Source organism: Raphanus sativus, unplaced genomic scaffold, assembly GCF_000801105.2.
Source record: "Raphanus sativus cultivar WK10039 unplaced genomic scaffold, ASM80110v3 Scaffold0013, whole genome shotgun sequence".
NCBI classification, from domain to species: Eukaryota; Viridiplantae; Streptophyta; class Magnoliopsida; order Brassicales; family Brassicaceae; genus Raphanus; species Raphanus sativus.
Genome location: NW_026615339.1, coordinates 21675 through 93763, shown reverse-complemented (window position 1 = coordinate 93763; position 72089 = coordinate 21675). Strand labels below are relative to the sequence as shown.

General features: G+C 38.2%; 3 protein-coding genes across 4 annotated transcripts; 2 read left to right on the top strand and 1 right to left on the bottom strand.

Moving 5' to 3' along the window:
- Window positions 1-59172: 59172 nt before the first annotated feature.
- On the bottom strand, window positions 59173-59616 carry LOC108845128 (uncharacterized). The gene has a single exon (XM_018618390.1). It carries the CDS (start codon window positions 59614-59616, stop codon window positions 59173-59175), a length of 444 nt encoding a protein of 147 aa, XP_018473892.1.
- A 4131-nt stretch (window positions 59617-63747) lies between these two features.
- Window positions 63748-66632, top strand: LOC108846734 (transcription factor FER-LIKE IRON DEFICIENCY-INDUCED TRANSCRIPTION FACTOR-like). 2 transcript variants are annotated; one of them, XM_018619936.2, is made up of 4 exons: window positions 63748-64276; window positions 65742-65936; window positions 66124-66300; window positions 66398-66632. In XM_018619936.2, exons 1-4 carry the CDS (start codon window positions 63809-63811, stop codon window positions 66497-66499), a joined length of 942 nt encoding a protein of 313 aa, XP_018475438.1. In that variant the 5' UTR covers window positions 63748-63808; the 3' UTR covers window positions 66500-66632. The 2 variants fall into 2 exon arrangements, with proteins under 2 accessions (XP_018475438.1, XP_018475437.1); XM_018619935.2 differs by having other exon boundaries at window positions 66374-66632.
- A 3033-nt stretch (window positions 66633-69665) lies between these two features.
- Window positions 69666-70861, top strand: LOC108845126 (uncharacterized). Its single transcript, XM_018618389.1, has 2 exons — window positions 69666-70204; window positions 70258-70861. The coding sequence occupies exons 1-2, from the start codon at window positions 69666-69668 to the stop codon at window positions 70859-70861; spliced, it is 1143 nt and encodes a 380-aa protein (XP_018473891.1).
- Window positions 70862-72089: the final 1228 nt, after the last annotated feature.

Here is a 72089-nt window from a genome sequence, read left to right as displayed (position 1 = left end):
AGTTAGTCAAGTTAGGCGGAATTAACGGTTGAAAATGTCTGTTGAAAGTTGTACGTTCATTCTAAGAAGAGTGGAATCTTATAAGATTGGGGCTGCGCTTGATGAAAGCTGCCTACGTACCCTTTGTCAAAAGGAATCAAGCCATTCGTAGTTCGTCTTGGAGTTAAGATTTTTATGACCTGTTGTCCAGTGAGACTTTATCGTCTAGTTATTTCGAGCATGTTGATGTCGATGGTATTTCGTATTGGACCTTTGTCGGCTGCAAGAGTAGCCTCGGAGGCTGTTTATTTTGGCCAAGTTTGGCCTGTAAAAAATATTTTGCTCAAATCTATAAAATCGTGGTTTTTATAAATCGAGAGAACTTTCGTTTATCAAAGTTAGAGGGACAGGGTGTGAGTTGTCGTCTCATTCCTGCCTCTCCGATGATCACCGTATCCATCGATTGTACAAAGCGAGATTTTTCGCGGTTTACTGATTTACGCGAAGGTTCGTGAAACAGATAGACTTAAGTGAAGAGACAAGTTTTGGGATCTCATACCGGGTGTTGATACTATGTCTGTGAGATGTTAAGTACCAGCAAGGCTGGGTTTAGGGCAAGACCTAGGTTTACTTTCGGATTGAGGCTTTGCGATGACAAATCGGCTTTCGTTTTGCCTGTTTGCGATTTTAACCTGACTCGTACCGTTTTAAAATCCGCGAAATGTTATCAACTTATTATGATTTTTCTGTGTACGAGTCGGAGCTACTTCCTTTACGAAGCACTCAAACGAAATTTTGGTTTTCTTGTATAGCGCGCTATGGTATCCTGGTCGGATGTAAGAGAGTTACCCTTAGGTGGCTTGTCTGTTTAGGACGTTAGAGTTCGTTTGTTGTGATCAGCAACAACGATATAATGCCTTTTAGAAGGCATATGAAATTTTGGTCGAAAAACGTTTATTCGAGCATGAAGCGACGTCTCGCAATGCTGCGACTTTATTTTTCTTATGCCATAAGAAGATATATGGGCTTTTGCTTATGATTTATACTTTCGTCAAGTGCAAAGGGTAGAATCCGAGTAGTCACTTCGGATTTTGATTTTGTTGCTTGGTCCGTATGCTACTTTTTTTGCGAGCGTTTTTAGGTGTAAGCTATGAGAGACATGTGTCCGGATGTGATAATCGTTTTGTGGATACTGGATCCGTTATCGTAGCCGTTTAGTAGTTGGCGAATTGTTTTGAGGATTTTGGACCGAAAGGTCGTGCAAATTTACCAGGGAGAAGCGTCTAACTTCACTGTATTTCGTGAAGTGTTGGCCTTCCGTAACTTGTTGTTGAATTTTTAAGAATGACCCGTATAGCTCTAGGAGCTTTGTTACGAGTGTTTCTTTTTATGCCGCGTTTTATGGGGCGTATAGAACTTAATCTATTGATGATAAGTTCACATCCTCCGTTAACCATATGGTTGTTACGACTGAGTTTCGTTACGAAGAATTCATCGTATGATTTCTGATTCTGAGTTATACGACAAACTGCTTGCATAATAGTCACTTGGCGTTTCACGACAAATCGTGGATTGTCGATTGGCCGTTAGCCGTTTAAGCGGTTGGAGCGGTGATCGCTCAGTAGTTTTGGATTGGCATGGAGGCTAGGTGCAGCCGTATAGCCAGGGAAATTGTTGGTGAAGGATCGTCGTAGAATATGTGCGGATTCGGTTGTAAGGTCATTTCCTACTTGGACGTAGCCGAGGGTAGTAAAAGCAGGAATCAGCAACCTTATGGAGCAAAAATTATCTACGACTGATATCCGTTGGATCCGTTATTTTATTTTACAAAAGAAAATGGGTTAACCGCTCTTTCAAAGGTTTTTCTTTCTTTAGGAAGCAGGACGAGTGTGCCTTAGAATGCGTGGCGATCATTTCTCAGTTCTTCGAGAGACTAGATCTGTTTGCATGTTCTGCCTAGAAATTCAAGGAACAATGGAACAAGACTGGAAAATTTGCCTAAGACTTAGCTTGCTAGACTATCCACCTAGGTTTTAAGTTCCCTAAATTCTACGGCAGTTTTCAAGAAGTTTTCGTTCCTTTCCTACCAAAAAAATTAAAACCTTGATAGAATTTTTAGTCGGACGTACCTTAGTCTTATTGATGATTCGGATTGCCCCTTCTTCCTTTTTCTTCTCCTCTTTTCTTCTGACGTTATCGAAAGTTTATTATGCGTTTAGGAATGGCCACTTTCGATTCAACGTCAAAGGACTTCGAAAAGTCAGTTACCAAATTTCATATGAATTAGTTTTCGATGAAATTCAGACGAGAATATCGGAATGAGGAAGGGATATCAATGTCCAAGTTCGTCCTCGTTTCTTCGTATCTCTGGTTTTACCAAATTGACCAGGTGCGCTTTGTATATTGTTGAAAAGTCTATCAAACGTTATGAATAGATGCTTTCGACTCAACGTGGCAGAATCTGGTAAAACCACATTGTGTTTTATGCATCGAAGGAATTTTACGAAATCGTTGAACCAAAGGGAGGAGAAGCAGACAAAGATGAGCGTTTTGGAAAGACGGGTCAATAGACAAGGCGTCACTCGAGTGAGGCTCAGTTCGTCAGGCTGCGAGCGAACTGGTTATGTTCCAGATACGATATTGTTTGGCTTTATGAATGATGTTTCGTAAAATATGTCCGAGCTTGATCTTACGAAAGCTGTTTCCTAAAGCGCTGTCGAGCTTTTATTTTTCGAGAGTTATTTCAAAACTGCTGCCGAGTTAATTTTACGGAAGTTGTTTCGTAAAATTGTTGTCGAGTTTAATTGTACAAAATCTTTTTCGCGAAATATTTGTCGAGTTTTGTTTTACGAAAGGTGTTTCGTAAAAGTTATCGAATTTTAATATCGGAATCCCTAGCTGCGGTGAGGTGTAATTTTGGTGACTAATCTTAATCATAAACTTTCTCGTTTCCGTGGGGTTGATCCGAAGGAGTTTTGAGTAGTTTTTCGAAAGTAAGATTAGTAGACAAAAGTCGAGAGTCCGCAACGAGCGAAATCTTAGGTGTCAGAAAACGTCTTAGCAGTGAGGGATATGATATCTCGTTTTAGCTTTGTCTAGTCTTCGTTAACCGTTTTTAAGTTTCGAGTGATTTTATAGAAATTACTCCATTTTTTCGAAATTGGTTGAGAAGGATGACGAGCTGGTCGGGACAGAGTCGAGACAAACCACATTCACAACGAGAGTTGCTCGGAAGAGTTGTTTGGAAGAAGTACGGTAATAGTATCGGTTTTCCGAATGAATCCCAATTCTTCGTATAGTTAAGATGATTTGTGTTTTAGAGTAACCGTAATCGTTTTATAAGAAGAATTGCAATTCATTCGTTAGCCGGACCTTCCGAGTTTTTCCGTAACTTTTCCGATCGTTCTGATCGAAATGAAATGGGGGTTTTAGATTCACGGTTTTAAGAATTTGCACTACGTGGCTTCGAGCGAGGATGCAAAATACGTGATTGGACTAGTGTTGGGATGGTTTCACAAGGAATCGGCCGCACTCGCTGATCAACCCGCAGCCTGGCGCTTAGGACTGTGACGTCGGTCTGGCCGTCCGGCGTCATCGAGTGACAGCAAGCCGAGACGAGTCCCTCTTGTTTTCGTCGTAAAATCTCAACGGAAACTCTGATTGAGACGAAACGATAAGCGTTTCGAAGAGGAATCAAATGAGAATACAAAGGAGGACTCCTTTGAGGCCTGACAGGTCGCTATAGCGAGTGAGGATGTGTCTCGGTCGCTATAGCGAGTGGAAGGGAGCCAAGACGGGTCCAACTTGTTTTCGTCGTAAAATCTCAACGGAAACTCCGATTGAGACGAAACGAACGGCGTTTCGAAGAGGAATCAAAGGAGAACACAAACGAAGACTCATTTGAGGCCTGACAGGTCGCTATAGCGAGTGAGGATTTGTCTCGGTCGCTATAGCGAGTGGAAGGGAGCCAAGACGAGTCCAACTTGTTTTCGTCGTAAAATCTCAACGGAAACTCCGATTGAGACGAAACGAACGGCGTTTCGAAGAGGGTTCAAAGGAGAACGCAGAGGAGAACTCCGATTGGCTCGTTGCTCGGTCGCTATAGCGAACGAGCTTGTCTTTGAGTTTAACTTTCTGCGAGTAACCTAGGGTTTTTTCCGCAGTTATTGGGGGAGCGAGTTTAACTTTTCCAAAACATTTTCGGAGAAATCGTCTTGGTCGAACCCTTATGCGCCGCGATTTTTCCAACTCGGTAATAAGAAGAATTTCGCGAGGTTGGAAAGATTTTATCGTTGCCCTTTGTGTTTGGATGAAAAATCACGAGCTCGTTTTAGTGCTCTTCCTGTGACGGAAGGTCACAAATAAGTTTTCGATTTTATTGAACACTACGGCGTTTGGATAGTGCGGGGGGGTTTTATGAGTTTCCTTTGTCGACAGGGATGTTTCGCTAGGGTTTTGTCTGGAAGGACGTTCCTGCGAAGTTCTAGGCCTATCGTGTGGGGTCGCAAACTCGAGTCTCCTTCCGCCGAGTTTTGTAGCTCTGCAAGGGAGGACTGCGCGGGTCCTTGCCGTTAGGGTTTGAACCTGTTTGGTTAGGGTTCCCACGAGTTTATTCTGCTCTTCCGACCCCTTTTCATAGGCGGAGAGCATCTTCTTGAACTCGTCGAGCGTCGCGGCGTTAGCAGGTGCGTTGGCCGCGGATACATCCGCTGCTGGAGTGTTCAAGGCATCCTTGGTTGCTCCGTTGAGAGGAGTTTGCAAGTTCGCTGGGTCGTCGATAGTCATGTCTGATTGAGAGTGAGCTGGTCGTGAGTAAGATTGATCCGTACCCCCCTCCTTCTAGTGCCAAACTGTAGGAACCGAAATTCGCACCGTTAATATTTCGTATATTTTAGGAAAGTAAAAAACCCTAATTTCCCAGAGGTCCCGGATTTCTGAGAAACCACACGTCAAGCAATCAGAACACGATGATAACGGAAAATAAAATAAAAATCGTAAAAAAGAGCAAGAAGGATTTTATTCCGAATCTGCGTATGAGCGTAACAACAACAGGATAACGTGCTTTGGCTACGAGAGCTGTCGGCGAGATCCTAGTTCTAATACCCGAAGGTGGCTAAACCTAATTGAGTCGCAGCTCGAAAAACAAAAACGGAAAGTTGCCTAAAATGCTTTAAGTGCTAAGTTGCTCTGAAAAAAGTGATGCCCTCTATGCCTCTCGTCTAGAGCTCCTTCTATACTCCCTCCAAGGTCGGTTTACGCTTCCCCCTTTTGCCCTTAAGCCGTCATAGTCGAAAAATGGGAATATTCTATTTTTCAGATTTTCATGATTATCTGCGGAAAGTTTCCATTTATCAGCGGAAACTGATAGTTATCCTCCAAGCATAAACCGTCATAAGGTTTATGGGTTTTTAAGAAATCGTAAGTGGGCTTCAAATCAAGTTTAGTTCGAGACGTTTTTACGATTTTTCCGATAAGGTTAAGTTTCCGCGGTTTTATCGTAAACCAAACGGACGGTTCCATTTGATCGAGAGATCAAGAAATTGTTAGTCGTGGGTTGCGGAGAATAGCTATACGGATAGTCGAGAATGCATAGTTTCACGTCGTATCGTCGTTTCGGAAGACTTCAAACGTTTCGGAAAATAGTTGATGTATGAATGCTCGATAGCTATAGCGACCGGACTTGTTTCGTAGCTCGGTCGCTATAGCGACCGAGCGTGGTCTCGTGATCCGTTCGCTTTAGCAACCGAGCTCTTTCTCGTGAACCGATCTCCATTGCGATAGGGTTTGTGTCGTGGACTGAGATCCGTTGTCCAAGCGTCCGAAACCAATGCGAAGCTAAGATGCTCTTAGGATGTTGTTTGCGGATGTTTGGACCTTTGATAACATTGTTCCGTTGATTTAAGAAATTGTTACTTTCCTAAATCGTTGATTTCTTAAGTCGTTGATTAAGAAATCGTTGTTTTAAAGAATCGTTATCTTAAAACAAGATTTTAAGGAATCTGCCTTAGAACTTCAAAGAGGCCGTTCTCTCAAACCGTGAGGACCCAGAAAACGATCAAGATATCAAATCAAAGCCCTCGCCGAGATGGGTCTGGTGAGATGAAACGAAAAGCGTTTCGAAGAGGAATCAAATGAGAATACAAAGGAGGACTCCTTTGAGGCCTGACAGGTCGCTATAGCGAGTGAGGATGTGTCTCGGTCGCTATAGCGAGTGGAAGGGAGCTAAGACGGGTCCAACTTGTTTTCGTCGTAAAATCTCAACGGAAACTCCGATTGAGACGAAACGAACGGCGTTTCGAAGAGGAATCAAAGGAGAACACAAACGAAGACTCCTTTGAGGCCTGACAGGTCGCTATAGCGAGTGAGGATTTGTCTCGGTCGCTATAGCGAGTGGAAAGGAGCCAAGACGATTCCAACTTGTTTTTCGTCGTAAAAAATCTCAACGGAAACTCCGATTGAGACGAAACGAACGGCTTTTCGAAGAAGAATCAAAGGAGAACACAAAGGAAGACTCCTTTGAGGCCTGACATGTCGCTATAGCGAGTGTGGATGTCATCTCGGTCGCTATAGCAAGTGGAAGGGAGCCAAGACGAGTCCAACTTGTTTTCGTCGTAAAATCTCAACGGAAACTCCGATTGAGACGAAACGAACGGCGTTTCGAAGAGGATTCAAAGGAGAACGCAGAGGAGAACTCCGATTGGCTCGTTGCTCGGTCGCTATAGCGACCGAGCTTGTCTTTGAGTTTAACTTTCTGCGAGTAACCTAGAGTTTTTTCCGCAGTTATTGGGGGAGCGAGTTTAACTTTTCCAAAACATTTTTGGAGAAATCGTCTTGGTCGAACCCTTATGCGCCGCGATTTTTCCAACTCGGTAATAAGAAGAATTTTGCGAGGTTGGAAAGATTTTATCGTTGCCCTTTGTGTTTGGAGGAAAAATCACGAGCTCGTTTTAGTGCTCTTCCTGTGACGGAAGGTCACAAATAAGTTTTCGATTTTATTGAACACTACGGCGTTTGGATAGTGCGGGGGGGGGGGGGGGGGTTTATGAGTTTCCTTTGTCGACAGGGATGTTTCGCTAGGGTTTTGTCTGGAAGGACGTTCCTGCGAAGTTCTAGGCCTATCGTGTGGGGTCGCAAACTCGAGTCTCCTTCCGCCGAGTTTTGTAGCTCCGCAAGGGAGGACTGCGCAGGTCCTTGCCGTTAGGGGTTGAACCTGTTTGGTTAGGGTTCCCACGAGTTTATTCTGCTCTTCCGACCCCTTTTCATAGACGGAGAGCATCTTCTTGAACTCGTCGAGCGTCGCGGCGTTAGCAGGTGCGTTGGCCGCGGATACATCCGCTGCTGGAGTGTTCAAGGCATCCTTGGTTGCTCCGTTGAGAGGAGTTTGCAAGTTCGCTGGGTCGTCGATAGTCATGTCTGATTGAGAGTGAGCTGGTCGTGAGTAAGATTGATCCGTACCCCCCTCCTTCTAGTGCCAAACTGTGGGAACCGAAATTCGCACCGTTAATATTTCGTATATTTTAGGAAAGTAAAAAACCCTAATTTCCCAGAGGTCCCGGATTTCTGAGAAACCACACGTCAAGCAATCAGAACACGATGATAACGGAAAATAAAATAAAAATCGTAAAAAAGAGCAAGAAGGATTTTATTCCGAATCTGCGTATGAGCGTAACAACAACAGGATAACGTGCTTCGGCTACGAGAGCTGTCGGCGAGATCCTAGTTCTAATACCCGAAGGTGGCTAAATCTAATTGAGTCGCAGCTCGAAAAACAAAAACGGAAAGTTGCCTAAAATGCTTTAAGTGCTAAGTTGCTCTGAAAAAAGTGATGCCCTCTATGCCTCTCATCTAGAGCTCCTTATATACTCCCTCCAAGGTCGGTTTACGCTTCCCCCTTTTGCCCTTAAGCCGTCATAGTCGAAAAATGGGAATATTCCATTTTTTCAGATTTTCATGATTATCTGCGGAAAGTTTCCATTTATCAGCGGAAACTGATGGTTATCCTCCAAGCATAAACCGTCATAAGGTTTATGGGTTTTTAAGAAATTGTAAGTGGGCTTCAAATCAAGTTTAGTTCGAGACGTTTTTACGATTTTTCCGATAAGGTTAAGTTTCCGCGGTTTTATCGTAAACCAAACGGACGGTTCCATTTGATCGAGAGAACAAGAAATTGTTAGTCGTGGGTTGCGAAGAATAGCTATACGGATAGTCGAGAATGCATAGTTTCACGTCGTATCGTCGTTTCGGAAGACTTCAGACGTTTCGGAAAATAGTTGATGTATGAATGCTCGATAGCTATAGCGACCAGACTTGTTTCGTAGCTCGGTCGCTATAGCGACCGAGCGTGGTCTCGTGATCCGTTCGCTTTAGCAACCGAGCTCTTTCTCTTGAACCGATTTCCATTGCGATCGGGTTTGTGCCGTGGACTGAGATCCGTTGTCCAAGCGTCCGAAACCAATGCGAAGCTAAGATGCTCTTAGGATGTTTGTTTGCGGATGTTTGGACCTTTGATAACATTGTTCCGTTGATTTAAGAAATTGTTACTTTCCTAAATCGTTGATTTCTTAAGTCGTTGATTAAGAAATCGTTGTTTTTAAAGAATTGTTGTCTTAAAACAAGATTTTAAGGAATCTGCCTTAGAACTTCAAAGAGACCGTTCTCTCAAACCGTGAGGACCCAGAAAACGATCAAGATATCAAATCAAAGCCCTCGCCGAGATGGGTCTGGTGAGCTCGGTCGCCATTGCGACCGAGCTTTGTATAGCGACCGAGCTTCGTATGACCCCTTGGTGGTTCCGCGATTGCCAAGCCGCATCCTCGTGGTTTAACGATCTTTTGTTATCTCCGATGGTCGTGTTTTAACGAGAACTTTGTTTAGTCGCGGAACCTTTTGTAAGGAGACGATTTTTAAGAAATCGTAGATTTAAGAAATCGTTGATTTAAGAAATCGTAGATTTAAGAAATCGTTGATTTTAAGAAATCGTTGATTTTAAGAAATCGTTGATTTAAGAAATTGTTAATTTTCTTAAATCGTTGATTTAGGAAATCGTTGTTTTTAAAACAAGATTTTCCCGCAAGTTTTACGTATAAGTTTTTCGTATAAGTTTTCCTTGAAAACGTAGAAATTCTTAACACGTATATTTTTATTTGATACTAACTTCGTCGTCAACATGAACCCTTGGAGCTTGTTTCGACGCTGCGGACAAATCTATTCAAGAATTTTATCGTAAAAATTAGTTTAAGCAATTTTTACGAGAATTATCTTTTTCGAGGAATATTTTCGAAAGTTAATTTCGTTGTGACCGTTTTTGACCCCAACAATCACCAGCAATCACCAGCAATCAACCAAGGCTTGTTGCGAATGATCGGTGAATCCTGATGGAGCTTTAGATCCTTCCATAACTCCTTCCTCTCTTCCATAGTATTGAAGGCATAGATAATCGAGTAAAAAACTCGTCTTCTCCTTCCATACAAATTGAAACTGTAAGTAACTGGCCACTCTTGAAGACTGGTGTTACTCTAACATCTGGTCTCCAGATCAACCAGATTCTCCCAAGTATATTAAGCTCATAATTTGAAATCATACTTACAGTTGAAAACAATCTCTCGCTCCTTCCCTCCTTAATAAAAAAACTGATTTAAAATCGGTAATAATCAAAACTGATTTAAAAGAGAATTACTTAATAGTGGGTTGACTTCCATTCAGCGGTTTGTTATAGTCATTTAACATGACTTTGGTAAGTTGTTTGGCTAGTAAAGGTGAAAGTGGCTACTCGGTTGAATACGAGTATCAACTTCTTCTTTAATCATCTGAAACCATGCACCAATGAAGCTTCTTATGGCCTCCTCATCTCCTCTTGTCCACTAATTGTTCAATATAACCTCAGCAACCTCATTTGTATGCATCCTCTCCTGAAGGTTTTCAATGCTTCACTGTTGTATTCCATATCCAGCATCTGTATATTCTAAGAGATCCTTCAACTCCTGGTAGACTCATTTTTAATCAAATCTTGATAATAATTGATATCATCAAGCTTGTCTTGTAACAATTTCTGGGTTACCAGTCTTCCTCGGAATGGCCTGACATGACCGTCGATCGATGGTCGAGTACATCTGTCGATCGATGGCGATGCTTCTGTTCTAGTCGCATTATGTCTTTGCAGCAGATCTATCTCCTGATGCATTTCCTTCATTCTTGTAGTTAATCGGTTAATACTGTCATTGATCGGGTAGTAGACAGCATTTAGCCTCATGTTGTAGACTTGTAGTCATCCAGTGACATATCCTGAGCTTTGTAGATTCCATGCACCATATCATCAATCTCTGCTTTACTGTAAGTATCCAGCAAGGTAGTGTTGAAATTGTTCTGCATATTTTGGTAGAGAAATATGATTATGTCCATCCAACTCAGTTATTTTCAGGATTTCTCTGATGTCTTCTCTTGACACATGAATGATTTTGCCATTTACGGCTCATGCGTTTCCATGCTCATCTCTATGTATACCATATTCATCTCTCCTTTCCAATTGGAATTTTCTTTTGATGAAAATGTCGGCTTCCAAATTCTTTCGCACCGTTGAACGATGGTACACATGTCCTGTCGATCGATGGTGGAATCCTTGTTTAGGTTTGCTGATTGAAGAGGTTTTCTGATCCATTAATCATTGGAATAATTTCTGCTACATCTTCCTTAGAAACATGTAGAACTCGTCCATCCATATCTCATCCTTGCCCTTTGGATCTCTTAAAATACCAATTTCTTCTGGTTTGAGATAACCATAATATGTATCAACGTCTGCTCTTGCATTTTTCTCTGTCTCGTGATCAATATTGATGAATGGCCATTTGTTGATGTTGATTGATGGTTCTTCTCTGGTCTCAATGATTTCTTCCTCTATGTAGTCTTCATCATACTCATCATTAAATGGACCATATCGTCGTGAAGACATAGCAGTGTTGACCTCACCATTCAGTTGGTAGTAGTCATTCTCCCATTTGTTGATTGGCTCATCTTGGAAATCGTAAATCTCATTCGCTGGATCATTTCCGATTGATGCTTCAAGATGTATGTCGATCGATTGCTGAATGTTGGGACTGTTGATCGATTGGCCGGTCTGATTATCGATCGATGTTCCATTGTCTGTATCGCATGCACAATTACATACTGCTATGAATCATGGACAATCTCAAATCTCAATGCAGAACGTCTATAGCTTGACAATTCTCACTAGATCATAGTAGACATTAGGGTCTATGAGTGTCAGGCTTAGCTTGTTAGTCTGCATGTTGCAAACTGCTCTTACAGTAGCCAGAAGGCTCTCCAAGTTGCTGAGAAGAATTCTTGTTCAGCTTGTTGTCCAGAACATGAAAGTCAACTGGAACTAGAGCATTACCAATATTCACCTCACGGTCTCTGATGATTTCTCCTGAATTCCTCCTAGAGCAATCCACAAAAGTGAATGAATCCTCTGAAGGCTCTATCTTCAGGCCTAGTTGGTCTGCCATCACCTTTGGTAATATACTTACTGAAGAACATGTCTCACATATTGCACATGGGAACTCAATGCCTTTTAACAAGCACGGCACCACAAATTTTCCAGGATCACTCTGCTTTTTCAGTGTAATCCTCGTATTCATCTTCTTTCTGACCTCATTGAGATGTCGAGCTGCGAAATCCTCGTGAGACATTATCCTTTGTGCATTGCACGATCCAACTGACTCCATAGAATCTGTCGAATGCTGAAAATTATATGTCAATCGATATTCGTCTAACCCCATCGGTCGATGTTCTTCTCTTGGCGTCGATCGATACCAGTGTGAACTGTCGAACCTCATTGAGCTCTCTAATTCAAATTCTCCCTCATGAAGCTTCTCATGCTTAACCACTTGCTAGAAATTATCATCTATGATAACATTCATGTGGTGCTTCATTGTTTCATCTCCTTTCCCCTTTGCAAAGACTTCTTGCCTCTTAATAGCTTCTCCTGTCTGAATCACTTTCATCTCCAATTTCTTCACATGTGTGTTCAAACCATCAAAATTTGTATACAGGTTTGAGTAGACAACATTTATCTTCCTATTGAAATCCACAGTTAAGTTTTGTTGTCCTTCAAGAACTCGATCAAACGTTGCCTCAATCTTGGTCTCTGGTGTCTGTGGTGGTGGATTCTGGTAGGAAGAACTTCCATAAGCTTTTTTTGTCCTTCAAGAACTCGATCAAACGTTGTCTTCGATTTTCTCTTCTCAAAATTAGTATTCTTGGTGTTGTTGCTAAATGCCAAGTTCTCTATAAATCTCACAGCCTCTTCTGGATTCTTAGTGCTGAAAATTCTTTCATTAGCAGTATCAATAACCATCTGATATGCCAGTGTGATGCCTCTGAAGAAAGTGCTGAGCAATTGCACTTCATTGAATCCATGGTGTGGACAATTTCTCTGATAGCACTTGAATCTGATCCATGAGCTTCTAAATGATTATGTAGACTCTTGTGTGAAGTTAGCAATCTTACTCCTTAAATTGTCTTACCTCACCACTCTTACCTGAGTTTCGCCCTCAACACTCAACACTCAACAACAGTCAATTATCAGAATGATGATATAAAGGGACAAAGATGGTAACTACTCGATTGGCAGTTGGGCAGATGATCAGTACAGAGAAAGTTTTGTCATAGAAACCAGATGTGATGAGTATGATGAAGACTACAGAAAAGAGGAAGCTATTGGGCACATAGATCTTCGCAGAGAAGAGTAAATCATCAAACATACATTCTGCCCACTTAAGCAAGCAGATCAAGCAAGAGCAGAAATTGACCCATTATTCGCTGCAGCTTGTGGGGAAGGAACTCGTTTCAGTCGTGTCTCCAGATCAGACAAAGGTAAATCGACCGACATTGGTTACAGTAAAATGATCGACGATGATATCAACAAATTGATCGACGTCCCGTACAAACCATCGATCGACATTCCCAAACCAACACCATCTGAGGTAAGTATACTACACATATTAGATTTCGAATATCTAACACCGGATGTGTTTGGTATTTTCACGGATCCAGAAAGACAAGCACGAGCTATTGATAGACGCATCTTACAAGTATCATAAGAAGATGTTGCAAAAATGTTTTCTATGGACCTGACAACCTCTTCATTCAACAACACCAAGATCCAGACATTCAAAGAAGTTTGTAGAATTGGTGTACGATCATTTCGTCCGAAGAAACCGAGAACTCAGCCATAGCAACACAATTCCATCGATCGATAACAACAACAAGCCATCGATCACCAATACTATCAAGACATCGATCGACAAGGAGGCTTCACCATCGACCGACAGACCCATCGAATTTGGAATCCGAGCTTATGATCTGTATGGAAACAAACAATTTAGTTGAGAAGCAAGAGATGAGTTTGGTATCTATAGAGGTGAGCATGAAAAAGCACGAGCTACTGATGGAAGAGTCATTCTTGTTTCTAAGAAAAACATCAGAGACTTTCTAGAAAGATCTACACTTGAAGAGTACACCTATATCTGTCTTTCAGAACATGCTGAGCTACTCACTATCGCCAAGCAGGACCGGATCTCTACAATAAGGATGAAATCAGTGAGATGTTCTCAGGCATCAAAGGAGCTCAAAAATGGGAAGAAGAATCCCTCAAGAAGAAGCTTGATGAAATCTACCACACACTCAACAACAACATAAACTGGACAACCAAACGGAGTGAGTTGATGCAAAAGGAATTGGATTTGCTTGGCAAGAAGGATGAGTCTCGACAGAAAGCATCACCATGATAGAGAGACCTTAGACTCACAGCACTAGAGGATTCGATGAAATCATTTGATTACAAGCTTGATGGAGTCTACTATCCCCTAAATGATAACATGGATAGACATACTGAACCTCTAGATTCATTACAGCAAGAAGTTGACACCATTCAGAGGCAACTTGATTTTCAAGCTGAAGGCTCAAAATCGATCGACAAACGGCCCCGCATCGATCCACAGCATTCCAAAGTATAGAACCAGAGCTTATGAACTGAATCGAAAAAGAAAGTTAAGCTTGAAAGATGGATTCAATGACACTCCAGCACAAGTTGATACCCAACTAGAAACAGACCTCTAAACCAGAGCAGAGATAGACAAGATGGTTAGAGGATAAATCCTACAAGATATATGAGATATACTTTACATTCAACAACAACATCAGTTCATTAGACTCATTCGCAGAACAGATGCAAATAGAAATCACAGCTATTCAAAGAAAACTTGCGAGTCGTCCTGAAACATCAGCATCGGTCGACATAGGACACTATCATCAATCGACATGCATAAACCAACACCGATCGACACCGAGCATGCATCAGACCGAGAGAATCTGATAAAAGATAAGCTGTACATGTTTGATTCAATGCAATAAGAACTGAAGGAACTATCAGTATGACAAGCTTGGGAAGCATTAGTTCAGCATTGAGAGTCTAGGAGAGAGGCTACAAATTATCACAGATGCAGCAGTAAAGATGAATGAAAAATGGACCAGAGGAGATGATGTCGCAAGAAGCTTCATTGCTACATGGTACAGAATAAGTAGAGATAGTGTGGATACTTGTTTTCCGACAAGTAGCTGATTTTCACCATACTAGCCAATCTACTTACCAGAGTCAAGCTAAATGACTATAACAAAGTGCTGAGTGAGAGGCAACCCACTATTAGGTAATTTATTTCAATTTTTATCATACATTAGTATTTATTTTATTTTCTATTATTGCAGGTTATAAAAAAACAAGACGATTACCATTCATATTAGGCGACGCGAGCATGTCGACATCGATCGACATTCCTGAACATCCCACGATCGACGGACACACCTGACCATCGATCGATTTTCATTCCGGTCAGGTATATCGTTCTTACTAAAAACTTAGTACTTATGATTTATCTACTCACCATAACTCCGACTAGATTTACACTGGGGACAGTCTAATTTAAGTATGGGGGAAGGTTTACCGATATCTAGTTTATTCATGATTTTTATCAAAATGTTTTCAAAAAAAATTTATTGAGTCAAGAAGGGGACAATGAACTTTTCAATTTTTACTCGATTAGCACTATTCTTAGATTTACTGATTGTAGAGGGTACTAAAGATACAAAAGTGGATCAACATGTCAACTTTGTTCACACTTGCTGAGATTGTTTGAAGGAACCAAAGTTGACCTCCAACCTAATTTGACAATAACTACTTGTCTTGGGGCTTGGTATACAATGGACATGAATCTTCATGCAAGTCTGGAAGGTAAAAGTATGTGTGTTTCTAGTTCCCTTCTCTCTCTCTCTTCGGCATCTTAAGATATAAAAATTGAAATGATTTCCTGGATGAGGCAGAGGGATAGGTAAATAAGGAAAGTAGGAAAATTTTAATTTCCCAGAGGTCCCGGATTTCTGCGGAGCCAACGACAAGTTAACAAATAGACGCATAAAATATGAAAAGATAACAAAACGAATTTAGAGAAAACAATAAATCTTATTTCGAATTCGTGTAAAAGCGTCGCAAGCATTACAAGAGATTATAAGAGCTTAAGCCGCAAGTGCTGTCAGCGAGTTATCTAGCTTTAGCGACCTAAAACCTTAAACCTAGTTGAGTCGCAGCTCGATAACAAAATACGAAAAAGATGCGGAAACGGTTTTTGATTGATTTCGGACTGAACCTTATTAAAGGCTGCCTACGTACTCCTTTCGAGGATCAGGCCGATCGTAGTTCAATTGATAGAGCTGGACAAGAGATCAAACTGCCTGGGCGAGTTCGTATAGTAATTGGGTGCCAGTCATAGAAACCAAACTTGTCGAGAATAAAGCCTAAGTTTCTAAGTACAGCGAATTGTGAGTCTAAAAGAGTTCTTTTTCTCTGCCTCTCGCCTTGAGCTCCTTATATACTCCCTCCTAGGTCAGTTTACGCTTCCCTCTTTTTCTCTTAAGCCGTCATAGTCCGAAAATGGGAATATTCCATTTTTCTGATCTTCATAATTATCTGCGGAAAGTTTACATTTATCCGCGAAAACTGATGTTTATCCTCCAAGCATAAACCGTCATAAGATTTATGGGATTTTAAGAAATCGCAAGTGGGCCTCGAATCAAGTTTAGGACCCTTTGGGCCGTCTTTTTGATTTAAGACGTTTGTTACGATTTCTCCGATAAAGTTAAGTATCTGCGGTTTCATTGTAAACCAAATGGATGATCCCATTTGATCGAGAAATCAAGAATGGTTAGCCGTGGCTTGCGGATGATTGTTATATGGATAGTCGAGAGTGCATAGTTTTACGTCGTATCGTCGTTTCGGAAGACTTTGGACGTTTCGGAAAATGATCGATGTACGTATGCTCGGTCTCTATAGCGACCGAGCCTTGCTCGTGGCTCGGTCGCCACTGCGACCGAGTTTGTGCCGTGGACTGAAATCCATCGTCCAAACGTCTGAAACCATCGCGATGCTACGATGCTTTTAGGATGTTTGTTTGCGGATGTTTGAACCTTCGATAATATCGTATCGTTGATTTAAGAAATCGTTGATTTAAGAAATCTTTGTTTTAAGAAATCGTTGTTTTAAAACAAGATTTTCCCGCAAGTTTTTTGTAAAAGTTTTTCGTATAAGTTTTCATTTCTTGAAAACGTAGAAATTCTTAAGACGTATATTTTTATCGAATGTTTTGATACTAACTTCATCGTCAACACGAACCATTGGAGCTTGTTTCGACGCTGCAGACAAATCTATTCAAGAATTTTATCGTAAAAATTGGTTTAAGTAATTTTTAAGAGAATTATCTTTTTCGAAAAATATTTTTGAACGTTAATTTCGTTGTGACCGTTTTTGACTCCAACAGTTAGCCCCCCAGCCTGTTAGAACCGTGGATCGTAGATGCGAGGTTCTAGCATGCGATAAGACAAGTTAGTCAAGTTAGGCGGAATTAACGGTTGAAAATGTCCGTTGAAAGTTGTACGTTCATCTTAAGAAGAATGGAATCGTGTATGATTGGGGCTGCGCTTGATGAAAGCTGCCTACGTACCCTTTGTCAAAAGGGATCAAGCCATTTGTAGTTCGTCTTGGAGTTAAGATTCTTATGACCTGTTTTCCAGTGACACTTTATCGTCTAGTTATTTCGAGCATGTTGCTGTCGATGGTATTTCGTATTGGCCCTTTGTCGGCCGCAAGAGTAGCCTCGGAGGCTGTTTATTTTGGCCAAGTTTGGCCTGTAAAAAATATTTTGCTCCAATCTATAAAATCGTGGTTTTTATAAATCGAGAAAACTTCCGTTTATCGAAGTTAGAGGGACAGGGCGTGAGTTGTCGTCTCATTCCTGCCTCTCAGATGATCACCGTATCCATCGATTGTACAAAGCGAGATTTTTCGCGGTTTACTGATTTGCGCGAAGGTTCGTGAAACGGATATACTTAAGTGAAGAGACAAGTTTTGGGATCTCGTATCGGGTGTTGATACTATGTATGTGAGATGTTAAGTACCAGCAAGGCTGGGTTTAGAGCAAGACCTAGGTTTACTCTCGGACTAAGGCTTTGCGATGACAAATCGGCTTTCGTTTTGCCTGTTTGCGATTTTAACATGACTCGTACCGTTTTAAAATCCGCGAAGTGTTATCGGCTTATATGATTTGTCTAGGTACGAATCGAGCTACTTCCTTTACGAAGCGCTAGACGAAATTTCGGTTTTCTTGTATAGCGCGCTATGTTATCCTTGTCGGATGTAAGAGAGCCTACCCTTAAGTGGCTTTCTGTTTAGGACGTTAGAGTTCGTTTGTTGTAATCAGCAACAACGATATGATACCGTTTTGAAGGTGTGTTATAGTTTAGAGTTCCTGAGACGAGAATTTCGTCTGGAATGTTTGAGGAAAAAATATCCTTCGAGCATTAGCGACGTCTCGCAGTGCCGAAGGTTGAGTTTTCCTTGTGCCGCATTTCGTGTTCGAAATGTTCGCGGGCTTGGAGGTGTTTTGCGATTGTTCGCAGCCAAAACCTGTTGTTTCAGTTTTGGCGCTGAATTTTTTGATTTTTGATTGAAGAACTAGGACCGAAGGGTCGCGTAAATTTGTTCCAGGGAAATATCGTCTTCCTTCACTGTGCTTTGTGAAGTGTTGGCCTCCCGAGGGATTTATTTTGTGTATTTTTAAGAATGACTCGTATAACTCTAGGAGCTTTGTTACGAGTGTTTCTTTTTATGCCGCGTTTTATGGAGCGTATAGAACTTAATCAATTGATGATAAGTTTAAATCTTCCGTTAACCATATGGTTGTTAGGACTGAGTTTCGTTACGAAGAATTCATCGTATGATTTCCGATTCTGGGTTATACAACAAACTACATAATAGTCACTTGGCGTTTCACGACAAATCGTGGATTGTCGTTTAGCCGTTAGCCGTTAGCGGTTGGAGCGGTGGTCGCTCAGTAGTTTTGGATTGGCATGGAGGTTAGGTGCAGCCGTATAGCCAGGGAATTTGTGCGGATTCGGTTGCAGGGTCATTTCCTGCTTGGACGTAGACGAGGGTAGTAAAAGCAGGAATCAGCAACCTTGTGGAGCAAAAATTATCTACGACTGATATCCGTTGGATCCGTTATTTTATTTTACGAAAGAAAATGGGTTAACTGTTCTTTTAAAGGTTTTCTTTCTTTAGGAAGCAGGACGAGTGTGCCTTAGAATGCGTGGCGATCGTTTCTCGGTTTTTCGAGAGACTAGATCGGTTTGCATGCTCTGCCTGGAAAGTCAAAGAACAATGGAACAAGACTGGAAAATTTGCCTAAGATTTAGCTTGCTAGACTATCCACCTAGGTGCGCTTAGTCTCATTAATGATCCGAGATTGCCCCTTCTTCCTTCTTCTTCTCCTTTTTTCTTCTGACTTTATCAAAAGTTTATTATGCGTTTAGGAATGGCCACTTTCGATTCAACGTCAAAGGACTTCGAAAAGTCAGTTACCGAATTTCATATGAATTGGTTTTCGATGAAATTCTGACGAGAATATCGGAATGAGGAAGGGATATCAATGTCCAAGTTCGTTCACGTTTCTTCGTATCTCTGGTTTTACCAAATTGACCAGGTGCGCTTTGTATATTGTTGAAAAGTCTATCAAATGTTATGAATAGATGTTTTCGACTCAATGTGGCAGAATCTGGTAAAATCACATTATGTTTTATGCATCGAAGGAATTTTACGAAATCGTTGAACCAAAGGAAGGAGAAGCAGACAAAGAGGGTCGTTTTGGAAAGACGGGTCAATGGACAAGGCGTCACTCGAGTGAGGCTCTCAGTTCGTCAGGCTGTGAGCGAACTGGTCATGTTCCAGATTCGATATTGTTTGGCTTTATGAATGATGTTTCGTAAAATATGGCTGAGCTTGATCTTATGAAAGTTGTTTCCTAAAACGCTGTCCAGATTTTTATTTTTCGAGAGTTATTCCACAACTGTTGCCGAGTTAATTTTACGGGAAGTCGTTTCGTAAAATTGTGTTTGAGTTTAAGTGTTCCATCAAATGTTATCGAACTTAATATCAGAAATCTTCGATGCGGTGAGGCCTAATTTTGGTGAATAAACTTAATCATAAACTTTCTCGTTTCCGTAGGATTGACCCGAAGGAGTTTTGAGTAGTTTTTCGAAAGTAAGCTTAGTAGACAACAGTCGAGAGTCCGCAACGAGCGAAATCTTAGGTGTCAGAAAATGTCATAGCAGTGAGGGATATGATCTCTCGTTTTGGCTTTGTTTAGTCTTCGTTAACCGTTTTAAGTTTCAAGTGATTTTATAGAAATCGCTCCATTTTTTCGAAACTGCTTGAGAAGGATGGCGAGCTGGTCGGGAGATAGTCGAGACAAACCACATTCACAACGGGAGTTGCTCGCAAGAGTTGTTTGGAAGAAGTACGATAATGGTATCGGTCTTCCGAATGAATCCCAATTCCTCGTATAGTTAAGATGATTGGTGTTTTAGTCAAGTGACCAAATAGACGCAGAAAATATGAAAAGATAACAAAACGAATTTAGAGAAAACAATAAATCTTATTTCAAATTCGTGTAAGAGCGTCGCGAGCATTACAAGAGATTATAAGAGCTTTACCCGCAAGTGCTGTCAGCGAATTATCTAGTTTTAGCGACCTAAAACCTTAAACCTAGTTGAGTCGCAGCTCGATAACAAAATACGAAAAAGATGCGGAAACGGTTTTTGATTGATTTCATACTGAACCTTATTAAAGGCTACCTACCCCTTTCGAGGATCAAGCCGAACGTAGTTCAATTGATAGAGCTGGAAAAGAGATCGAACTGCCTGGGCGAGTTCGTCTAGTAATTGGGTGCCAGTCATAGAAACCGAAATTGTTGAGAATAAAGCCTAAGTTTCTAAGTGCAGCGAATTGTGAGTCTAAAAGAGTTCTTTTTCTATGACTCTCGCCTTGAGCTCTTTATATACTCCCTCCTAGGTCGGTTTACGCTTCCTTCTTTTGCCCTTAAGCCGTCATAGTCCAAAAAATGGGAATATTCCATTTTTCCGATCTTCATGATTATCTGCGGAAAGTTTACATTTATCTGCGGAAACTGATGTTTATCTTCCAAGCATAAACCGTCATAAGATTTATGGGATTTTAGGAAATTGTAAGTAGACCTCGAATCAAGTTCAGGACCCTTTGGGCCGTCTTTTTGATTTGAGACGTTTGTTACGATTTCTCCGATAAAGTTAAGTTTCCGCAGTTTCATTGTAAACCGAACGGACGATCCCATTTGATCGAGAAATCAAGAAATGGTTAGCCGTGGGTTGCGGAGGATTATTATATGGATAGTCGAGAGTGCATAGTTTTACGTCGTATCTTCCTTTCGGAAGACTTTGGACGTTTCGGAAAATGATTGATGTACGTATGCTCGGTCGCTATAGCGACCGAGCCTTGCTCGTGGCTCGGTCGCCATTGCGACCGAGTTTGTGCCGTGGACTGAAATCCATCGTCCAAACGTCCGAAACCATCGCGATGCTACGATGCTTTTAGGATGTTTGTTTGCGGATGTTTGGACCTTCGATAATATCGTATCGTTGATTTAAGAAATCGTTGATTTAAGAAATCGTTGTTTTAAAACAAGATTTTCCCGCAAGTTTTTTGTAAAAGTTTTTCGTATAAGTTTTCCTTTCTTGAAAACGTAGAAATTCTTAGGACGTATACTTTTATCAAATGTTTTGATACAAACTTCATCGTCAACATGAACCATTGGAGCTTGTTTCGACGCTGCAGACAAATCTATTCAAGAATTTTATCGTAAAAATTGGTTTAAGTAATTTTTACGAGAATTATCTTTTTCGAGAAATAGTTTCGAACGTTAATTTCTTTGTGACCGTTTTTGACCCCAACACATTGCTGAACATCCCACGATCGACGGACACACCCGACCATCGATCGATTTTCATTCCAGTCAGGTATATCGTTCTTACTAAAAACTTAGTACTTATGATTTATCTACTCACCATAACTCCGACTAGATTTACACTGGGGACAATCTAATTTAAGTATGGGGGAAGGTTTACTGATATCTAGTTTATTCATGATTTTTATCAAAATGTTTTCAAAAAAAAATTATTGAGTCAAGAAGGGGACAATGAACTTTTCAATTTTTACTCGATTAGCACTATTCTTAGATTTACTGATTGTAGAGGATACTAAAGTTGATCAACATGTAAACTTTGTTCACACTTGCTGAGATTGTTTGAAGGAACCAAAGTTGTCCTCCAACCTAATTTGACAATAACTATTTGTCTTGGGGCTTGGTACACAATGGACAGGAATCTTCATGCAAGTCTGGAAGGTAAAAGTATGTGTGTTTCTAGTTCCCTTCTCTCTCTCTCTCTTCGGCATCTTAAGATATAAAAAGTTGAAATGATTTCCTGGATGAGGCAGAAGGATAGGTAAATTACCTATGATCCCATTATTCTAAACCTGAAATGAATGATCACAAATTGTGGAAACTAGGGATAGGTAAATTACATGTGACCCCATTATTCGCAACACTTTGTTAAAAATAGAGCTACAAAAGTAGAAAAGTCAACAAGGTGAACAAGATGCCTACATTAGCATCAACATTCATTGGAATTGAAACTAATAAGATTCAGAGAAGAGAGAAAAGAGAGAAGAAAGGGATCAGAGAAGACTACATGTGTGTTCAGAAACTTGCTTGATTAAGAATATAATTGTCTGTTGATCGATACTCCCAAGGTAAGTTGTTGGTGATAGTGCTCAAATAAGAGGTACGGCTGTAGTATTTAGAGATCGAATCACGAGGAGCTAGGGAACCAATTAAATCTAATCAATTAATCAATCCTAGGTGAAGTTGGTTTTAATAATGAAATGTAAATGACAATTCCTAAAATGAGTAAGGTAGTTGCTCTAACTAACAATATGATGGTTGTTTAAAATGATAATGAGGAGTGCTAGACTTAGGGCTTTTATTCAGGAATGGAGATTATAATAGCTATAAATGCCTAACAAGTTGTTTGCATGATACTATAAAACTCAGTCGCTTAACTCTCAGTGATGTCTCACTGGTTAAATAATCTGGTTAAATAATCTAGATCTCTGGCCTCAACTGTCGTATGTTGACACAGAAAAAGAGTCGATCGATATCCTTTAGAGATATCGAGCGATACACCTTTCGCTCGGCGATCGATTCACCTGTCGGGATATCGATCGACGGCTTCTAGATATGCCCAGGCGCGAGCCGATAATGAACACTAGATCTCAAGGAGGGCGGTTAGCTCTTCTCCAAGGAGACACTAGTTCAAACAGATAATTCAAGATGTCAAAGATCCTAGTGATCTATGCTCTAGTTAGCTACTCTAGAACAAGCTTAGGGTGCAATCTATTTGATGAATATCACAACATAGCAATTATAGTTTGGGGCTAATCCCACAAACCTATTTAAACCCTAGATCTAACAAGTGGACTACTCAGACATAGCTAAGCAATTCATAGTATAAGATAGATAAAAGAATTGCATAGATAAGGAGTAGAAAACAAATGGAGTTCACAAATCTCTCCAATCTCTCAAAACATATAAAACTCTAGTCTCTCTCTCACACTCTTTGCTTTGTCTTTCAAGACTTTCTTTTCTTAGACTCTTCAAAGCTTCGCCTGCCGTCAAAAACACTTAGCAGGAATATTTAAGCATTTCCATTAGGTTAAAAACTCGTCAGGGGCAATCTGGTAATTTGGTGAAGTCTTGGTGAAGTAGTCGGCTAAACCATTTCGTCCTCGATCGATTATAATCTTCTAGTACGCGGATCTTCTCAGCTATATTGATCGACAACTCTGGATGAGTATCGATCGATTCTTATCGCAATGTTGACTTCCGAATTGGTCTTGAATGGTCAACTCGGGTGTACTATCTCTTGTACTCCAAAATACTCCAAAAACATTACTTTCTCACGAAACGCTCCTGAACCTGAAAACATACCTAACATGCTAGAAAACACATTAGTTATATAATAAAATACTAGTATGTCATGGTATAAAACGGGTGAAATCTATGGTATATCAACTCCCCCAGACTTACTCATTTGCTTGTCCTCAAGCAAAAATCAGTAGTCTTTGGAAAAGGTTTGAATACAGTAGGGACTCAAAAATTCCAAATATTGAAGTCATCACCCTATGGGTTCGCAATTTATATCTAAACATCCTAATCACAGAAGTTCATTATGCATTATCCTAGCTTAGCAACCAAATTCATCTAGTCTACAACTTAGCAAATCTTATCTGACATTCCCCTCTACTAACCTCATTTCTTAACATAAAATAAAAGTGCAGGTTTTACCTTGGGACTTGGGAGTATCGATCAAAGGACACATGGATTCAACTCAAACATTTATCTCAACACACAGGTAGTTTTCTCTGATCCCTTTCTCCCCTCATCTCTCTTCTCTGAATCTCTTATTAGTTTCAATTTCAATAGGTTTTGATGCCACAAAGGTCATCTAGTCTATCTCATTGACATTTGCATTTGTAACTCATACATTTGACAAAGTGTAGCGAATAATGGGGTCTCTGGTAATTTACCTATCCCTGAATGGATAATACTATCTGCAATCAGTAAATCTAGAATGGTGCTAAAGAGTGGTTAGATAATCAAGTATAAATCTATATCAATGTCCCAATTTAGTACTTATGTGAAAAATAATTTGAAAACTTTTTAAAAAAAAAACCAAAATAAAAATAAACATATTAGTAAACTTCCCCCCCCCCAGACTTAAATTACACTGTCTCAGTGTAACACAGCCGGAGTGAATAAATAATTCATAAGAACTGAATGTAACAAGATAGAACGACTAAACCTGACCGCGAATGGTGTCGATCGATACGTAAGGGTGTACGTCGATCTTTAGTAATGGTCGTGTGGTGTCGAACGATGTGAATGGAATATGTCGGTCGACAGAATCATCATTCTACTTGGATCTTTAAAAACTGCAAAATAGATGCGAAAAATAAAAGTAAAAATGTAAAAATAACTTAAAATGAAAATAAAAGAAAACCTAATAGTGGGTTGCCTCCCACTCAGCGCTTTGTTATAGTCATTTAGCTTGACTTTGGTGGGTGTGTGACTCAGTTGTGGTAGGAGCAGTTGTTTGCTTGTGGGCAAACGTCTCCTTATTCTTTGGACTCAGTAGTCCATCTTTGATGCAGATTTGCTAAATCTGCTTTGATGACTTGTAGCCGTCTGTCCAAATCCTCCATGTTGAACTGATGTTGATAGAAATCAATTGTTGAATGCTCGGACAGTTCGTCATCTTGTGATGTGTCATGCTGGTCATGAGTCTGCTGATCTCGGTCTGCCAAGGACTCGGTGTCGATCGATGCTACAACGTGTGCGTCGGTCGTTTCGCTGGGAGTAATGTCGGTCGATCCAGTGTTAACTGTGTCGATCGATTCTGAAAGTTGTCCTTGGTACTGTATTGAATGTATCTCATTCTTCAGCTGGCGAGTAGCTCTGCTTAGGCTGTTCACTCTTTCGTTGACAGTGTCGTCGATGTCATCACTTCTTCCGTTGAGTCTCTCCTCCATAGCATTCATGGATTCGTATAGCTCATGTTTGATCTGGTCAACTTCTGATGCTGTGCATGCTCTCTTCGCTGGTGGTGGCTCGATGTCGATCGATATGGGTCTAGGCCTGTCGATCGATGTCGTGTTTCTGTCACAAAAACCAATATGATCTTGAACTATGCCAATGTCTTGTTGCATCTCGTTCAACTGTTGTGACAGTGTATCCAGGTATCGCATGATAGGTGAACTGAAATGATTGTGCCTTTCCTCGTATGATTTAATCCTATCTTCCATTGCTGTGAACCTTGTGTCTATCGATGGTGAAGATTGTGTGTCGATCGATGGTGAAGTAGCATTCTGAGCCTGACCTTTCGCTCGAATTGTTGCCAAGTCTTTCTGTAGAAGATCAATCCTCTTGCCTAACCATTCGACATTGTTGTTGAGAGGGCTGTAGACGTCTCCAATCCGTGTATTTGTGTAAGCAATCTCCCATTCATCTCTTTTAGGAGATGAACATTGTGGTTGGTCTGTAGTCTTGCCGATGTCGATCGATGGTGCAGGTGATGTGTCGATCGATACTTGTGGCGTAGCTTCCTTCTCAAGCATGGTTCTAATGCTCTCAATCTTCATTCTTAGCACTGCCATGTCACTTTGGAGAGCTTCATAGCTGCTATCCAAAGGCTGGAAAGTATCTTCCACCAATGTGTGAAAGTCCGCCTTAAGGTGTGCCTGAGCTCTCCATACATCAGTCACCATATCATCTATCTCCTCTCTGCTGTAGGGTACTGGTGGTGGTCTGTATGCATGGTAAAGGCGTGTGTGTTCTGGAAGATGTAAGCAACTTCTGTGAAAAAGAGATGCTCTCTCCAGGATTCTTCTTATGTGCTCCTTGGTGACAGGGATGATTTCACCACCAACTCCTCTAGCATGTCCAACCTCATTTCTGTAGACACCAAATTCATCATTCTCTTCCCATTTGAATCTTCTGGATCCGTCGGTGTTAAAGGTACGTCGGCCAAACTCCAAACGTCTGTCGGGCGATCTGACTCTTGCGCTGTCGATCGATCTAGGTATCTCGCCGTCGATCGATGGTGGTGAAACGAAATCGATCGATGGTAAACTCCTAGGTTGACCGAAACTTTGAGGAACTGTATCCTCCCTCATGGTGACGTGGTGGTTGTCTTGGACGTGAGCTAGGATGTCTGGATGGCCACGTTGCTGTGTGAACAGGTTGTCTGGTCCATTGGCAACTTGAAGGATGTCTGCTATGTCTTCTCTGGTTATGTGCAGAACTCTTCCATCCATTGCTCTTGCAAAGCCATCTGTGTCCCTGAAAATACCAAATTCATCAGGTGTTAGTGAAAACTTCCTGATATCATATGGATCATGAAATCGAGATTGAGCTCTTGTAAGGGCATCGATCGATGGTGCAGTGGTGGTGGCGATCGACGATGATCGTCTAGCTTCTGGGTTGGATCGATTGTTCTTGATGTTGCAGTCCTCCATGGTTATGTTGCTAGTTGCTGGAAGCTGCTGGGTATAGGTTGTTGAGGTTTGAATTTTCGTGGTTGGTGTTGACAACCTTATATACCCATCTGTTGCCCTAATCGGTGAAATTTTGATTTTGTCCTTTAAATCGTATGGGTCAATATCGATCGATGTGATGCTGGTGATGTCGATCGATGGACGATGTCGTGTTGCTGGGTGTAGTAGATAATCGATTGATGGTGGACGGTAGATGTCGATCGATTTGGGGAAACGATTTGCAAATCTATCATTCTCCATGTAGTTTTTCCAAGCTCTTTCTTCCCAATAATCTTCATCAAATTCTTCAATGTGGTTTCCACTGTGGGAAGATCTTGCTGTGTCTACTGCAAAACTCTCATGAAATCCGCTATCTACCCAACTCCTTACTGAGTAATCATCTTCTTTGCGATCAACTCCTTACTTGGGTTGGATGGCGAAATTTGGGTAGCAATGATCTGGTAAGTCGAGTTCATCATCTGGTGTGATTCTCTCGATCAATAAACCATGGTTGGTGTCGATCTCTTCTGACTTGCTGGTGTCGATCGATGATGTAGAGATGTTGTCGATCAATCCCGAGTACTCTGTCTCGTACTCTACTTCACAATGACAAACTGCAATAATACCAAGATCATCTTCTTTTTCCACGGTTTTGGCTGGTGGTTTGCCAAGTTTGACAGGGTCGTAGTGGATATCTGGATATATCATAGTCAAGCACATCCTGTTGGTGTTCATGTCACATATAGCTCCTACTGTAGCCATAAATGCTCTTCCAAGTAAGAGGAGGAGTTCCAGTTTAGTTTGATGTCTAGGACATAAGAATCCACAAGGACTAGTGCATTACCAATCTGCACTTCCAGGTCTCTGATCAGGCCTCCATAATTTTTCTGAGTGTAGTCCACAAATGTGAAGATCTTTGGTGAAGGCTCTACTTTCAGACCCAGATGGTCTGCCATAACCTTTGGTAAGATGCTGTCTTCCATAACCTTTAGTAAGATGCTGACTGAAGAACCAGTGTCACATAGTGCATGAGGAAATTCAATCCCTTGTACTACACAGGGTATTGCAAACTTCCCAGGATCACTCTTCTTCTTCAATGTGATCCTTTTCCTCATATATTTTCTGACATTGTCAAACATTCTCCTAATGTCATTTTCAGTCTCCCTTGTTTCTCTGAAGAACATCCACAATGTACTTGTGAAGCAAACCTCCTCAAAGGGTTTCTCTAGTGGGATTCTGATAACTCTCTTAGTGAAACCATCAATCTCCTTCTCATTAGCTTCTCTCTTAAGGTTCTTTGGAGTTTTCTCCTTTCTACTCCTTAACCTTCTTCCTTCAGTTCCCTCTGATGTTGGTGTAGTGTCTGAAGGGTTACTAGTAGTCTCTGCAGGGTTAGCTTGTGATTTCGGTTTGGGTCGGAGTGCATTGATTCGGTTGCTGTCAATCGATGGTAATTGCACTCGGTATGTTAGAGGTGCATGCCGATCGATAGGTGGAGAAAAGGGTTGATCGATGCGTGTCTCATCTTTGTGTTGATCGATGAGTGGCTCGTCTCGTCGGTCGATATCTTCGTAGGTGGGGTGGGTGGATAAGGATGCGAAGCCGTGAATTCAGCATGTGTCAAGATCCTAACCGCGTTGCAATCTGCAGTCGTATCTGGAAATGACATCGTTGATGTCGATCGATGTGGACTAGTTGGTGTCAATCGACACCATTGTGATCCTCCAAAACTTAGTGAACTTTCCACTTTAAAGTCTCCTTCTTGTAGCTTCTCATGCTCACCACTTGCCAGAAATCATCATCTATGATGGAACTCATGTGGTGTTTCATGCTTCCTTCTCCTACTTCATTAGAAGTTCCAATTCTACAGATAGATCTTCAGTTTGGACAATTCGTGTCTCAAGCTTCCTAACTTGAGTACAAATGGTGTTTATCCTTGTGTTCAGATTGTTGAAGACAGAGTCAATCTTTCCATTGAAATTCACTGTAAGCTTCTGCTGTCATTCAAGAACTCTATCAATCATGGCATCAAACTTACTCTCCTAGGTGGGTGGTGGTGGGTTTTGGTAAGCTGAGTTGCCGTATTTCCTTGTGTTGGTGAAGGGTTTCTGATACTGTGAACTCTGGTTGTAGTTACTCTTCTGACCACTGCCAAAAAAGTTTCTTTTTCCACTCTGGTTTCCATATTTCCGAAATCCAGTACCTCCAATGTAGTTCACATCTTCCTTATATCATCTGCTCTAGCCTCTCCTTCTTCAGCTGAGCAGATAGGCTGCCCCAGAAATGCATGTAAAGCATCTATCTTAGCTTTGACTTCATTCATCTGGTTCTCTCCGATGGCTGCAACCAATTTCTTCTTGTCAGAGTCAGTGTTCTTGGTGCTGCTGCTGTTGGCTAGGTTCTCAAAAAGTCTCACCGCCTCTATTGGATTTCTGGTGTTGAAGTTCTCCTCGCTAGCAGTATCAAGAGCCATCTGATACCTCAAGGTGATACCTCTGTACAAAGTGCTTAGCAGCTGCACTTCATTGAATCCATGGTGTGGACAGTCTCGCTGGAAGAAATTAAATCTGATTCACGCGTCTTTAAAAGTCTCACCAGGCTTTTGCGCGAAAGTGGCAATTTTGCTCCTTAAGTCTTCAGCACGTGCCTCATCAAAGAAATTACGCAGGAAGGCGTTTTTGATGTCGGCCCAGGATGTAAGTGATCCTGTAGGTAGCTGCTTCAGCCAGTATAAAACTTCTCCAATCAGTGAGTATTTGAAGAGCTTGCAGAGTATGTAGTCCTCAGGGACTCCATCCATACGAATAGCAGCTATAAGATCCTGGAACCTCTCCAGATGGTCCAGAGGATGCTCGTGTGATAACCCAGAGTAAGGTATCTGTGAGACGAGAGAGTAGTAATGAGGCTTGAGCTCGAAGTTCGGCTTCTGAATCTCTTGAAGTTGAATAGCTGATATGTTGGTGTAGTACTCATCAGGACGATTGTAGTCTGCCAACGATCGTGTTTGAGCTTCTCCTGTAGCCTCAGCTTCCGGCTCAGGGATTATGTTTCCCTGTGCATCTAGCTTCTGCCATGTTGCGTTACGCAGATGACCATCTTGGTCATAAAGGTTTCCATTCTCGCCCTGCGTGAGAATAACAATCGCAACCATGCTTCGCAGATTAGTGTCGATCGATGTACGCTGGGTAGTGTCGAACGATGTGGATCGGCGAACGGTATCGGTCGACGATGCTGTCTGAGTAGCGGTCGACGGTTGAACGTGAATATCAGTCGACGGTACTGCGGTTCTGTCGATCGATGCGGAGCGTAGGTCTTTGCGGATTGAACATTCCAAGTGTGCAGGATCTTCTGAGAATAGTAGTTGATTTCCCTTGTTGCTTCTGGTACTGCTGGGCATGTACCTGAAAAGACAAGAAAAATTTTAATCAGAAGGGGGTATAGAAAAAGAAAAACCTAAAATTGATAAAATTAAATCTAATGGCGATCAAAGCTCCCCGGCAACGGCGCCAAATTTGATGGTGCTCAAATTACCCTATAGAACTTACTCTCTCAAATAAGAGGTACAACTGTAGTATTTAGGGATCGAATCATGAGGAGGTAGGGAACCAATTAAATCTAAACAATTAATCAATCCTAGGTGAAGTTGGTTTTAATAATGAAATGTAAATGACAATTCCTAAAATGAGCAAGGTAGTTGCTCTAACTAACAATATGATGGTTGTTTAAAATGATAATGAAGAGTGCTAGACTTAGGGCTTTTATTCAGGAATGGAGATTATAATAGGTATAAATGCCTAACAAGTTGTTTGCATGATACTATAGAACTCAGTTGCTTAACTCTCAGTGATGTCTCACTGGTTAAATAATCTAGATCTCTGGACTCAACTGTCGTATGTTGACACAGAAAAAGATTCGATCGATATCCTTTTGAGATATCGAGCGATACACCTTTGGCTCCGCGATCGATTCACCTGTCGGGATATCGATCGACGACTTCTAGATATGCCTAGGCGCGAGCCGATAATGAACACTAGATCTCAAGGAGGACTGTTAGCTCTTCTCTAAGGAGACACTAGTTCAAACAGATAATTCAAGATGTCAAAGATCCTAGTCTCTCTCTCACACTCTCTACTTTGTCTTTCAAGACTTGCTTTTCTTAGAATCTTCAAAGCTTCGCCTGCCGTCAAAAACACTTAGCAAGAATATTTAAGCATTTCCATTAGGTTAAAAACTCGTCAGGGGCAATCTCGTAATTTGGTGAAGTCTTGGTGAAGTAGTCGGCTAAACCATTTCGTCCTCGATATCGATCGACAACACTGGATGTGTATCGATCGATTATAATCTTATAGTACACGGATCTTCTCAGCTACATCAATCGACAACTCTGGATGAGTATCGATCGATTCTTATCGCAATGTTGACTTCCGACTTGGTCTTGAATGGTCAACTCGGGTGTATTATCTCTTGTACTCCAAAATGCTCCAAAAACATTACTTTCTCACGAAACGCTCCTGAACCTGAAAACATACCTAACAGGCTAGAAAACACATTAGTTATATAATAAAATACTAGTATACCATGGTAGAAAACGGGTGTAATCCATGGTATATCAGTTGGCTAGATGAATTTGGTTGTTATGCTAGGATATTGTATAATGTACTTCTGTAGTTAGGACTTATTTGATAGAGTGATTATAAGTTTTAAACATTGTGAGTTCCTGCTGTTTTCTAACCTCTTTCAGAGAGACTAATGATTGTTTTGCTTGAGAACAAGCAAAAGAGTAAGTCTGGGGGAGTTGATATACCATGAAATTTACCTGATTCCAACCATGTTATATAAGTGTTTTAAGATATAATTATTATGTTTTGGAGTCTATTTAGTATGTTTACAGATTCAGGAGTCATTTGGAGTAAGGTGGAGATTTTGGAGTATTCTAGAGATTTTACCTAAGTTGACTGTCGACCAACACACTTGGATAGAAAGGGAGATTTAATAATCGATCGATGCACACTCTTTGCTATCGATCGTCAGCAAGTGCGCAGAAACCCACTTTGGCCCAAGACTTCACCAAATTACAAAAATGCTCCTAACGAGTTTAACCTAGTATTTAAGTGCTCTACCATTGTATTAGGCAACACACGCTTTCATCATTTTTTCATAATTTCACTGCAAAAGGTTTTAGGTTTAGAGTTGGAGAGAAGATCATAAACTCCTTCAGAGATTGTCTTAGAACTCCAGATTTGTTATATATTATCTATGTAGTTTTCTTTATATATTGCTATGTTTTAGTTTTCTATGTCTGAGTAATTCATCTTGTTAGGTTTAGGGTTCAAATAGGATTTGAGGGATTAGCCCAAAATATGGAATTGCTAAGTTTTTAGAGATATTCATCTTGAGAATTTTGTTTAATGCTTGTTTCTAGAGTAGCTAACTAGAACATTGATCTTAGGATATGATATCACTCAAATTACCCTAAGAAATGATTTATACTCTCTCAAATAAGAGGTCTTGTTGTATCACTTAGGGATCGAATCCACAGAGAGCTAGGACACACACTAGACTACATATATTAAGATTAATCTATACAATCAGTTTTAAAACAGTAAATATAGCAATTAATAAAGCAGTAAACCAGATGAACAAGACAGTTGTTCAGCTTGGCAATGAGTTGTTTGATGGAAGGAGAAATAGCTAGACTTAGGGATTTATCAAATCAAGAGATTCAAAACTTCAATTCAAGGATGCTAAGGGTTTATAGAATCAGTTCTAGAACTGTATTTTAATAAGCAAGTAATCCAGCTTTCAGATACTATTACTAATCAGATGCCTAAGTCTTGGTTCCGGCTGTCACACGCGAACAAGGAGTGAGTGTCAATCGATGCTATGGCCTGAGCGTCAATCGATACTACCTCATACAAGCATTAACGACCTAATAGAATATGTTCAACTAGATTCCTAGACCAACTGTCGTATGTGCCTAGGTTTCTAATCCAACAGAGCTCGGGTTCCGTTAATTGATGGTACTTCCGTGCCTCTCAATTGTCCTATGATTCTAGGTTCAAGAAATTAGTCACACTGTCGTGTTTTTCTAACTACTCCAGATCCTAGTATTACAAATCACCCTGATGTAGAGAACTATAGATAACCTAGCAATCCTAATTGATTATAAGTTTGACATTAAGTTCATGAAATTCTTAAACCTAACAAGATGAATTACTCAGACATGATAGAAGAAACACAAATCATAGTCTGAATAAATAATAAATATGAAATCAATGATAAAACCAATGGAGTTCCAATCAATCTCTGAAGGAGAATTGATCTTCTCTCCAAACCCTAATAGAAAACAGTAGAATAGAATAATAGAAAGCTTAGCCGTCAACAATGGCTTACAAAACACATAAATAGGGTTTCTGGTCATCCAAGGGTATTTTAGTAACTTTGTGGTGGCTCCTGGACTTCAATCGGTCATAAAATATGGTTGGCCCACTTGTTCTGACATCCATATCGATCCATATGCATTGTGTTGCATCGATCGATATGCATTCCTCTACTCGAAAGCTTCCTCTCGCGATGCAAACTGGCCACTCTTCAGTAATACGGGCATAACTTCTGATCTAACCGTTGGATTGACCTCAGACCGGTGGAATTAGAAATCTAACTCAAAGCTATATCTTGTGTCAAAAGATCAGCTCAATCGCACCGTGGGAAGATCTCCATCCATAGCTAAAAATCTGATGCGTATGTGCAGCTCTATACTCAAAAGGCTCCAAAAGACACCAAATCACCACTTTCCTCCGAAACGTCCCTGAACCTGTTAATACTCTAAATAGACTCTATATTGTAGTAAATAGTATCTAAAACACTTATATACCATGGGTAAAATCGTGTCACAATCAATGGTATATCAACTCCCCCAGACTTACCCTTTTGCTTGTCCTCAAGCAAAACCCACAGACAGTCTCTCTAAAAGAGGTTTGAAAAAAGCAGGGACTCAAAAGATTTTAAAAAACTCAGTCATCATCTCTTTAGTAATGCAAGCCAAATCATAAACATCTTAACCTTAGAAGAACACTATACCATATCCTAACTTAGCAACCAAAATCACCTAGTCAACAACCTAACAGATCATGTCTGACAATCCCCTCTACTCACCTCATTTCTTTCAAATATAAAAGTGTAGACTTTATCTTGGGAGTATCGATCACAAGACACATGGATTCAACTCAAACAAGTTTCTGAACACACATGCAGTCTTCTTTGGTCTCTTTCTCCCCTCTTCTCTCTTCTCTCAATCTCTTATTAGTTTCAATGAACTCCGATGCTGATTCAGACCATCTATTTCATCTCATTGATATTTTTGCATTTGTAACTCATACATTTCGACAAAGTGTAGCGAATAATGGGGTCACAGGTAATTTACTTATCCCTCGTTTCCACAATGTGTGATCATCCTTGAGATTTAGAATAATGGGGTCGCAGGTAATTTACCTATCCCTCTACCTCTCAAGAAAATATATCAATCTTTTCTTTATAAACTTAGATCTTGAGATGCCGAAGAGAGAGAAGGAAGGAAACCAGAAGCACACAGACTTTTTAGCTTCCAGACTTGTAGGAGGATTCCGATCCTATGTAAACGAAGCCCCAAGACAAGCAAATCATGTCAAATGAGGTTGGAGGTCAGTTTTGGTTCCTTCAAACAATCTCAGTAAGTGCAAACATAGTTGACAGGTTGATCCATTTTAGTATCTTTAGTACTTTCTGCAGTTAGTAAATCTCAGACTGGTCTAAAAATCGTCAGATGACAAGTAATAAATCGAAACAAATCATCATCCTCTTCTTGACTCAATAAAAACTTTTTGAAAATATTTTAAATAAGACTCATAAAGTAGATAATCATTAGTAATCCCCCTCCGACTTAATTACACTGTCCCCAGTGTAAAACAGTCAGTGGTAGGTGAAAATCATAAAACATAAGTATATAATTTAACAAGTTAGAACGTTATACCTGACCGAAACCTTATCGATCGATGTATGTGAGTGCATGTCGATCGTGGCCGATGTAATGATGTCGATCGATATCGACTTGGTCACGTCGGTCGATAGAGATGGAAAACGTCTACTCTGATCTCTTTTTTTTATACCAATTAAAATACAATATTAGTAGAACCTCCCTCAGACTTAAACAACACTGTCTCCAATGTTATACAGTCTAAGATTGGTGAAAAATAAATCATAAGTACTAAATTTAACAAGAAAAAATGGTATACCTGATTTGGATGTGAGTGTCGACAAATACAGTTAAAGTGGCGATTGATACTCTTAATACTTTGTTGATCGATACTAGGTAGCCATCATCGATTCTTGTGGAAACTCATCTTCCTTGGATCTTCTTCTTTTTTTTAACCTGCAATAAGTAAAAACAAGTATTAGTGGGTTGCCTCCCACTCAGCGCTTATTTTTAGTCATTAGCTCGATTTCTAGAGATCTGATTTAGTCCGGATGAGGATGTGAACTTGCTCCATAACAAGTATATGTGTCTTTCTTCCGCATTCTGTTGATGTAGTTGGTGAAAGCTCTTGCGGAAACTTCCCCTTTGTCTTTCAGCTCTGGATCACATAGCACTCTCACCTTAGTAAAAGAAACTGAACCTCCTTTGCAGCGCAAGTTATACTCAAGACTTCCCTCTAGACACTGAGAAGGGACCAATGATAGAGAATCTGCATCTATATTCTTTTTCATTTTCTTCTTCCTCTTTCTGGTTCTTCCCCAAGACTTAGACTTTTCTGTCTCGTTCTGTTCTGAAATTTTGAGGATATCGACCGATGCTACGAGATTCGTGTCGGTTGATTCTTGAGACTCATGGTCGATCGATGTTGGAAGTTGAATGTCGATCGATGCTGATAGTAGTTTTGCAAGCTCGCGAATTGAATCTGCTGTAGGTGCTGGATCTTTAATTATCTCTATGAACAAAATAAACTCTTCACTTTTCTTCTTCTCCACAGGATCATAGAAGACAGTTCTATCAACACTAGTTAGGCACATCCTATTCTTCTTAAAATCACAAACTGCCCCCACTATAGCTATGAAGGCTCTTCCAAAAAAAAGGGAAGATCACTAGCCTGATTTGAGCTCCGCGACATGAAAGTCAACAGGAATAGTGCATTCCCCTATCTCCACCTTAACATTCCTGATCATGCCTGCTGAGTTTGCTTTGGAGTTATCCACGAAAGCGAAACTAGCTTTTGAACGTTCCATCTTTAATCCAAATACTTCAGCAGTGTCTATAGCCATGATGCTGACTGCAGATCCAGTATCGCATAGGGCGTTTGGCAAATCGTGGTTATCGATAGAGCATGGAATCAGAAACTTCCCAGGATCTTCTTCTTTCTTCAGAGTCCTCTTAGGCTTACGGCAGACCTTGGTGAATAGTAGCTCAATGTCTTTTTCTGTCTCTCTGCTCTCTCTGAAGAAATTACGAAGTATGTACTTATAATAGGCATCCTCGAAAGTCATACCCTTCGAAACTCTCTTCACCCTCTTGTGAAATGCATCAAGTTCAACTTTGTTAACTTCTCTCCTGAGGTGCTTGGGAACATAGAGTTTCCTACCTTTCTTCCTCTTCCCAATTGGAGTTTCTTCTTTCGTTGCCTCCCGTTCCAAGACAAGTTCATGTTCATCCATTTGGTGTCGATCGATACCAGGTTTTTGTCGATCAACACTCTCAATGAAAGAGGTTTCAACTTGAATCGATTGCTCTTGCTCTGGTGCATCTGCAGGCTGTTGTTTGGTCTTCTCTATTGTCTTTAAGCGAACTGATGCCTGGGATGATTTTCGAGTTTCACTCAAGTGGTGTGCATCAAGATCTGGTAAACTCACTGGATATGTTGTGGGCGGCTGTCGATCGATGCTCGGATCCTGTTGTTGATCGATTTGCTCCCATTGTTGCCGATCGGTTCTATTTTGCTGTTGTCGATCAATTTCAGCCGATTTAACTCGAGCTAGGGTGGGAGGATGTTGGTGTTGAGCAGCGAAATCTGAGTGGCTCTGAATTTGATCGGTTTTGTCTGATCCCAGAAGTGGTGTCGATCGATGCGTGTCTGATGGTGTCGATTGACACAAATACGAGCTGCCAATGGACATAGAGCTTTCAACCAGAAAATCTTCTTCTTCCAGTTTCTCATGCTCGACCACTTCTTTAAAATCATCATCTAAGATGGAATCGACTTGATGTCCCTCAGACATCGGATGAACAGTATCGCGATAAACAGTGTCGGATGAACAGTGTCGGATGAACTATACTCGGATGAATAGTACTCATATGAACAGTACCTTGGTGAACAGTACTCGGATGAACAGTATTTTAGTGAACAGTGCCCGGATGAAAAGTACCTCGGTGAACAGTACTCGGATGAACAGTATCGTCCGACGCTCGGTTAACTATGTCGATTGATGTATCTTGGAGGGTGTCGAACGATGTGGGGTAGACGGTGTCGATCGATGTCAGATGAGCAGTGTTTTTCCTTTGAAGAAGAGTTTCTCGCTTCTTCACAGCTTCTGAAGTCTGATAAGCTTGGGTGTACAGCATATGGACATGGGTAACTGAGGTTTCTAATCTTCCAATCACCTCTTTGCAGAAAAAAATCTAAACTCTGATTCATGTGTTCAGCCATCTTCTACTGATCTTTCAAGAGCTCCTCAATCATAAATTCCATATCTTCTATATGGCACTGATCCTTATCATGGTATTTAGCTTGTTCCACAAATGAGACTTCATGTACAGAACCAATCTCAGCTTCAACTATCTTGTCATTATCCACTACAGCCGATTTTTTCCTATGTATATCCAGATTTTGGACACTGTCGCTAGACACCATATTCTCAATCAATTTCTTAGCTTCCTCTGGGGTCTCTGTCTCAAAGTTCCCCTCGCTTGCAGTATCCATCATACAATGATATCGCACATCAATGTCCTTGCAGAATCTTCTCAACAGCTGGATCTCTGTAAAACCATGGTGTGGACAGTCTTTTTGGTATTTCTTAAACCTCTCCCAAGAGCTTCTGAAAGCTTCTGTAGGTCCTTGAGAGAATGTCCAAATTTTATCCCTTATCTCTTCAGCCTTCTCACCATCGAAAAATTCAGTCAAAAACGCAGTCTTGACTTTTTTCCATGTGGTGAAAGATCCTGGTGGTAGGAAATTCAACCAACTAACAACATTCCCAGAGAGAGAATATTTGAACAGCTTACAGATGATGTAGTCTCTGGTTGCTCCATCTTCATGGATGCCAGAAACAAAGTCTTCTAGTGTCTCAATATGATCCATGGGATTTTCATGAGGAAGACCACAATAAGGGTGCTGACCCACATGAGAGAAGTATTTGGTTCGTATTTCAAATCCCAGGATTTCTGGAGGTTGAATCGCACGTCTATTTGTATAGAACTGACTAGGCTCGAGCAATTCTGCCATTGCTTAGTAGCAGCAGATGGATCAAGGATTGTAGCCCCCTGTCCATCTATCTTCTGACCTGCTGCATTACACAGATGACCTTCAGGGTCATGCAGGTCTCCATTCTCATCCCTTTGTAGCACAAGTATCTCGGTCATGTTTGCTCGCAGATTGATATCGATCGATGCTCGAGATGAAGTATCGATCGTTTCTCGGTCACAGATATCGATCGATGAAGTAGATATGGTGTCGATCGATGAAGTAGATACTCTATCGATTGATGAAGTAGATGGGGGTGTCGATCGATGCTGCACTTTTCTCTTTGCGGATCGAGCGTTCCAAACGTGTCGGGTCTGAGAAGAAAAGCAATTCCTCCTTGCTGCTTCTGTTAGTGATTGGCATGTACCTGAAAAACAAGAAAAAAGTTTCGTAAGTAACTTAAAATAGTAAATAAAACCTAGACTAAACCTATTAATCAAGTCTAATGGCGATCGAAGCTCTCCGCCAACGGCGCCAAATTTGATATCACTCAAATTACCCTAAGGAGTGATTTATACTCTCTCAAATAAGAGGTCGAGTTGTAGCACTTAGGGATCGAATCCACAGAGAGCTAGGGCACACACTAGACTACATATATTAAGATTAAGCTATACAATCAGTTTTAAAACAGTAAATATAGCAATTAATAAATCAGTAAACAAGATGAACAAGACAGTTGTTCAGCTTGGCAAGAAGTTGTTTGATAGAAGGAGAAATAACTAGACTTATGGATTTATCAAATCAAGAGATTCAAAACTTCAATTCAAGGATGCTAAGGGTTTATAGAATCAGTTCTAGAACTGTATTTTAATAAGCATGTAATCCAGCTTTCAGATACAATTACTAATTAGATGCCTAAGTCTTGGTTCCGGCTGTCGCACGCGAACAAGGAGTGAGTATCAATCGACGCTATGGCCTGAGCGTCAATCGATAACTCCGACTAGATTTACACTGGGGACAGTCTAATTTAAGTATGGGGGAAGGTTTACCGATATCTAGTTATTCATGATTTTTATCAAAATGTTTTCAAAAAAAAATTATTGAGTCAAGAAGGGGACAATGAACTTTTCAATTTTTACTCGATTAGCAATATTCTTAGATTTACTGATTGTAGAGGGTACTAAAGATACTAAAAGTGGATCAACATGTCAACTTTGTTCACACTTCCTGAAATTGTTTGAAGGAACAAAAGCTGACCTCCAACCTAATTTGACAATAACTACTTGTCTTGGGGCTTGGTATACAATGGACAGGAATCCTCATGCAAGTCTAGAAGGTAAAAGTATGTGTGTTTCTGGTTCCCTTCTCTCTCTCTTCAGCATCTTAAGATATAAAAAATTGAAATGATTTTCTGGATGAGGCAGAGGCATAGGTAAATTACCTATGATCCCATTATTCTAAACCTGAAATGAATGATCACAAATTATGGAAACGAGAGATAGGTAAATTACATGTGACCCCATTATTCGCTACACTTTGTTAAAAATTGAGTTACGAAAGTAGGCAAGTCACCAAGATGAACAAGATGCCTACATTACCATTAACATTCATTGGAATTGAAACTAATAAGAATCAGAGAAGAGAGAAAAGAGCGAAGAAAGGGATCAGAGAAGACTACATGTGTGTTCAGAAACTTGCTTGATTAAGAATATCATTGTCTGTTGATCGATACTCCCAAGGTAAGTTGTTGGCTAGATGAATTTAGTTGTTATGCTAGGATATTGTATAATGTACTTCTGTAGTTAGGACTTATTTGATAGAGTGATTATGAGTTTTAAACTTTGTGAGTCCTTGCTGTTTTCTAACCTCTTTCATAGAGACTAATGATTGTTTTGCTTGAGAACAAGCAAAAGAGTAAGTCTGGAGGAGTTGATATACCATGGAATTTACCTGATAGCAACCATGTTATATAAGTGTTTTAAGATATAATTATTTTGTTTTGGAGTCTATTTAGTATGTTTACAGATTCAGGAGTCATTTGGAGTAAAGTGGAGATTTTGGAGTATTTCAGAGTATTCTAGAGATTTCACCTAAGTTGATTGTCGACCAACACACTTGGATAGAAAGGGAGATTTAATAATCGATCTATGCACACTCTGTGCTATCGATCGACAGCTAGTGCGCAGAAACCAACTTTGGTCACAGCTGACTTGAAGCCCAAGACTTCACCAAATTACAAAAATGCCCCTGACGATTTTTAACCTAGTATTTAAGTGCTCTGCCATTGTATTAGACAACACACGCTTTCATCATTTTTTCATAGTTTTACTGCAAAAGGTTTTAGGTTTAGAGTTGGAGAGAAGATCATAAACTCCTTCAGAGATTGTCTTGGAACTCCAGATTTGTTATCTATTATCTATGTAGTTTTCTTCATCTATTGCTATATTTTAATTTGCTATGTCTGAGTAATTCACCTTGTTAGGTTTAGGGTTCAAATAATATATGAGGGATTAGCCCAAATTATGGAATTGCTAAGTTTCTAGAGATATTCATCTTGAAAATTTTGTTTAATGCTTGTTTCTAGAGTAGCTAGCTAGAACATTGATCTTAGGAAATGATATAACTCATATTATCCTAAGGAGTGATTTATACTCTCTCAAATAAGAGGTCGAGTTGTAGCACTTAGGGATCGAATTCACAAAGAGCTAGGGCACACACTAGACTAGAGATATTAAGATTGAGCTAGACAATCAGTATTAAAACAATAAATATAGCAATTAATAAAGTAGTAAACAAGATGAACATGACAATTGTTCAGCTTGGCAAGGAGTTGTTCGATGGAAGGAAAAATAGCTAGACTTAGGGATTTATCAAATTAAGAGATTCAAAACTTCAATTCAAGGATGCTAAGGGTTTATAGAATCAGTTCTAGAACTCGATTTTAATAAGCAAGTAATCCAGCTTTCCCATGCAATTACTAATCAGATGCCTAAGTCTTTGTTCCGGATGTCGCGCGCGAACAAGGAGTAAGTATTGATCGATGTTGTGGCCTGAACATCGATCGATACTATCTCAGACAAGCATTAACGACCTAATCGAATATGTTCAACTAGATTCCTAGACAAACTGCCGTATGTGCCTAGGTTTCTATTCCAGCAGAGCTCGGGTTCCGTTAATTGATGGTACTTTCGTGCCTCTCAATTGTCCTATGATTCTAGGTTCAAGCAATTAGTCACACTGTCGTGCTTTTCTAACTACTCCATATCCTAGTATTACAAATCACCCTGATGTAGAGAACTATAGATAACCTAGCAATCCTAATTGATTATAAGTTTGACATTAAGCTCATGAAATCCCTAAACCTAACAAGATGAATTACTCAAACATGATAGAAGAAACACAAATCATAGTCTGAATAAATAATAAATATGAAATCAATGATAAAAATGGTGTTCTAATTAATCTCTGAAGGAGAATTTATCTTCTCTCCAAACCCTAATAGAAAACAATAGAATAGAATAATAGAAAGCTTAGCCGTCAACAATGGCTTACAAAATACATAAAAAGGATTTCTGGTCGTCCAAGGATATTTTGGTAATTTTATGGTGGCTCATGGGCTTCAACCGGTCATAAAATATGCTTGGCCCACGTTCTGACATCCATATCGATCGATATGCATTGTGTTGCATCGATCAATATGCATTCCTCTTCTCGACAGCTTCCTCTCGGGAGGCAGACTGGCCACTCTTCAGTAATACGGGCATAACATCTGATCTAACCGTTGTATTAACTTCAGACCAGTGGCATTGGAAAGCTAAGTAAAATCTATATCTTGTGTCAAAATATCAGCTCAATCGCACCGTGGGAAGGTCTCCATCCATAGATAAACATTTGATGCGTCTGTGCAGCTCTGCACTCAAAAGGCTCAAAAAGACACCAAAATTACCACTTTCCTCCGAAACGTCTCTGAACCTATAAATACTCTAAATAGACTCTATATTGTAGTAAATAGTATTTAAAACACTTATATATCATGGGTAAAATCAGGTCAAAATCATGGTATATCAGGATAGTAGGCTCAAGCGGAAGTCTGGTCTTCTACGTGAATATATTCTCTGAGGTATGATTGCTAGACACATACAGAAGTTGGTCTAGGAAGACTAGTGACCTTTGTTAAACCAGTTCTTATGACTATCGATCGACGCGACAAAAGGTGTATCGAACGATACTCCTATAGAGTCATCAATCGACACTTTCTTCACACCCAAAAGGGGAAGCTGAGGTTTGAAGATCTAGAAAATAGATAGTCTAAAAATACAGAAGTTGGTCGACTATTGCTTTTGTTGAGATCTTATATATATCATGCATGCATCTTAGTATCAATAACTTTATAATCATGAAATCCTGAATAGAAATCCTAGGCTTAACTTTTTACTAATATTGTGTTAAACCCCAATCAACTCATCTGAACAATTACTTATTCATCATTGTTTGCTTTAATTAATCATATGCGACCTAGTTTAATCATTGATTTTAGGATTTATTGTGTGCCTGAGCTCTTTGTGGATTTGATCCCTAAGTATTACAACTGATCCTCTTATTTGAGAGAGTAATTCACTCCTTAGGGTAATTTGAGTGAGATCAGTCTCATAAAGGATACAAGTCCTGAGTAATGCTTCTGACACATCTACATAATGCGTCGAACTGTGAGGTCGTTCCCAATCCCTCTACATTTTCTACTCAGTGTCTTCATGGATGATGTGTGGAGGTGTTTTTGGACCCCTCCAAACCATTACTCCTACTTGTTCTATCTCTATGATTCCTTTTCAGACAAGAAAGATGTCTGATATCACTCAAATTACCATAAGGAGTGATCTGTATTCTCTCAAATAAGAGGTTTAATTGTAGTACATAGGGATCGAGTCCACAGAGAGCTAGGACACATGATAGATCATAATCAGCAGTGATTAAGCTAGGTACAATATGATTAAAGCAAATAACAGGGTGAACAAGGTAGTTGTTCAGATGGTTGGATAGAAGTTTGTAAACAGTAATGAGAAAGTGTTAGACTTAGGGTTTCTATTCAGGTAATCTGGATTATAATAGTATATAGACTAAATTGCATGCAGGATATATGAGAACTCAACTTAAGCAACAATCTATCAACTTATGTTTGTTTAGATTATCTATTGTCTAGATCTCAGATCTCAACTTCCGTTTGTCGATCTGGAGAAAGTGTCGATCGATACTATTGATTGAGTATCGATCGATACAACTTTTGAATCGTCGATCGATACACCTTTTGAATCGTTAATTGATTAATCAATAGGATTATTGATCGATGATCTTCTAGCAAGATTTTTTAGCGATCAGGTTAAATGTGTTCACTATGTTTCCTAGATCAACTGTCGTCTGTTTCTAGCAATCCTAGCTCAAGAGAATCTATTTTGGTAAAAGACCAAGCCGTCGCTTGCGCCTAATTATCCTAAGATCAGGATTCTAGTTAGCTACTCTAAACACACAAGAAATAAGCACAATCCTATGATGAATATCACTAGAAACTTAGCAATTCTATATTTGGGGCTAATCCTTTGTACCTTATTTGAACCATAAACCTAACAAGTGAATTACTCAGACATAGCTAAGAAAATCATAAACATAAATATAAAATGCATAGGATATAATAGAGTAAGAAAACTGGAGTTCTAATACAAATCTCTGAAGGAGTCTTAGATCTTCTCTCCAAATCTAAAAAAACCCTGAATATATTTGCCATGAAAATAAGAAGTAATAAAAGTGTGTGTTTCTTAGAACAATGGCAGAGCACATAAATACTAGGTTAAAGTCGGCCAGGGGCAATCTTGTAATTAAGTGGAATCTTGGACTTTAAGTCGGCTGGAACAAAACAGGGTTTTGCGTGCTTCGCCGTCGATCGATGGTACATAAGGTACATCGATCTATTATTAACTCTAAATGTCGATCTCTGGTCTGGTTCGATTGCCAGCTCGGGTGATTTCTCTTTTTATTTCCAAAATGCCCTAAAATCACCACTTTAATCCAAATCACTCTTGAACCTGTAAATATACTAAATAAGCTCCAAAAACAATAATTATAACTTAAAACTTTTATATACCATGGCTAAAACCTGGTAAATTCCATGGTATATCAATGTCTTTCTGAATGAGATGTCTCTCTCGGAGATGATTTGTGCAACGTAGGATATCTCGACGAGGAACTCCACCTTCTTAATCTGTAAACCCAAAGAGATTCCAGACCTTCCTCCACTCCTATGGGAAGATGTAGCTCTCGGTTTTACATGCTTGGCCTTGTCGATCTTTGCCTCATCTACCGCAGCCTCCTTTATGGTTTCAGTTTCCATCTCCATAAGCTCCTCTCCAAGCAAGTCATCGTCGTGGTCCTCAGCCAGCATCAAAGTATATTTCTCCCCATCCTCCATGCTTCTTATACCAATGATCTCCATGTCGTTTGAAGCCCCTATTGTATGAGCATCAACAAGCTTCTCTTTCTCCTTAGGAGAGAAGGACAACAAGCGGACAGTTCCTTTTTCCTGTTAAGTAACATTAGCATCCTGATCTTGTCGAAAAGGTGTTACTATCGCACTTGCTATCTTCTTCCCACTGCTCTGATGCCCATCATGCATCAAAGAATCCGCTGGTTGTTTAGATGACGAACTCTCAAGACGCCTTGAGTGTGCACTATGAGCATGAGACTCACGGCTTACCTCATCAATGTTAAGACGATCCTCCGAACTATCCTTAATCTTCCATGTTTGAGGTTTTTGTTTCTGATAAGGCGCATACCTCCTATTAGTACGTGATGAAACCAGGTTGGTCCTGCTGTCTTTACCACCTTGTTTTCTCGGGATATCCTCATATAAGCATTCTGACGATGATAACCAGACTTAGCGTCCTTCATAAAACAACCATCGTACCTTTGTTTCTGCATAGGTGGATAGCTTTTGCCACTACCCTTCTCATGATCAAAACGTCCATCGCGATCATAATCGTAACGTGTATAGCCATTATATCAATTATATGGTTTCTTATCTCGCAGCAAAGACTTCGAGATGTTTGATTGTCAGGAAGCTGCACCCTTTCGTAGACACCAGGTCGCTCTCCTTGACCTTTCACGGCAGTTGCTTTCATCGGACAATAATCTTGTTCATGTGTTAACATCCTACAAGTTGTGCAGTGTTTGAAGAACTTATCATAATGTATTTGAATCGAGATTTCCTTTCCATCCTGGGAAATCTTCCTTGTAAACGTGAGGGGCTTTCTTGTGTCAAGATCGATAAGCATGCGGCCTTCTGAGAGTTCAACCGTGTCGATATGACCGAGCATGCCTCCATTGTTCCTGAGATTCTTAATTGTCCACCAGTGTAACAGGATGTCTATAATCTCAACCCATAACGGAATGATCCAAAGATAGTTATCAAAACACATATTTTAATTGTAAAAATTAGTTTCTATACTAAATAGGAATTCAAAATAATTCATGTATTTTGTTAACCGATAGGAAATTAATCCGTGCAGTGGAATTTTCACTATGAAAAATTGCCTCGATTCATATAAACGAAACTATTATAATAGTGTGTCACTATCCCAATAAGTAAATAGATTAAATATCAATATATAAATTATAAACCATAAGTTTTCATCACGAATTAAATTTATAAGATCGAAATTTTCTTGTCAACAGATCGACATTTAACAGCTGTTTATAGAAAAAGTGACATTATGTCCACTAACTCTCTTTTGTAATATATATGAACAAAAATAAGAGATGTACAAATTTAAAATTAAGAAAACTTATTTCAGCAGATGCATCAATAACTGAAACTATAAAAATATAGGGATTTATTAGGTCAGCTATGATTACCCTTTTCGAGAGTCTCTCGCAAGAGTCTTTAATTAAAACAATAACAACAACAACAAAAACAGTAAGTGAAAGAAACAACAAAAAACAACAATCTTTTACAAAAAAAAAAACAATCATAAAGAATTTTTATAAGAAATATTTCATGTGTCAATACTGTTATGGTACAACTGTTTTTCTAACACTAAATAATCATAACATTAAAATATTAATATAAAAGAGTTTAGAAACTCTATTTGACATAGCAAACGATAATTGTGCTCTACTATTCTTAACTTTTCTTAGAATATAGTATTTCAATAAGCCTTTCAACTTTTTAAACTATTTGAGAATTAAAAGATAATGTTCGGCTAGATTTTTTAAAAAATAGAAACTTGGTTGAAGAAGGTTATATGGGTAAAAGAAATGGAAGAGAAGTGGTCGATAATTTACAAACAGAAAGTTAAAAAATAGAAACTTGGTTGAAGAAGGTTATATGGGTAAAAGAAATGGAAGAGAAGTGGTCGATAATTTACAAACATAGCATTTATAATTTTTTTTTAAACTTAATTTTGTTATATTTTAAGAGATGCTGTAGGTTAAAAGCTTATTTTTCCCTCGCCAAGGCACAACTCTGCATACGTGATAAAATATCATACACTTCAAAAAGTTAACAATTATTTTTGGACTTTTTCTTGGGTTCACCCCCCAGAGTAAATTTTTAGGTTCACCAACCAATAGCATTGTCTTATTTTAGATTTGCTATCTTTTATAAAAGGAAATAAAATAATTACTAAGTTATATTATGTTTTAAAAATAAAAAGGATAAAATAAATAAAAATAAATAGTAGTTGTAAAAAAATTAATATATTTTTAACACTGTCAACAAAATACAAAATCCTAACCTCTAAATTTTAAACATTAAACTCTAAACCTTCGGATGAACTACAAGTTATAAGTTTAAGAATTTTGGATTTATCCAAAGGTTTAGAATTTACACAAGGATTTAGAGTTTAAGATTTAGGGTTTAGTATTAATGGTTTAGTGTTTTAACATTTAGTTTCTAGTGTTTATAATTTAGAGATTAAATTTTTTCCAAGGGTTTAGGGTTTATCCAAGGGTTTAGGGTTTAGGGTTTAGGGTTTAGGATTTAGGATTTAGGGTTTAGTGTTTTAAGATTTAGTGTCTAGTGTTTATAATTTAGAGATTAAGATTTATCCAAATGTTTAGGATTTACCCAAGGGTTTAAGGTTTAGGATTTAGGGTTTAGAGTTTAGTATTTTTTTACAGTTTAAAAGTTATTAAATTTATTTTTTAAAATTCGTTTTTTATTAATTACTATTTTTATTTTATTTTTTTATATTTTAAAAACATAATATAACTTGCATTTACTTTATTTCATTTTATAAAAGATATTGAATCTAAAATAACACAATGCTATTGGTTGGTGAACCTAAAAGTTCACCATAGGGGGTGAACCCAAGAATAATTCTTATTTTTGTAACAGGTGTTTATTTTTCTCGCCGTCCAAGACTTCTTTTTTTTGTCAACCAAGACTTCATCTTTTATTCGATCTATTTACGTTATTGTACTATCCTTTATCTTATTATTATGAACATAAATGCATTGAACATACTTGTTCATAAAATAAATTATATGTTACTATTAGTTGTAGTTATCATCTATACTATTAAAGCAATATCCTATTTATTGTTTTCCCTTTTTTACCTTTTAATTTACTATAAATACCACTCATTTTCAATATAACTCGCCAACTTTATTAAGGACATTTTCATTGTTTTAAACCATCGCGATTTATCCCTGTTATATTGCATCTTGCTTATTGACTTTGGTTTTTGAATACAGGCTCAAACGTATTCAAATTTAACATATAGAACTTCTTTAAATATAGGCCCAAACGTTTTTACTTATTGGCTTGGATTAGTTAAACAATATCTTTCCTTTACTGTACTCTTTTTAAAAACGTCCATGTCAATGACCACACAAATTTGTCGGTATTTTTTTTTTTGATTTTGGACTTTTTGAGCCGAGTTTTATAATTTTTAAGTTCACGTTTTTTCATTTACCGTTTGGACCATTTGGACCAAGTTCTAATATATCTATTAAAAAAATATGCAAATGATTATTAATATTTTTTTCAATAAAATTTAAATTTTATTAAAATATTTTAATATGTATAATGAGAGACTTAAAAGTTTGTTAAATAATAATAATAAAATTTATTCACAAGTTAAATCTGTAAAAAAAAACTCTTTCAAAAATTCAGTAAATTGAAATAAAGATTGATTGAAGAAGTATCATTTTAAATTTTTAAAAATAAAGTTCAATTTTATAATCATAAATACTTATTTAAAAAATAAAAATAAAATTATAAAATGAAAAATATGAAAAATGAAAATATTACATTTCATAAATTGGTCAAATGTTTAAAAAATTAAAGAAAAATTAATCCATGCTTTGGAATCGCGGATTAAAATCTAGTTAATGAGTTAAAGCATGAAAATGCTACTAATGTTTCTTTTCTTTTTAAGAAAAAAACGTCGTTTTAACCGGCTGCAAAGTCGATAAGGTATGTACAGAAAATGTTGTTAATAGGAAAATGCTATTAAGATATCATCGACGTCGCAACCGGTTAACATTTTATTTTTATGTATCTGTCAGCAAATATTTTAGCCAACAGACATATTAAAGCGGATAACTTTTTTTTATGGTCTAATTAAAACGGATAAGTTTTGGTAATAAGTAAACACTAAAGCTTCGTACAGTTGATGAAGAATCAGTAGCAATATGTTGTAGAAACAGTATGCTGAATAAGTTTTGTGCTCTTATTAAAGTTTTTAATAAAATGATTGGTAAAATAGTAGCAGTATACAATTTTAAAATTTTTATAAAAGTTATTATATATTATATTTATTTTAAAATAATATATATTAAATTAATATATTTATTAACAATATATTTTTTATAAAAATAATGATTTTATTTAATTATGTAAATTATATTAAATTTTAAATGTGAAATATTATTATTTAAAAATAAATGAAAAATTTATTTAAAAAACATAAATTTATTTTGGATATAAATCAAAACCCCTATGAATAATTTATTTGTAGGTATTATCGATTTATTTCTACACTCTAAGTGTCAAGATCAACTCCTCATTGACGTCGTGTTACTTCATATCTTGTTTCTCTTTGTGAACTCATCAACAACACAACCTTGCTGTCATAATCACGAACATGTTCAAGTGCTTGAACAAAAACCTGAACATCTTTCTGCAAGTTGATTTTCTCCTTAGCCTTTTTGATTCCACTCATGTGCACTAGCCTTGAACCAAGTTACCTGAATTTTATGCAGCTACCTTCGAACCATATATGCCTCAGACCTGAAACAACCTTTGATTCTCTACCTGTTTAGAACACTCCACCCTTGAACACCTTCTATACTGTTGTTTCTCTGAACATGACCTGCCATCCAACCATCACTAGTGGACAGACTTTCGACACAACCTTGGTTCACCCTTCATGTTGTTAAAAGAAATTGCTACCACATAATTCTCCTTGAATCAACTGTAAACCTTGAAGTCACTCATGCTCCATATCTCTGAAATAGTCTTTGAGTTACCCTTGATTTTCTTGAACAGATTACACTTGAGCATCACTTTGTACCGCTGATATCACTCAAATTACCCTAAGAATGAATTTAATCTCTCAAATAATAAGTTCAGTCGTAGTACTTAGGGATCAAATAGCGATTAAGCTAGGCAAATAGGTTATAAATCAATAAATAAAGTAAAGCATGTAAAACAAGGTAGTTATTCTAAAGAGATTGATTGATGAGTTGATGGAATGATGGTTTGCTAGACTTAGGGTTTCAGGCAATACGGGTTATAGTGATATAGACTGCAAACAGTATGTGACAATCCTTGAACTCGAATTATAATGCAAATATATCCATCTTTCTCATGCGAGTCTTATCGTGACTAATTCCAGTATCTCAGATGTCGCTTGTTGAAACTGATCTAGCGTCGAACAATGCTATTACGTTAGCGTTGATCTATGCTTCCTTAGGAAAGCGTTATCGATCTGATTGAATCGTTCACTAGGCTTAACCAGATTAGCTGTCCCGTTTCTCTAGCAATCTTAGCTCAAGAGAATATATTCTGGTGCAGAACCTACTGGCGTAGTTGTCCACAATCCTATGTTCAGAGAACTAGTTACCGACTCTAGAAAAATTATAGTGAAGGATATCTAATTATCACCGTAGCTATTCTATAGTTTTGGCGAATCCATTAAGAACCCTAACTAACCCTAAACCTAGCAGATTGATCTATTCAGACATGATAGTTGTCAGATAAAAAAGTTCCAAAAGAGTTCCAAAATGACTCTAAAGGAGTTCCTCTCTTCTCTTCTAACTTAAGAGAAAAACTAAAACAATAGAATAGAAATCATAGAAAGCATAGCCTAAACAATGGCTTAAAACACACATAAATAAGGTTTAAAGTTGCCAGGGGTATTTTGGTAATTTGTGGTAGCTTATGGGCTTAAGCCGGTGTTGAAAGATACACGGATCACGTTCTGAATCACCATCGATCAACACCAAGGGTGCACCATCGATCGACGTTCCTTAATCTCCTAGACAGCTTCATCTCACGAGTCAGACTGGCCACTCTTCAGTAAAACAAGTATAACTTCCTCAATCGGTTTTTTCTTGCATTTAGACCTTCATGAAACTTCTTTCAGTTCCACGACTTGAGCTTGAGATAAGCCTGCTTGTGGAGAACAAGTCTTACCCTTCATGAGATGCACAAACTGTAAGACAATTCCTTGCGATCCATGTAATGTCTTTAACCCCACAGCAGTATACTCCTGATACATATGCTGATTTACTTGTCTCACCTACAAGTTCCCTTATGTAAGACTCCTTTTCCAAATCTCCTGATGATGCGCCTAGTACTTGTTAACTGATTTTGCGATTTCTGGCCTTGACACTCTGATGTAAGCCTAAGCTGTCAAAGGCTCACAAAACTCTTGGATCAGAGTGATGGTCGATACAACAAGAGGGGTGGTTCTTCTAATTGATCTAATCGACTATAAAACCGGCTGGATGAGAGTGATGATGATGATCTCGGACAGAACAGGGTGTTGAATGATTCCACAATCAACCAAGAAGTATAACACTTGAATCCACAAGTACTCTAACTCGCCAATCACTAAGACAAGTGAATCCACACAAGGCTTGATGATCAAGATAAGTCAAAGACACAAATACTTTGAATAAAAGAAACTGAAAAGTTTATTATTTCTTAGGTAAAATATTCGTGTCATACAATGGGATAACTAATGAGCTTATATAGGCTCAGTACAATGATTTAGAAAGCTAAGAAAAATGAGAAAACATGCTGAAATCAAGAAAACTAGCCGTTAGGCCTTAATGAGAGAATCTCAGCTAAATGGGAAATGTGTTGAGCTGCTTGTATCTGGACAACTTTGGGAATATCCTAGGAGCCTTTGGGAACTTCTGGTTGAAGAAACAAATCGCCAATTCACAGCCAAGAATGGAGAAAACTAGCCGTTGGAATTTAAAGCAAATCTGCTCCAAAAATGGTAAGTCTTGGTGTGGGAGAATCTGACTGATCCAGTGAGGTTTAGTGCATGGTATCAACTCTCCAACTGGTCTTAGATGTAATAAATGATCTCCTGGTTGCCACACGTGAGTTTGAGTTGCACACTCCTTAAGCAAAGAATTACTTCCATTAAATAGAATCAGTTCGGATGCAGTGTAGGTAGCCTGACTTGTAAATGGTATATCTCCTAAACCATTACTCCTTTTGGTATGGAACCAACTCTCCGCGTGCTCTGGTTGAGTTGATAATCTATAGGAAGTGGTTTCACGGTCAAAATCTTCATGGTCGCAAAGATATCCTTCTTTGAATGCACCTATGTCGCTGCTGGCTCCAATGTAGCTTGTATGGTTGATCTCATGAGCTGGTGGTCCAGCTACTAACTTGAGGTCCTCATCATTCCCTCCCTCTTCAAAAGGTTTTGTCCTCAAAACCAATTTATCTGCACCAAGATAGAGCAAGTTAGGTTTCATTCTATTTTGAGACTAGGGTCTTACCTTGGTATATGGATGGTTTTGTGATGCAATGTCCATCTGGTGGTTCTTCGTTGATCAGCATGGGAGCTATGACCCCTCTCCATGGTCGGTCTATGCTTTACCTTGGCAGTAAAGTGGTCTCCTTTGTGGAATCTCCTTTTTCACTCTTGGTTTCTCCATTGACCACTCTTTGGGTGTAAGTTTGTGAGTTTGGTTCTGGATGCTTCTTCATTGTACCTATACCTGAATCAACACTTATGGGAAAGAGCAAGTGTTTCATACTTGAAGTAGACGATTCAAAAACAGAGTATTGAGTAAGATTTAGAGCTTCACTTACCTGGTTATCTTGCACTGATTCACCTTTGGTATTTGTTACTTTAAAAGAATGATCAGTTGGTGTAGAAGTCTCTAGGGTAAATTGCTCATTATTCTCTTGTTGTTGAGCTTCTGTAAGTTTCTCCCTATCACCTTCATCAACATTCTGGACAGAGTAAAAGTGCATCATACCAGTGTTTTGATATTTAGGATTAATCACATTAAGTTCAGAAATCACCTTATCATTAATTGGGACTTGAAAAATTTAAAGTGTTGGACTTTCTTGCACAGCAAGGTTGGGTTCTTGTTCCTTGACTCCATGTTAGTACCTAAAAAGTTGTCAACCTTTTGGGCACTAGACAAGTGTGTTAAGACAGTCATGGAATTACTAGAAACAGAATTAGATCCAGCTTTAATCAAGTTGATAAGATCATCAAACTTTTTATCTATTCTAGTAAAGGAATCATCCATTCTAGTAAATGAATCATTTACCTCCACGTTAGCTTCTTTTGCTTCAGGTACCACTGACTTCACAACTCGTTTTGTTGGACAATCCTTTGCTAGATGGCCTTGGCCTTGACACCTATAACAAATAACCTCAGGTGATTTTAACGATTTAGAGTTCTCACCTTGGTTTTGTTTGACTTGAGGTGTATGCACCGGTTTTGAACTTTGTCTTTGAAAAACAGCTTCTCTCTGCACTGATGGTTGCAAGACTTGGGGCGGTACTGTTCTCTTTGTAGACACCTTCTGATTGCGTTGTGTTTTCACAAACTCAGTATACATGACCATCTTCACCTCTTCCCAAGTGTAGGCTGGGTCGTTGAAATAGGTCCGATCAGCATAAAGCTGACCCCACCATTTGTATGCTTCTCCGGTTAGGGTGTCTATTGCATAAAATGGCTTTAACTTCTATGGAATTCTCCAAACCTGAAACCATTGTTCCATGTCGTCCTCCCACCTTAGATATGCACTTGGTCATTCCTTATGACCTGAAAATTGCATAGTTGATGTATCCAAGCGGTTCTGCACTTACCAATACTTATCGTATCTTATCTAACATTATAAACTTATAATTATAAAACTACAAAACTACCAAATTTCCTGTTTGATTATGCAGTGAACTAATAAATGTAGACTTTTCTGCCAGTTGACAAATGTAAACTGCACATGAAATCTATTTTGTACATATGGTGTAAACTTCGGTAAAACTCAAAAATTTTATTAAAGTTCATTTGTGTATTTTCATCAGGATTTTCATGATTTTATTATTTTATAGTGTGTTAATGAATCTTGATAGTCTTGAATGAATTTTAAAAATTAATGTGTTATAGTCATGGAACTATCAAACTTTTTGTTTGATTAGGTTATTAACTAATAAGTATAGACTTAAAGCATGCTTCCGTAATTATATCAAAGATGAAATATTTGATTGTAAAACTTTTTTTCTGTGTTTTCTTTTTGCAGAGAATGGTTCAGCTATTTAGTTTGTACGGAGAATGAGTGGTGAAAAAATGCTTTTGGAATTTTGTTTGAAGTATACGCTTGAAATTTATTGGAAAGTCTTTGTGGTTAGTTTTGTTCTTGAAATTTCCTTAAAATATTTAATTTTTTTTTTATTTTCACATGTGTATTAGTTATTGTTTTTGGTTGTGGTGAGTCAATTTCTTGGTTGATTAGAGTACGTTGTTATAAATTTGTTAACTAAAAAGTAATAATATCATACAAATGAGACACAACTTAAAATGAAAACAATATTTAAGAATCATGCATCAAAACAGTAATTGACAAAAGAATATTGTAATGATAATTTATAACAAACAAAACTTTATAAAATTATTTTAGAATTTATCTAATTATTTGAAATTTTTATTCCTCAAATTAAGTATGCTAAAGAAGTCTCCTAATGATGTATGCTAATACGACCTGCAAAAGAAGATAAAATTGTTAATAAACAATTTTAATTAGAAAAAGATATGAGATAAAAAGTCTAAAATCACATTTTAGTATATTTCATTTCAAGTTTATTTATATTTTCTCGTTTAGTACTAACCTTAAATTTTAAAAATACATTGAGATTTATAGATTTAAATTATAAATTTTTGAAAAGAGAAATAAAAAACTTTGGAAACATATATCTGCAAAATAAGATACAATTGTGAGAAATATATTTTTTAAGTCATATTTTATCAAACCTTGATGAAGTCTGATTAAAATTTAGTTTAGTAGACTTCATTTGAAATTTACTATATCAGATCATTTCTAGATTTAAAAATGTAGAGTTAGAAAACCTGAAATATCTCCAAAACTCGTAAGTTTCAAAAGAGAATTTTAAAGCAAAAACAGTAACAAGACACATAAAATTAATCTATAAACTTAATTCAATATGAACAGAAAATAGACCTTTAAAATATATAGATGTAAATTTTACATTTTTGGGAGGAGAATTTGAAAATCATACAAGAAAATAACAACAAAATAAAATAATATTATGAAAAATACAAAAAAAAGTTACAATTATATTTTTAGTAAAACATTATACTTAAGAAATTAAAATCTTATTTTAGCATATTTTTAATGAAGTCTTCTAATACACACATTCAAATGAAGTCTACTAGCCTTAACTTTTAAGTATAATTCATTAAAAGTTTACTCTATCGGATAATTTTTAGACTTGCAAAATATGTACATTTAGAAACGTGAAAATAGCTTTAAATAATAAAACTTCAGAGTATATATTAAGATAAAATAGTAGCAAAGTAAACACAGAAAAGGAGATTTGCCAAATATGATTCAAAACTTCAGTTTAATGCAAAACTATATCCAAACTTGAATTAAATGCAAAACTAACCTAAAAGTCTTGTGAAATTACAGTCAGTTCCTTGTGACCATACAAAATTTTACGAATATAGTTCCGGTAAGTCTTCTGAGTCTTCTAAGATACTGTAAGTCGTCTAGACGACGTCCAGGGAAATCGTCTGGTGTAGTTGATCTAAAACATAATTTATAAATTTTTTAAAAAATATTTTAATAAGTGAAAAATTAAAATCATGTAATTATAAACAGTTTTTAGTGATATAAATTAAGATATAATAAAATTGAGTTATTTTCGACATAGATGAGTAAAAGTAGTGAATCATGATATTCTTTGTTTTAGGGTTTGGCAACACATGTTGTAGTTAGGGTTAGATTTTGGAAAGCTTAAATATTTTTTTGAAAAATAATTTTTTTCCTATATGTGTTTATTTGTGTATAGCAAACATTTTAAGTTTAATTTGATTTTATGAGTGTTAAGTTAGTTAGATTAGTTTAGGGGTTATGTTTAGGGTATAGACGACTTACACGGAAGTCGTCTGGTGAATAATTTAAACTAGAAAACTTATATGGCAGTTGTTCACACATAACTGAACCTTTAATTTTACCAATGTACTTTTAAACCTAACCGGATCATTTACCAGACTATAAATATTTTTTTCACTTTTTCACGACTTCACGAAACCCTAGTACCGTTTCTCCCCAAGGACGATTTTTAAGGCGGCTCTTTTATTTCTTCTTTCGTCGCGTATTCCGTCGTCAATCGTCGTGAACACCGCCGGTAAACTCTCCTGTTACGTGAATCTTGTTTCTCCTTCATGCCGCATAGTATTTTAGTAGTTTAAACTGAACATCCGTTTCCTTTTTTCAGATCTGAAACCGCGTCTCATTGAACTCCGCCGCCGGTAAATTATTTATCTTGTCTTAAAGCGTTTAGCCACCGTAAAACCCTAAAAATTATAGTCTTGGTTCTTTTTTTTTTGTCGATCTGCTGCAGATCTGTAACCGCCGGTATCGTTGGTAGCCATATCTTGACCATATCTTCTCCGACTGTAAGTTATCCGTCTTGTCTTGTTAATCATATAGTTGTGATGATTGTTGTAGTGTTCTACTAAAAGAGTACTCAGAAGACTTCCTGGAAGTCTTCTAGAGTAAGACTACGTAGAAGACTTCTTGAAAGTCTTACACTCTGGAAGACTTTCAGGAAGTCTTCTACGAAGTCTTCTCACTAAATTGATATACAAGTCTTCCAGTATTTGTATTAATAATAATGTGTTTGTTATGTTTTTGAGATACTTGTTTGTGATGCTTGTTTGTAATTGTTTTGCGGACCGGAAAATGGATTTACCAGAACTCTCGTAGAGGATATATACATTAGGGAAAGAGCCCCCTGCAGTCAAGAGAATTTCGTATCATACTGATGACTCGAAGTTGTTTAGTGCTCTAAGGAAAGCTCTACATGCTGACGAATATGAGGAGCTGAATGAGTCAAAGTTGGGAGTGTTCATCAAGTTCAAGGAGCTGGATTTTGGTGTGGCTTCAAGGCTGGTTCACTATATACTCAGTTTCCACTTAACATCAAGAAGAAGTATGAGCTCTGGAGTTTCATTGGTCCACAAACGGTGAGGTTTTCACTGATAGAGTTTGAATACCTCACTAGTCTAAACTGTGATTACATCGAGGACCTGAAAAATCCAAGGTGTGAGATTACGAAGGAGATGACTACTTTCTGGGAGATGATGGGTGTTGATGTCGATGTTGGGCCAACAACCGAACAGATAACAGCAGCATGTGAGAGATGCCAAGAGTGATCTCGGGATGATCGCATGCGGCTGCGATACCTTGCCATCTTCACTGGATTCATTAAAGGGAGAAAGTTCTCAACCGATACACGGGTTAGTCTTGCAAGGCTAGTGATGGATTTAGACAAATTTGCGAATTATCATGGGGTCGAGTGGCGTTTAAGGTGCTGATGAATTCTCTGAAGGGAAAAGATTTGACTTCTGGTTACACTGTTGATGGGTTTATACAAGTTCTCCAGGTGTGGGTGTACTATGTTCTGCCAGAATTTGGTGTTACTCATGGGAAACCCATACCAGACAGACCGTCTCAACTGTTTATGGCTTACAAGGGTGGCAAAGAATGCAGACTTTTAAAAATGCTATCTGCAGACAGGTACTTAAACTTCACTCCCTAAGATTTCACAGATGACCTAGATAAGTATTTTGGAAAGTCCTCCAGAAAAGACTTCACAGACGACTTATAATTAAGTCTTCTGGAAAGTTTTCCAGAAGACTTATCTATAACTTAGCTAGTCTTTTCTGGAAGACTTCCATCTTTCTTAATCCATCAAATATCTAAGTTTATATCATTTATTTACTGCAGACTAGCATGATCAGCTTTACTGAGAAGGACTTTGGTGAAATGTTTCCACGACGGAACTTTGATGTAAAGGACCCTGCCGCAGATAAAATAATTAAAATCATGCTTAATGCGAAACCTAAATGAAAGTGGACCATGGATTGCTGGAAAGTCATTGGTACTAACTCAGTTGTGAAGAAGGAAGTGAGTGCAGTGAAGACAGAGATTATTGTGAAGGAAGAAATTAGAAGACCTCAGAAGAAAGCTTGTAAAGAGGCTATTGTTGAGGCACCTGCAAAGGCTAGTAAAGTGCCTCCTACAGAGGCTCGTTCAGAGGCTTCTACGACTTTTGGTGGGATGACCAAAGAGCAGTTTGAAAAAAGGTTCAGGGACATAGTTAATTCCATGAATGATGGGTTTGCGACGTGCCTTAGGGATATCAAGTTACTGGGGGATAGGATGGAAGTTGTGGAGAAAAAGGTGGGAATCACCAAAAAAAGAACTGCATCTAATGATCTACAAATCACAACTTCGAGCCCGCCAAAACGTGTGCACAAACCCGGGGAATGAGAACTGATGTGCTCTGTTTTTTGTGTGTGCTTGGATGAACCATTGTATGTCAGAACATGTGTGCTTTGTTTCTAGTGTGCTTAGATCTTTGCTTATGTATGGATTTTGTTCATTTTTGAATTGGCTTTTTGGTTAATATTTTAGAAACACATCTTGTACATTGAAATTGTAGAGTGAAAGTATGAATTGGGCGAATGGGGCGAAAGCAGGACAGAATGACGCCCAAGAAAGGAGTGGGTCCAGAGAACCGAGTTCCTCGAAATAACTAAGTCTTGTGAAAGCTCCACAACCGAGTTGTGAACCTAGTGTTCTTGTATCGGACAAGACAGTATCCACTGTTTCAGATTTACAGCAGGAGGAAAATAGAAGGCAGGTAAAGAAGGAGGTTACTATGGTACATGTCTGTGGAAAGAGTGAGCGAGCAAGGAAACTTACTGTTTCACAGCAAACAAAAAGGTTGCCCAAGGCTATGATCCTTTTAAACTCGTTGACAAGAAGATGACGAAGGTGCTTAATTACTGGCTGAAACTTGATCCGTAAGTGAGAAAATGTCCCATAATAGCTTGCTTTAGTCTACAAAAATTCATTGATTATCTATATTTTGTTTTTGCAGTTATTTTAAAACACCTCTGGATAAAAACACGTAGATGTCCAAGTCGGTTTTATCAGGTTCTCTGAACCCCGTTAGCATGGCTGGTGGATAGTGTAAGTCTTCTACTATTTTCTTACTAGTAAGTCAAGGCTTTTTAACAGAAGACTTACCAGACGACTTACCGATAAATCTTCTTTTATGTCTTATATAGAAGACTTACGAGATGACTTACCGGAGTTTGTTTCAGAGTACAGGTTACCAATATATTTCGGAATACAATATTTTCGCTGAGCGATTCTGTCTGCCACAGAACATGTATGAGTTTCCACATACTTGGTTACCCAAAACTTTTGTGTCCCATGTTTGATACTCGCTTTGATATTCCATCCATAACCATTAACACAACATGTTGTCACAAGAAGAGTTTTCGTTGACTTGTATATTCTGAAGGAGAACCTACGCCCACCGCTGTCAACCATAACTCTGAAACCAGCGCATCCCTACTAGCGAAACTCTGGTTGACATAGATATTGTTAGCATTCGATCTTCCTCCTTCACTACCAACATGTCCCTTTGAAATCTTCAAAACACATATCAACATCCTCTTCCTCATCCACATCTTTAACCTTTACATACTCACTGTAATCATCATCATCATCATCAACCGCTCCAGCAACATCATGGATATCAGCATCCTCTTCCCCATCATGATTTTCATCTTCAGTCAAATCATCATTATCTTCATCCTTCTCATCAGCTTCCTCCCTTTCATCATCTTCTTCCCCTTCCTCTGAAACCGTTCTCATCTTGCTAAGGCTTGATACACAAAGACGTAATTCATGCGTTTTAGTTTCTTTGAGCAAGTTCTGAAGTTGTCGATCACTTGTAACATGAATAGGAGGGGTGTCTGAAGCCATTTGTTGCATCATTGCTTCTGGTAATGAGTAGGTTAACTGCACAGACTCTGTGTTCATGTCCAGATTATAATCTTCTTGAGCCATTGCAACAAGTTGAGCATGTGTCGCACCTTCACTCAAAATGAACATTCTTGGCCCTTTCAAATGATCAACAACAAAATTCCAACATCCATCTTTTAACAATCATTCTCCATACACTGCATGTAACTGACGCATAATTTGCAAAAAGTCAAAATAAAATACATTAGCAAACATACAACATGTATGAGTTAAAAGCATATTAGCTAGAAAATTTAATTAACATGAATGTTGGTAACCTCATAAATATCACCTATTAAATTATAAATTTCATTCAGTATCCCAAATATTGATTAATATACATGAATTAACAAGAAAATATTAAAAATTCTTTATAGTTTTAGAGAAAATGAAAATTTATTAAACATCCATCTTGTCTTGGTGACAAAGTTTTTGCATTTTAAATAGGGATTTTCCTTAAGTATATATTACCGAATTATGTATCAAGGTAATTATATCTGATATTTAATCATAACAGTTTTAAGTTAATAATATTTAATTGATTTTTCAATAAGGAAAACATAACAAACGTAAGAGTAAGACAATCTTTCAACTCGATATTGTTCATTAATTTATCTTATACCGATCACATTTTTATTTCTATTTCGTTCGGTTCAATTAAAAAATAATTTCTACATCAAACCAACATCAACGATACACAAACAGGACCACCTTCTTCTGTTTTTGAAATAAAAATATAAAAAAGTTTATCCCTTATATATTAGTCTTCTATGGTTTTGTTGCAACTTTAGTAGAGAATTAAGTCTAATATATGCAATAAATAAACATTATGCAATCAGCAATATTGCCACAGCATCCGTGTTACATAAACAAACAACTTTTCACAGCGTGATCATATACAATCCTATATAGTTCTTAACATATGATTGTCCTTAGCACAAAAATTCTATGTTAAAATTTTTTCTTGTAATCTTCAGAAATCTAAGCAAAATGGAAGAACAGACGTGTTATTACATAGGGTTCTTCTAAGTACAGTTTAGATAACAATAACAATAATGCATATCGAGTATACAATCTTCTTCTGCTCGTGTTTAGTTAATTAAACATAAACCATATTGAATATACAATCTTCTTATGCTCGTGTTATTATATACGGTTCTTATAAATATATTTTATTTATATAATATCCTTAGCGAATCCATATTCGATTTTCAACCAACATTTTTTCAATTGATTGAAAAACTGTCATGTAAGGTAAATTGACATTTTAATTGACAACTCAACAAAATTTTTTTGTAATTATTACAAACTTAAGATTACAACTTTTTAAATATTTTTCTATTAATATATAGGGGACTAGTTTTGACCCGTCCTTATAAAAAACGGGTATACTATTATTTTATTTTTTTGAAATTTTTTATTTTTATATTTGAATTTTTTAATAATTTACTTTGATGGAATAATTTATTAAATAAATAAAATATATAGCTAAAAATAATATTTATCAATAGATTATGTTTTTGTTCTAATATAATAGATTTAGAACAGCTAAAAAAAGTAATTCAGAAGAAAACAAATGAAGGACCACACCTATGGATCTAGTTGCATTGTTTCTTTCCTCGATGGTTCATGGATGCACTTTGCTGAATGCCTGTCATGTTCTTTTTTTTAAGGACTTAACATAAATGAAAGGGAGAAAGAGAACTGATGATCAGAGTTTAAAATATAAAAAACATAAGAGTTCTTTGAGACAACTCTCTCTTTTTCTCCCTGTTCTCACCTTCATATCTTTCAGAGGGAGATAGAGATTTGTCTTTTTTGTTGTAAAATACAAACCTTCGGTTTAGAAACCGAGTTATGTTTTCCGTTTAGCGGATCTAGCTTTGTTTTCGCTTTGGCGATAATCTGTTTCGTTAGGCGATTTTGGTAGTGTTATGGTCGGCCAATCAGAGATGCTTATCAATCTTATCTTTTCTCTGATTTGTGTTGAACCTAAATAAAGTTTTAGATCTAGTTCTTCTCCTTCTGGGTAGATGGGGATGTCAGTTGATTGAGAGATTTGATTTCTTTTTTGGTTAGAAAAGCTCAGAATTTTGATTCGGAGGTGGTATTAATCTTCGCTTTCAATCGTGCGGAGTTTTCACGAAGGTCAAAAAACTGAGGTTTAGAACAAGCTTTGGAGATCCGGTCCAGAATTTAGATGAGTTGGAGCTGCCATATAGACAGTGTTCCGATAAGATTCTGTGCTCGTTTCTACTAAAGTGTTCTTTGGACTCATATTCTACCAGTTTGGATTGAAGATCTCTCTTTCACCGAAGATTGAAGGAACGAAGAACATGCAAACAGTCTCAACTGATCGGAGATGAAGATGGATGGATTACCGGCGAGTTATCCGGCACCGTCTTTCTTCCTTCTCGACAAAGGAGTTATGCCACGAGTCCTCACACGCGTCACTTAGCATGTAATCGTTATCTGTTGATGTTTTGGACTCTATTTGGTCAAAATTGAGTCTCTTTGTAATCTTTGCCCAATGGATAATGAAACCACAAGTTTTTTTTTCTTTTTTTATTTGTTAAAGAAAAAGGTTAAACCCGGGTCAATGATGACACAAGTCTAACCCCCGGGTGGAGGTACATCCCACGGATAGACCCTCTCCTGGGCATTCAAATGAGCCGAAAGCAATAGCTCATATCCGTGTGGTCGGTGGGGTTTGAACCCAGATTTGCCTTATTGGATTTTTTAAATCCCTCAAACGCCACTAGACCACCACCACCGGTTGTGAAACCACAAATTGACAAAAAAAAATATAAAGAAAAAAATGATAAAGTAATCTCATTTGTTTTAATATTGTAGCAAAGTTGACAAGTTAATGATTTTATTCAACAAGTGTACATGTTATTTTTTTTTTTTTGTAACTTGGGCTAACAAGTGTACATGTTTACCAATTACAATTACTCTAAAATAATAAGAATTGCAATTACTTTTATATTTTCTTTGTTTCGACTCTCGTTTTTCTTTTTGAAATTTACTTTGGTTTTTGTGAGATCATAAAATTATGTACTCACTGTTACGAAATCTTAAAATTATTTACCCAGCAATGTGATTGAGCTTCTTTTCTTTTCGTGTTTGTTTTGCTTTAGACATCAATTCCCATATCAGACATATAATTGTCTTGCAACACGACAATAAATTTTGGGAGTCAATTAAGCAAAGATTTTTTAGCGAAAAATAAATATAAAAATTAGCTAAGATTATACGTAATCAATCGTCATGCATGACATTATCAAGACGTTAACGAAATAAACTTATAATAAACTTAAATAAAACTAACAAGCTCCCTAAGTAAATTTCCTTTTCTCTTTGTTAAATAATTTCCATTTTTGTTGTGTTTTAATGTAATTATGTTAATCTGAGCTACACCTAAGAGATCTAAGAACCCTAAAACACACGGGGAAAAATATTTTCAGAGAATGCTATTGCGAATTGTTTTTTTTTTTTTTCGTTATTGCGAATCGTTGTTTTGGTTGGCTATTGCGATAATATACATTTTTAATTATTAGAAATAAGATGCTAAAAGTGAACTAGTTGGTGGAATTACAACTACATGACCTTATTATACCCGAAAGCTAGCTATTTATGTTTGCAAAATATGTTTGCAAAATATTTAACTGGGAAATTTTTCACACTTCCCCCCTTAGAATTTCATGTTTTTAAAATATAATTACACGTCATTGCTTAAAAATGATATATAATTTATACATAGTCCACGATATTTTTAAAAATCACAAGTCTGAAAGAACCTTCCTTAGATATGGGTATGGTTTTACAATCCTGTTTTTTAATTATAGTAATCCACTTTAAAATGTTATTCATTGTGTTGTAAATCAATAAATTTTTCAGCTTTCCAGACATTTAAACAAAATAACTAAAATTTGACAATAAATGTAGTATATATCTGTGATTAACAATTTTAATACCTTAACTATAAAATGGTTTTTGATACTTTTAAAATAACTTAGTTTTAAAAAAAATTGATAAGATACTAGTACATCTTATTTTATTGTCGATTTCTATACACTATTTCGTACGTTCATTTTAAAAATGCTAGAAAACAAAAATTCACTCTATATATAAACTCACTTTGTCTGTCTTTCGTGGTCAGAAACTTAAGATTCTTCTTGTCTTTTTTTCTTTTCATTTCGACAAGAAAACTAAAAAAAAAACAGACAAAAAGACAATGGAAGGAACAGTCAATGTTCTTTCAAACTTAAGCGACATAGAACTACACAACTTCTTGGTCGATCCAAACTTCGATCAGTTCATAAACCTTATTAGAGGAGATGATCAAAGCAATAAAAACCCATCTCTTGATTTCGATCTTGGTGGTCCTTTCCAAAACAGTCCAAGTTTCGTCGACGAGAACCATTTTATCCCAACACATGTCGATGATCTTTTCGATGAACTGCCTGACTTGGACTCCAATGTCGCCGAGTCCTTCCGCAGCCTCGACGCAGAGAGTGTTAAAGCAGGCGGTGACGACGATTACAACGACTGCGAAGACTCTTCAGCCACCACGACGCATACTGATGGAAGCCGTAAGACGAGGACAAATCGGTCGAAAACTTTGATCTCTGAGAGGAAAAGGAGAGGTCGTATGAAGGATAAGCTCTACGCATTGAGAGCTCTTGTTCCTAACATTACTAAGGTAAAATGCATTCTCTGGAATTAACGATAGAGAACATGAAACTGAGAGAAAAAAAAAACATGAAACTGAGAAGAGTGTTTTTGGAAATTAGAGTCAATACGCAATTGGGATCATGGATGTGGCATAAAATGCTTAAGTTGAGGGATTTGGCTAAATCATTTTATAAAAAAGAGTTGGGGAATGGAAGATTTACTTCGTTTTGGTTTGATAACTGGTCTAAAAAAGGAGTGTTATTTGACTTGCTTGGTGATCGTGGTGTGATTGATATGGGTGTTAACAGAAATGCAACAGTAGAAGAAGTAGTGTTGAGCCTTAGGAGGAGAAGAAGAAGACATCGTGTGAGTGTTCTGAATGAAATTGAAGCAGAGATTACATCTATTGCGAATTCTCTTAATCCGGAGAAGAATGATATTATTCTATGGAAAAGAGAGTCAGGTTATAAAGAAAGCTTCTCAACTCAAGAAACTTGGGAGATGATTAGAGTAAAGAAGCCGACTGGAGCTTGGGTAAAAGGTGTTTGGTTTGCTCATGGTACGCCAAAATTTTCTTTTATTACTTGGCTTTCAGTTCGCAATAGATTATCTACGATGGATAGAGTAGCTGTTTGGTGCTTGGGGGTTGATTCTACTTGCGTTCTTTGTAAAGCAAGTCAGGAATCTAGAGCTCATCTATTCTTTGAATGCTCGTATACTTCTAGTCTCTGGGAGTACATTGCCAAAGGGATTATGGGAAATTCTTATACAAAGATTTGGTCTGAGGTCCTTTTCTTTTTGAGTGACTCGACTTGGGAGAAGAAGAGACTGTTTTGTTTTCGCTATGCTTTTCAAGCAGTGATCTATGGGATTTGGAGAGAAAGAAATAGGATCAGACATGGTGAAAAGATTCTTCCAATGCAAGTGCTTCAAAGAATGATAGATAAGAGGATAAGGAACAGAATCAGTTTGATGAGGTCGAAGAAGGTTAAAGGAATGGAGGAGTTAATGGTCTACTGGTTTAGCGCTAGACATTAAGCTTTTTATCTTCGATGTGAGGTCTTTGAGTTGGGTAGTAGAGTGTGTTTTAAATGCTGGAGTTGCTGTTTTCTTATCAAGATTGCTATCCCCTTGCTATCCCCTTGCTATGAGTTTTCTTACTCTTTTTCCATCAATAGAGTTTTGTCCCATTTGGGTTTTCTCTATTGATGGTTTTAATGAGGAGAAACTCATAGCACTCCCAAACTCAACTTGTGTCTCATGGTTAGTTTGAGGGGGATAAAGGGATTGGAGTTGATGTTTCTTAGAAGTTGTGTTCTTTGGAGTAGAGTTTGTGATTGTTTTTAATTTGATTTGTTAGTTAGCTTGATTGCTTGTTGCCCAAGTTAAACAGTATGCACTTGTTGTAGTAAGGCTTTTTTGATGAATAAATTTAACATTCATTCAAAAAAAAAAAAAAAAAAAGAAGAGTGTTTTTGAATTTGTGGCATTAGATGGATAAAGCATCTATAGTTGGAGATGCAGTGGCGTATGTTCAAGAACTGCAATCACAAGCCAAGAAACTCAAAGCCGACATCGCTGGCCTTGAAGCTTCTTTAAACTCTACTGGAGGGTACCAAGAACCTTCACCAGATGCTCACAAGACTCGTCGCGGTTTCAACCCTCCTGTTTCCAAGAAAATCATTCAGGTATTAAACCCAATCTTCTTAAAATCATCAAAACCTTGTTCACAAAGTGGCATAGCAATAATTTCAAGAACAAAAGTAGGAGAAGTTGATTTATGTGAGGATTTTATTAGTTTTTCTGCGGATTTTTTTTGCAAGTTTTATTTGCCATTTACATCCCAATTGTTAAAAGTTTGTATATGTGTGTTAGATGGATGTTATACAAGTAGACGAGAAAGGGTTTTATGTGAGATTGGTTTGTAATAAAGGAGAAGGTGTTGCTCCATCACTCTACAAGTGTTTGGAGTCTCTTTCAAGTTTCGAAGTGCAAAACTCCAATCTAAGCTCTCATTCTCCTGACACATACCTCTTGACATATACATTGGATGTAAACCAACTTGTCCCCTTCTACCTTTTTTGTTTTGTTTGTCTAACCCGAATGCTCGTTTTACTAATTACAGGTTTTACTTGTTTGCTGGAAACAGGGGACATGTTTTGAACAGAGTTTAAACTTGCCTAACCTGAAGCTGTGGATTACTGGATCACTTCTAAACCAAGGTTTTGAATTCATCAAAGCATTCAGTTGATTCTATAATGCAATCTGATTAATACCGGGATCTGTATGTCATTGATTGTCCTCCTTTATGTATGTTTCATAACTTCCATGGATACAATTTTTAATTCTAAAGTTGATGAGTAATATTTATATTTTGATTATAATCTCAACTCTTTTAAGTTTTTCATAAGAGAGTGATGTTATTGGAAGAGCATTCACATTCTTCATTCTATATCTTGATTATATTCTTCATGAAACTTTCTCCATCTAGTTCTTTTCTAACCGCGCTATTCATAACATTCATACCCAAAAAAAATCCCCATAATCGTCAGCTATTGATCTTAATTAGTACCATTGAAATCTCAGCCCTTCTTTCACATTGAATGTCCATTCATACAAATATTTCACAGACCTCAAAATTAGAACGGTTTTGGTAATTTCAAAGTTTATATTCTTAAACAGGTAATTAGTACTTTATTATTTTTTATTTTCTTGAAACACTCGTTTAAATAGAATAAATATCTTCAATGTGTAATTATTTAATGGAATTCTGAATGAGATAAAAACTCCACACACCTTAGCTGTTAAGGGAGAGAAAAAAATAGATTTGTGTAAATACAGGCTGGGGGAGGTTTTTATAGTTCTGACACGTTGATTTGTTTTGTTTATTCATTTTATTTATTAATTTATATTAAATTTGGCAATGTTTATCAATCATCATGTGTGTCCTCTCCTGTAGTTTTGGAAAGATATTCCGATGAGGCTATGAGTGGGAGGCGTATAATAAGTGGTTCCTCCGTGCTATGAGTGGGAGGCGTATAATAAGTGGTTCCTCCGTGTGAAGTGGACGAACAGTCTTTAGCCCCATTCACCTTTATTTAATTAATGGAAAGACTGCTTTGTAATTAATTTCTTATATATTAAAACGCAAAAAAAAATTATTCAAACCATATTAAACTTGAGTAATAAAATAAATTTTTGATGTCAAAAAAAATAGTGACACAAGAAAAGCTTTACAAAATAATAAATAAATAAAAACAATCGAAACCAAAAAAACAGTTTTTGAAAAATCACAATCATAAATTCTACCACATCATAAATATTTAAAAAATAAAAAATAGCAAAAATAGATAATTTTTAGAAAAAAAATAACCATTTAACGGTTCTTAGATATATTCCACAAACCCACGATCTTTTTTTCTGTCCATAATCTCTTCTTTTATAATTCCATATTTATCAAGAGAGAAAAAGAGGAAAAAACTTTATCACCGCCGATCTCTCTCTATGGTGAACCGTGCTCGTCACCGCCGCTACGTGAGGGATCTCCTCCTCCTCTTTAAGTTAATCTAAGTTTTATTTGATTTCTTGGTTTTTTTGTTGAAGGTTTTCTTCCCATTCTGGTGATTGTTAGTCTGGCTCTGTCTCAAGCAGTATGTGCTTGTGCCATGGTGGCTTGTCATCCTTGGTGCATCTCTTGACTCGCTTTAGAACGGTGTTTAATTGGTTCAGTTCTTGGTCCAAATCTTCCGCCGGTTTTGTTGGATCTTGGGTGACAAATTTGTAAGGTCTTGGAGTCTTTTGTGGTTGTTTCGGTGCTTGGTTCCCTTTAGTATATGTCGATTAGGTGAGTCGCTGTAGAAGAGACCTCTGTGGTGGTAGCTGGTGCTTAATCGCTCTGATTCTCTTGCTCTCTTTTGGTCTTTGTCGAGTCTGTGTTCTGTATTTGGAGTGTGGTTCCTGCTCTCTTGCTTGTTTCAGGAAAAGTTTCGGTTTGGAGAGTTGGGTTCAATGATGAGTCTGGCGCCAGATGTCAGGTCGAGGACCTGTTGACGGTGCGGTGTAGCTACTTGGAGCAGTGCAGGTGCTTTCGCTGACGTCGTCTTTAGACCTTCTTCAACTCTAGTTCCTTTTCTACTCATCTGTTCTGCAAAGAGTTTATGTTCTCGGTTGAGTCGTTGTGTCAACTTGGTGTTTTTGAGAGTGCGCTTTCAGGTGCCTTTATCCCAGCTTGGTTTCCCGTCTCTTGTGTTGCTTCTTCAGATAGTGCTTTCAAGATTTTGGCTTTCTCTAATTGGTTCTAGTTTGGAGTGGAGTGGTATGTTTCTGTGAGGTTTGTTCTGCAATGGTGAAGCGTCCCGAGGAAACTTTGGTTGATACTGGCTTCTTTCCAGTGAAAAGGTCTGATTTGAGGTGTGTTGTACATCGTCCTGCTGTGTGGTTTGGTGGGTGGACCTGTTTCTGTTCTTTTGTTTGGTTGTCAAGCTCTCATGTGTGGGTGGTCTGTCCTTATTGGAGGCTCATCCTTGTTTCGTTTGGCTGTCTCCTTGTAATCCTCGGGGGTTCTAAAGTTCATGGTTACTATCTCTTCCATCCTCTCTCTGAACTCTCAGTATTTCGGGGATATAAGTTTCGAAATTTACCTTGGTGTAGATCCTAAAACCTACACTAAGTATTTGATAATGTTTGAAATATAAACTGGGGAATGAAAATGATGTGAAAACGATATCTTTAAAACACAACGATGTAATCGAAAATCAGTTGACAAAAATGGACTTTATTAAGTAATAGATCGGTTACAATGAATGAAAATGAGATTCAACACTACAAAGGAAATCAAATAGAGAATAGATCTAAAGTGATGTGAACACGGTCGATGTGTATTGTGTGCTCTTTCTTGGGTTTTTTTCACGTGTAACTCCTTCTTCCTCTTCTATAGTTATCTCGCTCCATGATCTTCGCAACTTCTCCCTTGATCTCCGGACTCGAAGACTCCGTCTCGAGTTCGCATGCTTGCATATGGGCTCTTGTCTCGTGGCCCATATGCTTGGTCTCGGCCCATTAAAAGAAGTGTCTGAAATTGGATCCAACATTAACCCCAATCTTTTTTCCTTTAAGCAAACGGGAAAATGGCGGTTTGATTAGACCTGATTTTGTTATTGAAAACCGGTTCAATTTTGGTTCGGTTATCGAGATCCTTGTGAACCGTTATTTCGCGCCTCTCTAGGCACACAATGGCTTCGTGCGCTTGCTTATAGGCCCAAACCTAGGCAATTATTGCTTTTCCTGGGAGCAGCGTTGAGCCGTTAGGGTTGAGAGAACCTTTAAATATTTGAGAGACTTCTTTCTTGTTTCAATTCTGATCTCCCTTCCTTCTTTTTTTCATCGTTGTTGTTCTTTCGAAACTAAATATCGTCGAGATGGCTTTGTTTTCTTCTCCTCTTCCGACAACTACGAGGGATCAGCTTGAAAATATGTATTCTTCGTGCGGTGTCGATCGCGCCGTCGTTCTTGACCTCACTTCCGATTTTAAGGTCCCCGAGAATGCTCGAGAAGGATATTACGGCGCCTACCAGTCTTTCTTTAAGACCTGTGGTCTCTCTTTCCCGATCCTCGGGCAAGTTCTCGAGATGCTCGCTGAACTTGGTCTTTCCTTTTCTCAGATGTGCCCTAATTTTCTCAGAAATCTCCTTGCAATCCTGGTCAGGGCTAGGGAAAAAAATCTTTTGTTTGGACTCGACGAGTTACGTCACTTGTTCGTGATGAAACGAAACAACAAAAGTCTTGGAACCTTTCTTATGTCTCCACGCCCGGGTCGACATGTTATCAGGGAGATTCCATATTATGACGAGAAGTTGCGAGAGCAGTTCTTTGTCTTCAAGGTCGATTCGGCATCCATGGAAGATTTTGACTTTTCCAAGCTCCCTAAGCTTTGGGCCGAAGATATTGGTGAGTTTTTGTTTAGTTTAAATGAATGCTTCGTTAATCTGAGCCTTATCTTTCTTTGCTCAGTTCATTCGGGAAGCTCCTCAATGCCGAATCAACTTTGCGGTTTGCTGAGTGTTTTGAGACGGGGGCAAACCGATTGGTCATCGTTCAGCCGGGAACGGATTCGAGCAGCACTCTTGCTCCTCCTTGGTACGGGAATGCTCACATGATCGCTGAGCCAATCGAGTTGATTGAAGACGTTCATCCTCGGGAAGAGACTACCTCCTCCGGGCTTCTTCTTTCCTTCAATCGTCTTGATATGCGTTTATCGAGGAAGTCATCCTTCCGAACCTCTGGGTCTGCTCCAGGGAGATCATCTGTGGATCTCCTCCCGGTTTCGCAGAGGTCGCCAGTTTCTTTGAGTTCTGACTCACATGAGGATTCGACCGTCCGTAAACGCAAGCTTCCTCGGTCGTCAAGGGGTGTTTCTTCATGGAGGAACATATTGAAGAAGCAAAAACTTGTGCAAGAAAGTGACAGCCTGGTCTGTACGGCCAAGACCAATCTCGTCGGTTTTTCTGGTAGCTCCGGACCACCAGACACGAGTTCCTCATTCCTTACTTCTCCGGAAGAGAGGGCAGCCTACGCCAAGGTCGCCGCAGCGAACACTGTCCTTTTTAGGTTATGAAAGCTTGCAATGAGCTCATGTCGGTGATGGGAAATCGTGTAGAGACTTTGCAGCGAGACATTGAAATCGAGAGCATTGGATTGGATCTTAGAAGGATTTCGGCGGAGCTCGGGGTCGCCAAACTCGAAGGTAAGAGGGACGCCGAGAAGATCGTGGCCCTGACAGCTGATTGGAAGAGAATTTGTCACGAAAGGGCAGCATTTGCGGCCGAAGTTGTCTCCCAAAGGGCCAGGATGGCAGAACTCGAAGCTAGGAAGGATCAGGATATTCAAAGGGCCACCCACGCTACTCGTCGCGAGGTCGCGCGGAGGTATATCGACATTTTGAGATCTTTGGAAGAGAAGTGGGCAAACAAGGAGAAGGAGACGACTGCTAGGATTCAGGTTCAAGAGGTTGTCGAGAACATCAATATCTTAATCGAGATTAAGGACGGAGGGTTTGTCGTGGATGAAGAGCTCGATCGTTTGAAGGAACTGGAAAAAGACTGTAGAGTCCTCGTCGATTTAAACCCTGTCTTGGGTTGGATTATTCCTGACCTCGATCTACCGCAGATCTCGGAAGATTCTGACCAAGGTGAGCCTTCGAGTGCCAGAGGGAAAGCCAGATCTATTTAACTTTATTTTTCTCTTGTTTAATTTTGTGTCTTGGACTTGTTTTGTGTTATCCTTTTCTTTTTGAACTTTTAGTGATCGGATAAATATGAAATCATGAAAATTTTTTTCCTTAGAATTTTCGGGATTTTATTATGTATGTGGTTGAGATATGCTCCGGTTATTCCATGTTCTCTTAATTTTCATGATTGGCATTCTGATACGTGCTCAAATTATCCTAAAGCAACCTTACTCTCATCGAAAGAGGTCAAGTTGTAGTATTTAGGGATCAAATCCAAAGGAAGCTGGGGCACACACTATATCTTATTATAACTAAGCTAGGTTGAAGATTTCAAAATAGTAAATTGCAAGTAAACTTAGAAGGGTGAACAAGACAATTGCTCAATTGATTGATATCAGGTTTAACAGATATGATGAAGGCGTTAGACTTAGGATTTCTATTCAGGTTATCAGGATTATAATGATATGAATGCTTATATGAGATGCTTGCATGACATTAAAGAACCCAACGGTAACAATAACTGTACAACTGTCATTGTCTGGGTTATCTATTATTAGATCCAGTGATTCACTACACGCGCAGGTCAAAATCAGGAAGGCATCAATCGATGTTTTTC

What these genes read in the sequence shown, in the direction of transcription:
- LOC108846734 (XM_018619935.2), top strand. Translation starts at nt 63,809, where the DNA reads ATGGAAGGAACAGTCAATGTTCTTTCAAACTTAAGCGACATAGAACTA. An exon ending in TTTCCAAGAAAATCATTCAG is followed by an intron (nt 65,937 to 66,123) that starts GTATTAAACCCA and finishes TATGTGTGTTAG; the next exon opens with ATGGATGTTATACAAGTAGA. An exon ending in TCTTGACATATACATTGGAT is followed by an intron (nt 66,301 to 66,373) that starts GTAAACCAACTT and finishes TACTAATTACAG; the next exon opens with GTTTTACTTGTTTGCTGGAA.
- LOC108845128 (XM_018618390.1), bottom strand. Translation starts at nt 59,616, where the DNA reads ATGGCTCAAGAAGATTATAATCTGGACATGAACACAGAGTCTGTGCAG.
- LOC108845126 (XM_018618389.1), top strand. Translation starts at nt 69,666, where the DNA reads ATGGCTTTGTTTTCTTCTCCTCTTCCGACAACTACGAGGGATCAGCTT. An exon ending in GAAGATATTGGTGAGTTTTT is followed by an intron (nt 70,205 to 70,257) that starts GTTTAGTTTAAA and finishes TTCTTTGCTCAG; the next exon opens with TTCATTCGGGAAGCTCCTCA.